General features: G+C 40.0%; 3 protein-coding genes and 1 long non-coding RNA gene across 7 annotated transcripts in view; 3 read left to right on the forward strand and 1 right to left on the reverse strand.

The window, feature by feature from the left end:
* Positions 1–4,429: 4,429 nt before the first annotated feature.
* LOC124277571 lies at positions 4,430–18,470 on the reverse strand. Its single transcript, XR_006898861.1, has 3 exons — positions 18,389–18,470; positions 16,845–16,852; positions 4,430–4,442 (listed from the first exon to the last, which is right to left on the reverse strand). It is a non-coding gene; the product is annotated as an uncharacterized LOC124277571 (long non-coding RNA).
* On the forward strand, positions 6,844–54,638 carry LOC124277570 (large neutral amino acids transporter small subunit 1-like). 2 transcript variants are annotated; one of them, XR_006898860.1, is made up of 12 exons: positions 6,844–7,671; positions 25,957–26,082; positions 27,334–27,348; positions 39,487–39,586; positions 41,052–41,096; positions 41,610–41,733; positions 42,480–42,583; positions 44,166–44,262; positions 46,927–47,076; positions 48,172–48,349; positions 49,054–50,836; positions 51,288–54,638. XR_006898860.1 is itself a non-coding variant. In XM_046713286.1 (10 exons), the coding sequence occupies exons 1-10, from the start codon at positions 7,227–7,229 to the stop codon at positions 49,128–49,130; spliced, it is 1,446 nt and encodes a 481-aa protein (XP_046569242.1). In that variant the 5' UTR covers positions 6,844–7,226; the 3' UTR covers positions 49,131–49,697. The 2 variants fall into 2 exon arrangements, 1 of the variants encoding a protein (XP_046569242.1); XM_046713286.1 differs by lacking the exons at positions 27,334–27,348; positions 51,288–54,638 and having other exon boundaries at positions 49,054–49,697.
* A 3,844-nt stretch (positions 54,639–58,482) lies between these two features.
* On the forward strand, positions 58,483–70,887 carry LOC124277572. 3 transcript variants are annotated; one of them, XM_046713288.1, is made up of 8 exons: positions 58,483–58,942; positions 64,852–64,984; positions 65,339–65,384; positions 65,958–66,047; positions 66,463–66,582; positions 67,922–68,080; positions 70,173–70,287; positions 70,601–70,887. In XM_046713288.1, exons 2-8 carry the CDS (start codon positions 64,898–64,900, stop codon positions 70,848–70,850), a joined length of 867 nt encoding a protein of 288 aa, XP_046569244.1. In that variant the 5' UTR covers positions 58,483–58,942; positions 64,852–64,897; the 3' UTR covers positions 70,851–70,887. The 3 variants fall into 3 exon arrangements, with proteins under 3 accessions (XP_046569244.1, XP_046569245.1, XP_046569246.1); XM_046713289.1 differs by lacking the exon at positions 58,483–58,942 and having other exon boundaries at positions 64,825–64,984; XM_046713290.1 differs by lacking the exons at positions 58,483–58,942; positions 64,852–64,984 and having other exon boundaries at positions 65,380–65,395.
* The window catches only part of LOC124277546 (putative ankyrin repeat protein RF_0381), a 1,835-nt gene continuing 623 nt past the window's right edge, over positions 70,878–72,089 (forward strand). The window contains exons 1-2 of the mRNA XM_046713255.1: positions 70,878–70,931; positions 71,379–72,089. The exon at positions 71,379–72,089 is cut by the window's right edge and continues 623 nt beyond it. Of these exons, the coding sequence (XP_046569211.1) occupies positions 71,783–72,089 (307 nt within the window). The 5' untranslated portion in view covers positions 70,878–70,931; positions 71,379–71,782. The remainder of the gene's footprint in view (positions 70,932–71,378) is intronic.

Below are 72,089 nucleotides of genomic sequence, written 5' to 3' on the forward strand. Positions count from 1 at the left end.
TACATCAGCCTTGTTATCGTCCCACCTATATCTACATACATCAGCCTTGTTATCGTCCCACCTATATCTACATACATCAGCCTTGTTATCGTCCCACCTATATCTACATACATCAGCCTTGTTATCGTCCCACCTATATCTACATACATCAGCCTTGTTATCGTCCCACCTATATCTACATACATCAGCCTTGTTATCGTCCCCCACCTATATCGTCCCACCTATATCTACATACATCAGCCTTGTTATCGTCCCACCACCTATATCTACATACATCAGCCTTGTTATCGTCCCATCAGCCTTGTTATCGTCCCACCTATATCTACATACATCAGCCTTGTTATCGTCCCACCTATATCTACATACATCAGCCTTGTTATCGTCCCACCTATATCTACATACATCAGCCTTGTTATCGTCCCACCTATATCTACATACATCAGCCTTGTTATCGTCCCACCTATATCTACATACATCAGCCTTGTTATCGTCCCACCACCTTGTTACATCGTCCCACCTATATCTACATACATCAGCCTTGTTATCGTCCCACCTATATCTACATACATCAGCCAGTCCCACCTATATCTACATACATCAGCCTTGTTATCGTCCCACCTATATCTACATACATCTTGTTAGCCTTGTTATCGTCCCACCTATATCTACATACATCAGCCTTGTTATCGTCCCACCTATATCTACATACATCAGCCTTGTTATCGTCCCACCTATATCTACATACATCAGCCTTGTTATCGTCCCACCTATATCTACATACATCAGCCTTGTTATCGTCCCACCTATATCTACATACATCAGCCTTGTTATCGTCCCACCTATATCTACATACATCAGCCTTGTTATCGTCCCACCTATATCTACATACATCAGCCTTGTTATCGTCCCACCTATATCTACATACATCAGCCTTGTTATCGTCCCACCTATATCTACATACATCAGCCTTGTTATCGTCCCACCTATATCTACATACATCAGCCTTGTTATCGTCCCACCTATATCTACTCTCATCTTGTGATTGTTCATGTTTACAGTTAGCAGCATTGTCTGTCACTTCAGTAGTACACTTTAAATGTAAACTCACTGGCATATGCTTCGACTCTACACGAGTATCAGTATGCATGTATTTACAGATTGATGTACATCAACATAATTAATGAAATAATCAATTACACTGCATCCTTGGTTTGAAATATAAGTGAAATTGCCATCCAAATCTCCATTTCTCCTTCCATTGAACAAGTACAGATTGCGAGCAAACAGGTCTAAAAGCTTACGACCAAACATGTTCATAACATTATCGCATGAGTGTCTCTGTCCAAGTAGCACAGGGTCTTCATCCGGGAAGGCACTTCTGTCAAGTCGTTCAGTGTCAAATGTCTCTGGTGGGCTGTTACCAATAGCAACTCTGGCGTTCAAGTCCTCACAGATAAGAACTTCTGAGTTCGAGTCACGATGTTGAGTGAGCCATTCATCTAGCTTGTCGATGGGGTTAGATTTATCGACTGCAACATAAAAAGTCGAGCTGGCAGGAGGGGCATACATTCCTAGTATGATGATTTCTTTATGTTTAATGACAATGTTTTTCTCTATATTGAGACATACAACATTGTTTATGTCAGTGAAAACTTGTTTGCAGTGAGACGCCATCGTGCGTTTAACCAACATTACAACCCCACCTGATAATCTACCATACTTAGCTAACCTATGTGCTTTACAGATATACATAACTTAGCGATCATCTACCATACTTAGCTAGCCTATGTGCTATACAGATATACATAACATAGGATGAGAGCTAAGGTATGATCATCTACCATACTTAGCTAGCCTATGTGCTTTACAGATATACATAACATAGGATGAGAGCTTAGCTAGCCAGGTATGATCATCATAACAGGTTGAGAGCTTAGATCATCTACCATACTTAGCTAGCCTATGTGCTTTACAGATATACATAACATAGGTTGAGAGCTCAGGTATGATCATCTACCATACTTAGCTAGCCTATGTGCTTTACAGATATACATAACATAGGTTGAGAGCTCAGGTATGATCATCTACCATACTTAGCTAACCTATGTGCTTTACAGATATACATAACATAGGTTGAGAGCTCAGGTATGATCATCTACCATACTTTGCTAACCTATGTGCTTTACAAATATACATAACACAGGTTGAGAGCTCAGGTATGGATATGACACTGTCTAGAAACGTTTCGACTAGACAAATGATATCATAGCTTTGTATATACTCAACGAAATCACTATCGTTAAGTTTTGTGAAGAAACCGTCCATATTCCAAGTTAAAATATTTAGATCGCAAAAAGAACTGGAATATTCTGATAGTTGCGATCGTGTAGAGTTGTGGGCCTGGCCAAGTCCCTAGCTGTCGTCCATGGAGGAGCCGAGGTCCGGAGACGGGGGAGATGTCAAGCTGTTGGCTGGGGCTGCGGCTGAGGCTGAGACTGGGACGGGAGTAGAGGCTTGAGTAGACTAACGCTTAGTCTCTGAATATATATACTTTTGTAACATAGTAACAAACAAGCCCATTTAAATTTAAAAGGAGCCCCAAGGAGACCAGAGATTCAGAACCTGAGGAAATCTAGACTTGCTTTATTTAGGGCTTTAGCACTGCAGATGGGGCTAGGCAGTAGGGAAAATAATGTGGTTCAGGGACTGTGAGACAGACTAAGGCTTGAGAACCGGGATGCATGCTTGTCCCATAGGCGGACTGCCGGCCGGGACCCCTGCTCCTCCCTGGTATGGATGCAGCAGTCCTAGCATGGGTTAATCTGCGTGGGATATCAGCTCTGTGGGCTTGCTCCGGGTTAGCTGGTGCGGTCACAAGCTTACCATTTTTGTAATATGCTATAAGCCCTCTACTCTTACGGTCTGCTATAGTCTCTCTTTCTCTCTTGGTAAGATCATTAGCCACACCGATATTTACCTTTCTCAGATCATCACGATGCTTCAGTACAGCTATTTTATCCTCTGTCGTCGAGAATTTTGCAATCATCGGACGGGGTTTATCATGGCCTTCTTGTCTACGAGCTACACCATGCGCTCGTATAATGTCTGACCTTTGCCAAACCTTAACCGCCACATTGCTATTGAGAACAGAGATCACTTTGTTTTACAAGCATCGTAGTTTTCATCCCGCTGTTCGTCTATTCCATACAAAATAATGTTATCTCTTCGGCTAAAAGACTCACGTTTATCAAGTTCGGATTCGTGTCTTTAGACTACAGATTCAAGATTTTCAAACTTATGATTCATAGCGTGTATATCAGTGTAGATTGACACTTGTTCATTTGCCACTCTATCTACGTCTACCCGTAATTCCGACAGTGAATTAATGATGAACATTTTTCTGCTACTTCGCTTATTTGAGATTTTATGGCATTCATTTCCGTACACATCGATTGTCGAAACTCGCGAATTTCATTCAATATATCGGTTTTGATCTCAGCTTTAACAGCATTAAGGTCTTTCATGGTCAATTGTGGACCTGGATTTGTCTCTACATCGTGTGAAAGGATCAGTTGTAGTTAAACAACGTTAGCTGGAATCATGTGATTGTTTGATCCTGTCTATGATACGCATGGCTGATCAAGGGACCTGGCATAGTCACGTCACCAATGTACACAATGGTTTCAAAATCCAGGTATTCATAACATTTATCACGGAGAGCGTGACCTTGAGTAATCACAGACAATGACACTAGACGGAAGAGAGTAAACCACACTACACAGACAGACCGCCTGAGGGGCAGATCTGATGTAGTGGTGTGAGGCGAGTACTCACGGTCCGTGCCAACATGGCTCACCTATCGCGATCGATCCTCGCTCTGTATAAGGCCAAATCCACCATTTTATCCTCTCAGAACAATCCAGGAGTGCTAATGCTCTTCATGTACCAATATTAGGGAAAGAGTTCCTTCCGTTCCCCCAACTCTAAACCTAACTCTAAACCTAACCTAACCCTAACCCTTGTTTAAAGTGAAATTCATCGGTACGTTTTCACTGCAAACAGACTATAGTCTGTAGCTGTTGTCTGTTGTTGTCACAGATTGCCTCCAGCGTGCATGTCATCATATGAGCGGAATATTCTCAAGTAAGACGTTAAACTCAATTTCACCTCACCTCAGACCCGTAAAGATCTGGGATAGAATAGATCTTCAGCAACCCATGCTTGCCACAAAAGGCGACTATGCGTGTCGTAAGAGGCGACTAACGGGATCGGGTGGTCAGGCTCGCTGACTTGGTTGACACATGTCATCGGTTCCCAATTGCGCAGATCGATGCTCATGCTATTGATCACTGGATTGTCTGGTCCAGACTCGATTATTTACAGACCGACCCATATAGTTTGAATATTGCTGAGTGTGGCGTAAAACTAAACTCACTCACTCACTCACCTCACCTTACCTGAAACTTTGTGGCATGTACACATAACACTAGTTGTACAACAAATGCTATGTATACTTATAACACTAATAACATAAGTGTTACGTATTTGAATAACATGTGTGATATAGACATGCAACACTGGTGGTGCAACAAATACTAGGTATACACGGAGAACACTAAATTTATGACATATGTCACATCACGTGGTATCACATATGTAAACACATACAACTCCAATGGTATAACATATGTTACGTAGACAGATAACACAATGATTTGTCAATCTTGTTATGTAAACAAATCATACAATGATAGCATGACATAATATGTATGTGGTTTAATATGTAAGGTGAGTTGAAATGGGGTTTAACGTCGTACTTGAGAATATTTCGCTCATATGACGACGTGCATACGTGTGCATGTGTGGCTGCTTGTACGCGGACGCTCTAACCACTACACCACAGAGGAGGTCTTTAAGTGTAGGATAAAAGACGACTCCGAGGTTTTGGTTGAGAATGTAAAACCTCAGGGGAAGGAAATCCCTGACACTGAGGTATTACAATGATCATTGTAAAACATCCTGCAATCGTAAAACCTCTACCGAGGTTATTCCATAATGCGAAGCAACTGCAAGAACAATAGACAACATTGGCCATAGGTTTATAATATGTAAACACACACAACACCAATGACATATTATATGTCAGCACTTTATTGCGATAACACACGGTATGTGAAACATTATCCACTGAACGTGACTCTCTGCACTCGTCCCACTCGCTCGTGTCCAGTACGTGACCACGCGACATGAACAGTGATACTGGACACTATCTAACGCTGATATCCAGTCACCAGGCGTATGGTGGTTGTGATTATATTGTGACACCAGACATATGAGATAGCAGGACAGCGGGGCGTAAGTTGTGACACACATAGGTTGTGTCTGTAGGTTCCCGACAAAGAGCATCCATCAAACCTTGATATCGATATCTGGGACTCCAAGATTCACCAGGGGCGGTGGGGTAGCCTTGTGGTTAAAGCGTTCGCTCGTCACGCCGAAGAAACGGGTTCGATTCCCAACATGGGTACAATGTGTGAAACCAATTTCTGGTGTTCCCAGCCGTGATATTGCGTGAACATTGCTAAAAGCTGCGTTAAACTAACCTCACTCACTCACGCAAGATTCCCCACGGTTAAGACTCTTGGTCCTTCGGTACCATACCCGTGCTTCTGGCATTCACAATTGTAAACACCCGTGAAGATCCGGGTTAGAACTGGTCTTCAGCAACCCATGCATTCTTGTCGTGAGAGGCGACTAACGGGGTCGGGTGGTCAGGCTCGCTGACTTGGTTGGCACATGTCATCGTATCCCGATTGAGGAGATTGATGCTCATGCTGTTGATCACTGGATTGTCTGGTCCAGACTCGATTATTGAAAGACCACCGCCAGAGAGCTGGAATGTTCAAAAATTAATGAGTGCGCCGTTTAACAACAAACACACAACACTACTTCATAGCCCCCGAACTGCAATATTTCCCTTTCCGCCCAGCCCTCTCTGCAATGCTGAAGCCCTGAATGAAGCAAGTCTAGATTTTATCGGGTTCACGTTCTGAATCACTCATCTCACTGGGGCTCCTTTTTAACTTAAAAGGAATTATTTGTTCTATCAAAATTAAATATAGTCAGAGACTAAGCTCTAGTCTAGCAAGCATGCCTTCGCCAACTTGTACATACATTTACACACGTGCGGCTGATTGGGTTAGATTGCTAACTTTGTGCGAAGGCCCTTAGAGTGAGCCTCACTCTGAGAGTGAGTTCTAACCCGGGAGGGACTCATATCCCCCAAAGTACAAGCTATGCACCATTCGTGACCAACTCGTGTTATTTCGGGACAAGCTTGGAGGTTACGGAAATGGGCGAGTGGTGACGAATGGCTATGCACTTTACTGAGAAAGTGTAAAATAAAAGTGTAAAATCCCAATTATAACATATTTTACTTAAACACAAATACCTTGTCGGTTATATTAAACAGCTAAAATGATATATCTGAATACCACTGATGAGATTTATTAGCATAATACGATTTAGTTACTCAATGGCTCATATCAACACTCAATATTGTTGTACATATTTCTATGCTACTATCAGGTATTCTGTCATTTTCCCCACACCAATATCTCCAGCTAATTTCGAGCTGTAACAAATGATAGGTTTTGTACAGGTTGAATCCTTATAACCATGTCGTGAAATGACAGATCACACACACACAAAGAAAAAAAATCGTTTTTCAGACTATTGCATCATCGTCTACTCTATCAGCCCATTCATAATGAATAAAGTAGGCGTGTTCCCTCAACAACCGCCAAAATAACCGCTCCCTAATTGTAACAAGGGAGGCTACTCTGTGAGTTTGTTGTGATAGTACTTCAAGGCGGGAATGCTGGTGCCTATGTGGTCGGGCGTAAAACAGTAAGAGCTAATCAGTGGTTGACCTACGTGACTTGACACACCATTACAGATCAGCTGTTACTCAAACAGAAAGCGTACCAGTCAACCGCCCTGGGAAGTTGTAGGGCTTGGACAGGAGACCAGTCAACGGCACCTTCTTGGTTACAACAGCAAACCACGTGGCGTAGTACATGAAAGGCACTGGGTAAATAATACAAGCGCAGTCGTAATTCAAGCATACGGAATATTAGACGTGCGGCCTAATCAAGCAGCACCCAAAGGAAACCTGGACTTATACTCATAATATTTGCTCCAGATTCACATAAAATAACTTCAAGATGGGTTCGGGAAGAGGCGATCCACCGGCGGAGAAAGTGGAACTTAAAAAAACTATCACCCTGTTCCAAGGGGTTGCAATTATCGTGGGTATTATTATCGGCTCCGGGATTTTTGTGTCACCTGTTGGAATCTTGATGCACACAAAATCAGTGGGGATGTCCATGGTAATGTGGTCCATTTGCGGCGTTTACAACACCCTCTGCGCCGTGTGTTATGCGGAGCTTGGGGCAGCGATGCCACAATCTGGCGGAGAATATGTTTACATCAAAAGAGCATTTGGGGATTACCCAGCATTTGTGTGTCTGTGGATTAACTTTATGTTGATATGCCCAGTCGGTATCGCTGCACTGAGTCTGATATGCAGTCTGTATATTCTACAACCGATATTCCCTGATTGCGATGTACCAGAGCTTCCTAAGAGACTGTTTGCTGTGTGTATTGTATGTAAGTATATAGATCAATACGTTGACGACTTGAGGCAATGTGATAACATTAACATCATCACGTATTCTCTAAATGTGAACACAAATCAAGAAAAGTGTGACCGAATAGTGTTAATTTATTAGAACTATATTGAAGGGTTAGGGTTAGCTTTAGGCTTTTTATAAAAACCATAGACCTACATTCTTAGTCATAGAATGATTTTAAAAATACGGAAGTTGCTGGCGGAAATCTTTCCAGAGTGAGTTTAATTTTAGTCCGGAATGATTGGACAGGTCCTTATTATAACCTGAGCTTCTCCTGGGCTTCTTGTGAATTTTATCATTATTTTTATTATATAAGATAACTTAATCTCCAGGTCTCTGTGTCAGTGCACTTGTGACTCCACTAGCTCTGATTTAGCCTACTTTCCAGTAGATTTTATGATTATTGTATGGGTCGACTCTTATTAAATGAGTTCATTACGCGAACCATAAGTTCATAATGGGGAACATTTCAGACAAAAGGTGAGAATTATTCCACATTTAGTCTATTGTATGCCATATTAATGTGGATCATGATAATCTATTGTTGGTTTACATGGTCAATTGTTCAGCTGAAAATATTAAATGTTAAAATGAAAATTGCTGCATATGATATGTTACCTTGTCTCTTGTAAGGAAAATAACAGTCATACTGACCTAACTCAATACATGTAGTTGGTCCTGTATATCCTATATATATATCCTACATATCCATGGCAAAGAGACATCTAGTCGCAAAATTTGTTTAACAATCCAGTCCGTGTACAAGTTACGGAACCAAATATGTTTAAACTGTATCCATGTCAAAGTATTATTGTAAGACTACCATGATTATGATAGAAAATTGAAAAAACCCATAATTCAATTCAAAACTTACAATAGATCAACTAAATTCATTTAGTGTAGGCTTGCAAAGGTAACCTTTATCATTTGTGTATCACTTTTATCAATACAGAATAAAAAACTATATTTTGTATTGAGATAGTAACTTTTGAATCAGCAAGTCAACATTAAAGTTTTCAGTCAATAACACCCCTACTGTTTACAGAGCAGAGTGTTTTGGGTCTAGTGTGATAGCTCTGATAATATTCTTTCCCGTATTCACTACCAGTACAGTGGTACTTTGATTGTTGTGATACTCTGACCGTTCAATGCACGGCTGGGTTACCTGTTGATCTGAGAATGCTGAATTGAATCGGGAACCATACTAGCAGCCTTGAAAACAGAGTATCAACAGCATGATCAGGGATATACCTTGAGTCCTGTATTTGAGGGCCCTTTGGGCTCTTACTCTTAATTTTCAGGGGTCCTGGACAACAAAATGGGGGTCCCAGACACTTAAATATTATTACTAACACTGTTATTGTATTGTGTCTCATGATCAGCACTTTAATTGTTACAGTAATGAAGTTGCAAATGATACCATAACTCAGCTAGTAGCAAACTCAGTGATAACTTATTGTTACTTGATTGGAATTTTTACAAAAGTATTTGGACTTTTTCTGCGTCCGTGTGGATGCGCTAATAAATTTAGTTGTGTCCAGTGTCAATTTTTATGTGTATAGGATGCAGAATTTCGCGACCCGTAAATCCGTGATGATTCAGAATAACATGTCAGCTTTGGCTGAGTGGGTTAAGCGGCTGACTCTGTGTGCTGGCGATTAGGTGCCTGACTCTGGGGCTGTGGGTTCGAATCCCAGCTGTGGGTTCGAATTTCAGATGGGACTCGAACAAACAAAAGTACTAGAATCTGTACTTTATGAAGAAAGTGTAATCCCAAATATAACATATCTTACATTTGACCACTTTCTAAATGGCATTGTGTATTCATGATTCAGTATGTATTTGTCCATTCTACCAGCATGTATAATGTTTAAATAAAATTTGGCACTGAATAATAACAGGCACTGAAAGCATGTAGCATGTCAACTTTGTAAGCTAATATGTTGTTTTCAACCCTAAACATGCTAAAGCAAACCTTAGAAAGATTCATTATACACTGCATGTCACTTTTATTATAATTGTAACAACTGCATAGATCGATGCTCATGATGTTACTCACTGGCTTGTCTGGCCCAGACTCGATTATTTTCAAACCACTGCATATAGCTGGATGCATATTTTTTATTTCAGAATAAATTAATTAATTGAACTTTATAAGAAGCACGGTTGCTGTTTTCCATCAGTATGTCCATGCTAATGACACATGCATCCCAAGTGCATGTGATTTCTATTCCTATGTAATACTTGTTTATCGTGTATCTCCAGGATACTCCTTCCTTTGAAAAAATTGCTGATAAGGGTGATCAAGGTGAAGGTCATCAACATATATTGTGAACCTTCAGAAAACATTCACTTTATTGATACATGTCAGAATGAAACCATCACTATGTTCAAAAGAATCTGTCATAATTTTAATGCATGTCAACCAAAAAGTTCAGTTTCTCATGATTGCCCATCTTTTTCTTAAGACATATATTTTTGTAATGCCCAATGATCTTAAACTTCACTTCCTGATATGTTTTGTCATCGTCCAAATAACTGATTAATTGAACATCCTTTTCAGCTTCTACACGATCTGTATTTAACAATAATATCATGAGCTAGGATGAAAGAAGAACTTATGAAATATATGGTGTTCATCTGTAAACAGTTCTCACTCGTGAAGATCTGGTTTAGAATTGATCTTCAGTAACCCATGCCTGTTGTAAGAGGCGATTAACGAGATCGGGGTGGTCAGGCTCGCTGACCTGGTTGACACATGTCATCATATCCAAATTGCGTAGATTGATGTTCAGGCCGTTGATCACTGGATTGTCTGATCCAGACTCAATTATTTACAGACCGCTGCCATATAGCTGGAATATTACTGAGTGTGGCGTGAAACTAAACTCACTTACTCTAAAAAGGAAAGGTGAGCTTCTGTACCTTCATTTTCTTTAGACAGAAAAATCCTGACGAGAGAGTAACATACTTGTAATATGTTGTGATTTATTGTTACATTGTCCCTGAGAGTGAAGGTCTTCTATGTTATAAAACAGCAGTACAGTTTGTTATATGTTGTCAGAGATGACAAATAGAGCTGTAAACGTGCCATACTGTACTTAGGAGAGGCCGGCATTTTACAACATATGATGAATTTTTTCGGGATTCAGTTTTCAGTTGTTGGCACTTAAACGTAGAACTAAAGAACTTTAAAACAAGTTGTTATCTTCTGTAATGTGTTTCTTGGAAAGACAAGTTTCTGCTTGTCGTAATAGGGTTACATTCTTTGCCATTAGCATCACAGTACATGTGTTTGCCTGAGTGTCAAGGTCTTGTATGTCATGTTGCTCAATATTAGCTTTGCCGCCTTCTGCTTTTCAACTGGCTGTTTCTCGGTGATGTGAAAAATTCTTTCTCTGGAACTGCACTTGAATGCACTCCTACAGTGAAATAATTGTATAGCTGAACATAGATGATATTGATAAGGCAGAAAGGATGAACATTACATACAGTGTTTCAAAACTTTCCTATGCAGCTACATATCATTTAGTACACATGCACTGAATACCTGTGATGGTTTAGGATAGAATTAGTCTTCAGCAGCCCATGCTTGTTGTTAGAGTGAGTGAGTGAGTATGCTTTTAGCAATATTCCAGCAATATCACAACGGAAGACACCAGAAATGTGATTCACACAATGTACCCATGTGGGGAATCGAACCCGGGTCTTCGAAGTGACAAGCCAATGCTTGGACCACTAGGCTACCCCATTTCTGCAGGGTTTTACATTACGAGTGATTCCTGCGTATTTGACGCAACAATTTTCTAAAAGACTCTCAAAATATTATCATACGAGTCAATCTTGACGCACGTTTTATGAGTAACCCTCAGAATTCAGTTCAATAAAATTGATTTGATAAGCAAATCACATGGTAGCTTTCTTTTATTGCAAACTGTGTTGAAAACGCTCGTTATGTTAACAGAAAGTACGGGAACACCGAATGGCTAAAAATAGAGCCATGCTAGAATGCGGTAAAAAATACCTGCCAATAGCATTTGAGTGTGTCATTCACTATTTTCTGACAGTAAATAGCAGTTGAATACGTCATTCGATATGTTTAGACTATGTTTTGGTCATTTAAGCATTGTCTGTGTTAATAAACAGTGGTCGCTTGACTCGTTTTTCGGTAATGAAAGCAAGAAAATCAAATCTGACGTTTCTAATGATGAACACTAAAACCAGCTGCAAAATCATGACCCGAGATATGTGCATTCAGGCAAAAAATAAATCAAACCCCTTTACATTTGATTGTCAGAATTTTCAGAAGTCGACATGTACGAGACATCAAGCTTCTAAAGATCACATTGACACTGTTAAAATTCACAAAATGCAACAGCTTTTCAGCACATCTGTCTAAAATGCAGAAAAGGCAGACTGATGCTTTTTGATTCACACAAGGAAATATTACACTAAAATTTCAATGACTCCCAAATAATGAAAATGACTCCCAAAAATAAAGTCTGTGTAAAACCCTGTTTCTGGTCTCCCCGACATGTGTTTTTGCTGGAATATTGCTAATTGCAGCATAAAACCATATTCACTCACTACAGTCATTTTCACTGTTCCCGAATCAATAGACTAAGGATCAGTTAGTCTTAAGTACTGTTCTCTGTTTACTAATATCTTCGGACGGTGGGGTAGCCTAGTGGTTAAGGCATTCGCTCGTCATGCTGAAGACCCGGGTTTGATTCCCCACATGGGCACAATGTGTGAAGCCTAATTCTGGTCTCCCGCGCCTCGATATTGCTAAAAGCGGCGTAAAACCAAACTCACTCAGTATATGGTTGGATTTTTAAATCTGAATTGTGCAGGTTGTAGGGATGACTGTTGGTTATTAAACTATTTCAGTTGTATTACAATAGTAGCCAACAGTACTGTGACAGTAGTAGATCAACTTCAGGCTTGATAACTGCATGTGCTAATGTAAAAGAAATGAGTAAAAGTATTGCAGACAGTTGAGTGACAAACTCAATCTGAAAGGGTCATAATCTTTGCTAACTAAAACAGAAGCAGGTTTGAAATGGGCATTATTTATGTTATATATGTTACAAACTGTATTGCTGGAAACTATTGATTGTTATGCTTACTATTGAACAGAGGCAGTTTGAAATGGGCATATTTTGAGTTATATATATTACAAGTAGCAACTATTAAAACTATTGATTGGTATGCTTACTATTGAACAGAGGCAGTTTGAAATGGGCATATTTTGAGTTATATATATTACAAGTAACAACTATTAAAACTATTGATTGGTATGCTTACTATTGAACAGAGGCAGGTTTGAAATGGGCATATTTTGAGTTATATATATTACAAGCAGCAACTATTAAAACTATTGATTGGTATGCTTACTATTGAACATAGAGGCAGGTTTGAAATGGGCATATTTTGAGTTATATATATTACAAGCAGCAACTATTAAAACTATTGATTGGTATGCTTACTATTGAACAGAGGCAGGTTTGAAATGGTCATATTTTGAGTTATATATATTACAAGCAGCAACTATTAAAACTATTGATTGGTATGCTTACTATTGAACAGAGGCAGGTTTGAAATGGTTATTTTGAGTTATATATATTACAAGCAGCAACTATTAAAACTTTTGATTGGTATGCTTACTATTAAATAGAGGCAGGTTTGAAATGGACATATTTTGAGTTATATATATTACAAGCAGCAACTATTAAAACTATTGATTGGTATGCTTACTATTGAACATGTTGACAATGCTACTAGTATTTTTGATTCCTGTCAATATAGGGCAAACAATCATGGCAGTTTGTATCATTTTATAACTGCTGGCTCGGGCATTACATGACTAATAATATTTCAGAAACTGAAATAAATGTTTGATAAATTTATCTTTTGGATGTCTTTTCAACGAAACAGAATTTTCATGCTTTTCCCTACTTAAAAAGGGAAGTCAGTAAAACATGGTAAACTGTCACCTTCAACCTAGATATATAAGAAGATAATTAGGATGTTGCAAAGGTATTTATACACATCTAATAAAGTATTGCAACACCCTATATTTTTATTTGCCACAGCATTGGAAGTTATCTAAACCTCAATTTACTCTCTGGGCAATTATACTATCTGTGTCTTTGTGTAACTATCCTGTCATGATCATAGCGTGTGCTTTGACTGTTCTCCACATCAGCTCTATACAGCTCCCCTGATTACGAGGAGTCAGTGTTTGCCATGACGCAGAAAACCTGCGTATTTGACGCACTCACTATCTCAAATACGCAGTGAATTTAGAAGCTTGCGTCATTGTTGACGCAATGCTACTGGGCCCTTAGTTCAGATAATCTAAACTTCTAAAACTAAATGTTTGCAAGTTAACTGCTCAGTGCTGATTAAATACCTGACCTGCCTTACCTTGTTTTTTGTTGTTAGGCCTAAAAAAAATGTTGTGGTTCCGATTACCCGACCGACCCTTGAATTCTGGTGCCGACCCTATCTTTTTTAGGCGGTATGAATAAATTAAGCTTTCAGATACGATTATTTTTCCCCGGCACCGACAGATATCTGTCACTCTGATAGAGAAAGTCGACATGATGGCCGCAAGCTTGATTGAATAAACAATTACACATTGATAAAGGTGTTATTAGTTTGTACTTTACTTCTAAAAAAAATTTAAAAAAAAAATCCTACCTACCTACCCTAAATTTCAAAGAGGTGTAATCGGAACCACAACATCTTTTTATCCCCCGCAAAGCGTTTTGCTGGGGGTATTAAAATGGACTCCGTCCGTCCGTGCACATTTGTCTTTTCCGGAGCAGAACTCTAGAACCTTTGAATGTTTCTTCACCAAACTTGGCACATAGATAGATCTGGTGGTGTACTGGTGCCTTTTGGTAGTTTTGGAATTCTGAATAAAATATTTTTGGCGTTTCCATGGCAACAAGTTTGACTTAGCCTGAAATTGTAGTAGTTCTCTTTTCCGGAGCAGAACTCTAAAACCGTTCAATATTTCTTCACCAAACTTGGCACATAGATAGATCTGGTGGTGTACTGGTGCCTTTTGGTAGTTTGGGAATTCTGAATAAAATATTTTTGGCGTTTCCATGGCAACAAGTTTGACTTAGCCTGAAATTGTTGTAGTGCTCTTTTCCGGAGCAGAACTCTAAAACCGTTCAATATTTCTTCACCAAACTTGGCACATAGATAGATCTGGTGGTGTACTGGTGCCTTTTGGTAGTTTTGGAATTCTGAATAAAATATTTTGGCGTTTCCATGGCAACAAGTTTGACTTAGCCTGAAATTGTAGTAGTTCTCTTTTCCGGAGCAGAACTCTAAAACCGTTCAATATTTCTTCACCAAACTTGGCACATAGATAGATCTGGTGGTGTACTGGTGCCTTTTGGTAGTTTGGGAATTCTGAATAAAATATTTTTGGCGTTTCCATGGCAACAAGTTTGACTTAGCCTGAAATTGTTGTAGTGCTCTTTTCCGGAGCAGAACTCTAAAACCGTTCAATATTTCTTCACCAAACTTGGCACATAGATAGATCTGGTGGTGTACTGGTGCCTTTTGGTAGTTTGGGAATTCTGAATAAAATATTTTGGCATTTCTATGGCAACAAGTTTGACTGAAATTGTTGATAGTGCTGCTTTCTGGAGCAGAACTTTAAAAAACTTTCAATACTCTCCTTCCACTTTTCTATATACACACCTAAATATTTGACATAATCATAACTCGTAGACATAATCATGAAGAGTATTTTGCCATTGCTGGGGATATTGATGACTTTGTCTTCTTGTTATCCTTGCTTGACAGGATGTTGTCTAGACTGGACAGGAAACGGTTAACAATTGGCGAAGTTAAATTATAGCTGAGCTCTTAGACTGACATTCAGTCCTAGATACATGTTATCTTTGAAAAAATATATGCCCAGAAAATAAGAAATAGAATCCAAATGGAGAGCAATGGTTAATTTGAGAGTGGACTGGACTTGCCAAATTGTTCCAAACTTGAGCTGGATACCGTTTTCAGTTTCTTCTCTAGGGTCTAGAAGATACACTTTACAGGAGATGATACAGTATACAATACATTTTTGTCAGTATCTATAAAAGATAAAGAGTGAGTGAGTGAGTTTAGTTTTACGCCACTTTGAGCAATATTCCAGCTATATGGCATTGGTTTGTAAATTATTGAGACCAGACAATCCAGTGATTAAGATCATGAGCATTGATCTACACAACTGGGATGGAACCTGACTACCCGATAGTCGCCGCTTACGACAAGGGTTGCCAAAGACCAAATTCTAACCTGGATCTACTTAATCTTAGGTTGTTAGGGTATAAGACTTACGATCACATTAATGCTTAGATTGCTTTGTACAATGGCACCAAGGGTGGTGTGTAAATATAGAGTTATTAATGAATGATATAAGCAAAAGTCTTCATTTGCACTGTGAGATATTTTATTCATAATTTTTTTAAATTATGGTATTATAGGATTATCATGGTATATTTAGGTTACGGTTGGGTATGGGTGACATTAAAACCATTTAAGCAGTCGTCTGATTAGCTTTCTCAAATAACATCACTGATCTCCACAAAATAATACTAGCTGCAGGTCAACTAGCTCTGACTTATGGAAACACTCATATTTTTGTAATTGTATAATCTCCAAACCACTAGAGGGTGGCAAGGTAGCCAAGAGGCTAAAGACATGACTAGTCATATGAATGATCCGGGTGAGTTCCTTGCATGAGTACATCTGTGGAGCTTATCAGCATATCTGCTGGAAATGTCTGCTTAAAACAGCAAAAACTCCCACTCGCTCCACTCCACTCCATGCCACCTCCACTCTAACTCCTCTCCTCTCCTGCTCCCTCTCTGCTCTGCTCCACGCCATGCCACCTCCACTCCAACTCCGCTCCCACTCCCGCACCAACTCCCCATTCCCCTCTCCCACTCCCAAACCCCACTTCCACACCTCCACATCCACCCCCATCCACCTCTACTCCTCGGCCTCCACACCCTGCCTCCGCCCCGGCCTCTCTACACTCCATTTCCTGGCTCCACTGCCCTCCATCCCTCCCACATCCTTGCCCCCGCCTCCCCATCCATCCACTCCACTTCCTACATTCACATCCCTTCCTCCCTCTACATCCGCTCCCACATCCGCTCCTTCCACATCTGCCTCCACACATCCACTCACATCCGCTTCCCACATCCCGCCTCCCTACATCCGCTTCCCACACCCCGCCTCCACTCCATCCGGCCTCTCACATCCACCTCCCATCCGGCCTCCCACCCCTACTCCCTCCGGCCCCGCCCCACATCCGCTCTCCCACTGCTCCCGCCTCCCCACATCCGGGGCTTCCTACATCCGCCTCCCCATCACTTCCCACATCTGCTTCCCACCCCCGCCTTCGCCTCCCCCACATCCGCTTTCCCACACCCCTGCCCCGCCTCCCTACATCCGCTTCCTACATCCGGGCTTCCTACACCCCTGCCCTCCCGCTTCCCATGCCGCTGGCCTCTACATCCGCTCCCCACATCCCCTTCCCCCGCCTCCTGCCCTACATCCGCTTCCTACATCCCCCGCACATCCGCTTCCCACACTCCTTTCCGGCTCCATCCCATACTCCTGCCTCCCACATCCGCTTCCATGCCTCCACCGCATCCGCCTCCCACATCCCTCTACATCTACATCCACTCGGCTCCCATTACCCCATCCGCCCCCACATCCTAACTCCTTGCCCCGCTTCCCACATCCGCTCCCATCCGCTTCCCCGCACCCACATCTCGCTCCGGGCCTCCCACATCCCCTCCGCATCCACTCCGCCCTACATCCAGCTTCCCCACATCCGCCCCGCTCCCACATCCGCTTTACACTCCCTCACATCCGGCCATCACATCCGCCCATTCCTGCTCCATTACATCCGCTTCTCCATCCCATCCACATCCGGCTTCCACATCCGTCCTCCTGCCTCCCGCATCCCATCCGGCTTCCCACATCGCTCTCTTTTACCACATCCGGGCATCCCCATCCGGCCTTTCCTACTCCGGCCCCCACATCCGCTCCGCCTCCGGTCACCCGCACTCCACATCCACTTCCACACTCCCCTTCCCCACCCCGCCCCTATTATCCGGCTCCCACATCCGGCCTCATCACCGCTCCCGTCTCCGCCTCCTCGGCCTCCCACATCGCTCCACATCCGGCTCCCACATCCGCCTCCCACACCGTCCGTCCACATCCTCCATCCATCCGCCTCCGGCTCCGCCTCCAGCCGCTCCACATCCGTCCTCCCATCCGCTCCACTCCATCCGCTCCACTCGTCCCACATCCGCTCCATCCGGCTCCCCGTCCGCTCCCACATCCGCATTCCCATCCCATCCTCCACATCCGCTCCCCATCCTCCGCTCCGCTCCGGCATCCACTCCCCATCCGCTCTCACATCCGCACCCACATCCCCCCCCCGGCTCCCACATCCGCTCCCACCATCCGGCTCCCACATCGGCTCCCACATCCGGCTCCCACATCCGCACTCCCATCCACTCCCACTCCCGCTCCACACCCGCTCCCGCTCCCGCTCCCGCTCCCGCTCCCACATCCGCTCCCACACCCCGTCCCGCTCCCACTCCCACTCCCACATCCGCTCCCACATCCGCACCCACATCCACTCCCACTCCAGCCACACAACTGATGGTCCTGCACTATCTTGTAGTGTTAGCAGATAAATCTGGAGAGCTGTTGGCACCATCGTAAGAGTTGACCTTCATAGCCTCATGTACAACATTGGCAGATAAGATAAGATAGATAACCTGTCCACCTTGTAGACGACTTATCTAACCACAGGTAATCTACTCACCTGGCTAGTTCAGATAGTGTCAGGTGTCTGGGATGGCTTGCTGTTTTGTTAAGGGGTAGTTCCGACAAACGGAATTGATGGGAGTCAATTGTTGATTCTGCTCCACTGTTTCATGCCACTTGCTAGTGAAGATGAAGAGGTTGTAATTAATGCCATGTGAAATCAAGTCATAGTTAATTCTGGTTATCACAGTCTGGAGACCGATCCACAAAGCCTTCTTTGTGCAACATGGGGGGTGGGGTAGCCTAGTGGTTCAAGCGTTTGTTCGTCACGCCGAAGATCCAGGTTCGATTCCCCAAATGGGGACAATGTGTGAAGCCCATTTCTTGTGTCTCCTGCCATGATATTGCTGGAATATTGCTAAAAGCGGCGTAAAACCATACTCACTAACTCCTACTTCAACAACATTCGCAATCCTGCGAGAAATATGATCTGTTTGATTGGCTTTTTAAACGTTTATGGATAATAAGGGTCCTGAATCCACAAACATTCCATGTCATGATGACCTATTGCAACTCTAAAGAAGTAGGATGCTTAATATAGATGACAACTGCTTTGTTATGTTGTGATGCAAAGTTTTGGAATAGATTCTGGGACCGTTGTCAAGCAGGAAACCTTACATCATTATATAATAAGAACTTGTAATCCATAAAGCAGTTATGGCAAATTTCTGCTGATTTTATTTCAAATCACGCCCCCCCCTGAGCATGCACACGCACACGCACGCACGCACGCACACACACACACACACACACACACACACACACACATTCGATGGCACAATATTAAATTTCCAGCTGAAAATAGATTTTCTTGTTGCCATGCCTGATAGAGTATCATGCCTTCCTTAGAGTTACAATAGGTCGTAATGATACAAAGCAATTGTGGATTCGGGACCCTGTTTGAAAAGAGTATGTCATGGTATATAGCAGGCAAATGTGATTTTGTCAAATGATGGTGAAACATTGCACCACAATATGTGGCCTTCAGTACAACACATGATACAAACAGACATACAACATGAGATAATCCAAAGTACTTATTTATACAGAATTTATCCTATTACAATACTTCCAGAGATTAATGTGATCTCGATCTGCCTTTCCTTCTAATCAGCTTTTCAGGATAGTTTTGGCTTCCCTGATACACTTTGTGGACTTCAATTCTTGGACTTTGCCAATTAGTATTGTTATTCTGGCATCAAATGTTACAAGTTAATTTCCATGAAGTGTTATCTCGGATTCTAACCAAAGTGCCCTTTGCTGGATATTTTGGAAAGAAACTCCTTTAATTAAGAACTATATTAGCATTGCATTCTAGATGTTCAACATGTTTTATGAAATATTGTGAAGCCTGACAATAAGCTGTTTCCTCTTTGTCATTCATTGATCAATAATATGTGAAATACGAGTCCACTAAAGTCGTATGATAACAGTTGATAACATCATGAATGGGGAAATACATATTTGGATAGTGGTGTTGATGTTTGTTGCTGAAGCTGCTGATTTATCCCCAGAGAAACTGGAGATAAATCTGCTGTACCCCTGCATTCGTGAACTACTCGCCTCTTTCTGTGACCTACAAGAAGAGTTGTACGCCATTGTTGCCAAGAATCATGGAAAACCAATCAAATCGCGAGTAGTAAAATGTGAAATGAGGTCAAATAGTGTCTTTGCGATTATCGATTTTTATTATTATTACCATGATTATAATATTGTCTTTTTACTGATATTTGTTGACGGTGTAAGAAACTTACTTAAAGTGACTTTCGTGTTGTATTATTAATTAATTGTTGTTTTCTAAGAGTAGCCATGTTTTGAAATTCAGAGTTATCTTTCCTTGGAAATAGTCCTCGATCAATTTCATCTCCGTGCCTTAGACAAGGCACAGTCTTGAACATGGCCACGAAAGGGGTATGAGTCTCCATCTGGTTTGCCGGAATGACACGAGTTGTTTTGAATGCTATTATTGTTGTGCCCTAAAATTATTGGTAAAAACAACTGGTGTTCCGATTAATTGAAATAATCGAAGATTGGTCGCAGTGATCAAACGACCAAGCAATTGATCACATTTTCTCATAATCGAACACAAACGAGTTTGGAACTTAAACTGTTTTAGTCTTTGAAACACTTGACGATGGAACATATCTTCGAAGTTGTCAGGGCCTGAAAAGGTGTTTATTTCTTAGAAAACTTACTTCACTAGCTGAAAAGTCATGACTGAATAGTTCTTGAAGACTCCATTTGAATGATATATTAGTCATCACTTTAAAGTAGGAAGTTGCATCATGTTATATTTATCTGCAATAACAACCTGGATAGGAAGATCTGAAAAATAACCAATTTTTTTCGATGATTGTTCGTTTGTAATGAAGCAATCATCAATTGTGAGATTTCACCCAATTCCCAACACTAGTAAAAACAAGTAATTATTTCTTAGCACCTGTTGATGTTGAGGACCAGGTTGAAAAACCTGAAAAGGATAATGAAATATACGTTCATGTCACACATGAGTACAGATCTACAGGAGTTGGAATTTGTTTCAAAATCCACTTGACCAAATATTAATTTCACTTGAACACAATTAACAATTTGGTCTCTTTTGCAAATAATCTTTATCAATTGTACAGTTTAATAACCTCAGATACATTACGCCAGTTGGAAGATACGGGATTTATACTACATGAACGAACTAGGCAGTAGATGCAGTGATGTTTTATACACTTGTGCATGTGTTTACTGTCGGACTGTGGCATATGGTGAATGGATGTGGTTGATAAACAGGATTCTAATCCATATTCATAACAAAGAGTAGAACATGACAGTTTATTATACATGTTGCACATGTGTTTATGTTCGTTGCCTGTTACAACAGTCAAGTCTGGCATGTTGACAGCCATTTCTCATACCTGCATGGCCAGACCGCCTCCATGGTGTAGTGGTTAGAGAGTCCGCCCGGAGAGCGGAAGGTCACGGGTTTGATCCCCGACCGCGTGATATCAAAAGACGTTAAAATATGGTACTTGTTGGTCCCTGTCTGGCGTTCGGCATTAATGGGTACGACAAGGACTGGTCGGCTCGGAGTCAGTATAATGTGTCCGAGTGGGGTATGGTATCTCAGTGGGCTAGCACTATAAAAACCAGCATAAGCCTGGGCTAGTACAAGCAGCTGCACATACACACGCACGCACGTCGTCATATGAGCGAAATATTCTCAAGCACGACGTTAAACCCAATTCCTCACCTCACCTCACCTCACCTCACCTGCACGGCCATGTGGAGATTGTATGGAAGGCAGCTATGCTGGTCTATTAAGGTGGGGTCAGTTTGGTAGCCTTGTGGTCAAATCATTTGCTCGTCATGCTTAAGATTCAGGTTTGATTCCTCACATGGGTACTATGTGTCAAGCCCATTGCTAGTGTTCCCCTGCCGTGATATTGCTGGAATATTGCTGAATTCAGTGAAACGAGCCATTAAATGAATCAAGTTGTCAACATGGTCAGACTTACTGCTTGATTTGCAGGATGCCTGCCATCATATTCCTGGTCTAAGTGAATAGTTAAATGAATCAAGTTGTCAACATGGTCAGACTTACTTGCTTGATCTGCAGGATGCGTCATCATATTCCTGGTCTAATTGAATAGTTAAATGAATCAAGTCGTCAGCATGTCCACAGATTTAACATGATTCAACTTGACCTGCTTGATGCGTGTCATCGTGTACCATCTGTGTCAACACATGCTTATAATGTCTCTGGACTGATGGCTTGATAATTTACAGCTGGAATATTGTCAACAACAAGCATATAAATCATGACTGCATGCTGAGCCGAACATGTTAACCTTTTGAGCTGATTCCAGTATTAGGCTCTCTTTTTCACAGATTCGTGTTGATCAGCTCAGAGGCAGATAAATCCAGGGTTAGATCTTACTAGCCTGAGACTGGTACTAATTCCTCATGGTTGGTACAATTTTCCTGTTGTTTTTTTAACATTACAAGGGCTTTTTATATTTACTTTGGCTAGTGGGCGGTGGTGTAGCCTAGTGGTTAAAGCGTTCGCTCGTCACGCCAAAGACCCGGGTTGATTCCCCACTGGGGTACAATGTGTGAAGCACATTTCTGGTGTTCTCCGCCGTGATATTGCTGGAATATTGCTAAAAGCGGCTTAAAACCAAACTCATACTACTTTGGCTAGTAAAGTCTTTAAGTTTAGTTCTAACCCTGAAACTCTGCAGCAATGTTAATAGTGCCTGTAAGTCTCACGAGACGCTACTCTCGGTAGAAAGCTGGTTCCCCCCTCCCTTTGCGAGACGGGGCCAAGCTGACTTCCACTCCAGTACCAGATTTTTGGTGACAAGGGTATATTCAACAGCAGTTCTGGTTCCAAATTGCACGACCACCAAGCAGGACTTTACTAGACCTGACCAAGTGTACATTGTTTGTCAGCAGGAGTACTTAGGTCTCACGAAGTGCTGCGACCTACTTACGGGCCCCATTAAGACGACATCAGTGTCCAAACCCTTTATCCCCACTGCCATTTTGGCACCAACATCTGCCCAATGAGTAAGTGAGTGAGTATAATTCTATGCCAATGACAAGCACAAGTGTGTATATGTTACAGGGAATGTGTGAAACCAGGGATTTCACATAATTCCTAAAAGAGTCATTCTACCATGACTACGTGAAATGCTCGAATTTGATTGGGCAATCAAGAAAATTAGATACCATCAATCCTGGATTGAAAATGCGTCTGATTTCATGACCACTTCACTGCGCACGTTTACAACACTGCCGCACTACTTCAGCTTGGCCACCAACATGGCTAATATCAACACAACAGACGTGATAGAAATTCTTATAAAACATTGATTAAACTCTAAAAATACATAATTTATATGATTTTTCCTCCACAATTATAAGGGAACCTCACTATCACATTACCTTGTATTATAAAAATATTCAAACTCAATTACAATGCACAGCCCCAAACATAAAGAAACAATATCTCACTTATTAATCAGAAAGCCTTTTACAAATACATCCCCATCTATACAAAATTCGCAGCAGAACGTTAGTAAACATTTGCCTACCTGGTAAGTGGTATATTTGTTTCCGTTTAGAATGGGAAATGTGCAAGATAACTGTCAGGCGAAACACTAAATTTATGCCGCTCATACTCCATCATGTCCTGTTGCATCGTTAAAAAAATACATGTCAAAACTTGAACCACCAGAATTCTGCTATCTGTCAGCTTCCCGCAAGGCTGTCACTGCTGGTGACCTATGTTCGTACACTTTAATAAAAGCTTGGCCACAATCCAGTCCCAAATGATGAAAACAATGTTCCAAGGAATTCCAAGTTAGTGGCATGTACACAAAGCAGCACTGTCACTCTTTTGTTGCATGCTGGGATGGAGGCACGAACGTAAAATCATGATCGACACTCGCCGGTCATACAAATCAACAGTCTTTGATGAGTTACAGGTCGTAGGTCAATCAGAAAAAGATCTATTCTTCGATTCTGCAGGGTTCAGATTCGACAGGCAGTCAAGTATTTTCCACTGTCACTTCAAATTTCAACCTTTCTCAAAATGTAAACATTGGCTCGTCCGCCATTTCAAACCGTTGCGCTCCCTGTTTAGGATATCAGTGAATGTGTTAAAATAATGTTTGTAGCTTAAAACTTTTTGTAGTAAAACAATTTGCTGTTTAGTATCAATTCATCCCTCAGTTCATAGAAGTTGAAAATTTGACAATTTACAGATGACACCCTTGGCTAATTGCTACATCGAGTCAGGGTGCCAAGGTAATTTTCTCACAGCTTTACTCTTGACCATCGGAATCAAGTTATACAATTCCATAAGAATTCGGCACTTCATGTAGGTATTAACTGCAGTACGTATGAAGCGTTATTTGGGTGTACTGCTAAGATTTGCTTGACGTCATCCTCACTGCCTAAAGACGTCATCGAAAGATTAGAAACAGAAGACGAGCTACTCCGACAATGGAGTACGTTACTCAGTGTCTGCTCTCTACGAATGATGTGACAATGGACAAACAAGTGTCTCTTCACATTTGAATCTTGGCTTTGTTTACATCAATCTGTTCCGAGTTAAATAAGTGGATACATGTTTACTGAAAATGTAAATGTGTGAAAACATTCTTGTTGAAACTGAAAGAGTATATTGAAGATAAATCACCAGAAAAGTTTACCCTGAAAGAATTGGCGGAAATAATACCGACCTAATGCATCATATACTGCTAGTCGTGCTGGTAAAAAATACATTCATGCATCAAGTATTAAAAAACCCAAGTTATCAAAGGATACATTTGTTAAAATATTGGGTGATATTTTCAAGACAGAAAAGTTTATTGCCAATAAAACAAATATTATGATTTGACATCACTTTTGCATAATTTCCCAGAGTAATTTTAATGAAATTTCCAATATGTGTAATGCCTGCCCATATGAACTTCTGTCTGATTGTGTACTAGTTCTGTTGCAGTATGTATTTTGTATATTTGTATCTACTGATTTGAATGAATAAAAACATAAGAAATATAAAGGTGTCTCTCCAGACTGTGGTGATTTCCAAGTCGAATTGTAATGTTCAGGGTTTCCAGAACTGTAACTGGGGTTCTAACCAATGTAAATCGAGACGTTGTAAATGTTTTAACATATGGGACTGAAGTTTAATAGCCGGTGTCATTACAGTCTATCTTGTCCCAAGAAATGAAGCTTATCAGCATATACTCTGTAGTCGCATTATAAATTTGGTGTTCTCTATTTCAATAAAGGTATGCATGGGTTTTATGAAATCCCTGAGCCAATATTTCAGTAATTTCATGAAATCCCTTGAAAGTTAGGGAATACATGAAATCCCTGAGGGTCACAGTGATTTCACGAAATCACTGACTCTTTAAGGGATTACATGAAATCGCTGATTTCACACATTCCCTGTAACATATATAAGCTTTGTGTATAAGTGCTTTAATTTTGAATGTGGTTGTTTTGTTGGTGAGGACGGAGTGGTAGTTCCTTTGACTTGGTTTAATTCTGCTGAGCAAACATTCATAATGGCCGGTACACAACCACCCGTGACGTCATACTCATTTAACTACCAAGAGGAGGTTACTCCTGCCTGCAGTGGTCCTCGCACACCATTACAGTGATGTTAAACCTTATTTCATGTCATGACCTCGTTGACACTATACATATTCAGTCATGATAGGGACGAGTGATTAACAGGTGTATACGGTTACAGCTGAATGATTTGACCAATAGGTGATTTTAGTTTTGGGTATTTTGGGTTAAATGCATGTACAGTAATAAAATAATTACTTAAAGTTTAAATTAAAGGATTTTAAATGTACTCCCTGTTCTCCAGGTCTGCTGATCGGCATCAACATTCGCAATGTCAAATGGGCGACACGGGTGCAGGTCGTCATCACCACCTGCAAACTGGTGGCGCTCGGCATCATCATTGTCATCGGATTCATCTACTTCGGGAAAGGTGAGTGACTTCGTTCGTTTTTCGATCCGTGAAGATCCGGGTTAGAATTGGCCTTCAGTAACCTAGCTTGTAAGAGGCGACTAATGGGAACGAGTGGCAGGCGTGCTGACTTTGTTGACACATGTCATGGTATCCCAGTTGCGTAGATTGGTTGCTCATGCTGTTGATCACTGGATTGTCTGGTCCAGACCCGATTATTTACAGACCATTGCCGTATAGCTGGAATATTGCTGAGTGTGGCATTAAGCAACAATCAATCACTCGTCCGTGTTTCTGAGACAGAATAACTTCAATACCGTACGGTTAAAGCTCAGGTGGAGACTACTGACATTTCCTTGTAAAATACCATGTTCACCACTGCTAGTCCAAGACTAGTAAACTTCAATTAGGACTAGTAACATTTTCATACTTGACTACCACTTTGGATAGACGGCAAATATGTTGCAGGTACATTTTTCAATCAAGATTTTTCGAACGATTCCAAAGATAGAGATTTTATATCCGCATTTTCATACATTCTAAGGAATTGGGACATTTTAATTTTGATTGGGAATTTTTACTTTAATTTGTTGCAGACAATGGACAAAATATTGTCTTCTGAGCAGGGCTAGGTAGATTAATCTTTATAGTGGTGATTAAGCTGAGAAAGACATAATGCTCACTGACATTTATGACCTATTTAGATGTAGAAATGTGGTACTTTTACATTGCTAGATTTATCGGGACAGTTTTTTTGTCTCTTCAATAAATTATATTTTTGATTGACTTAGCGTGGTTAGGCAGCTGTGTAATTTACAGTTCCACTTGAAGTTTGATTACTACCTCTTGTAGTGAATATTAGGTAACAGCTGACATTTTAATGACGGTGTATATAAATCTGGTAAATAATGCCTAGTAAATTCTCCCAAGGACAAGGAAAAGTTAAATAATTGCTGGTAGGGATGACTATTGACGGGGAAACAACTATTGTGATAACAATAGTCTGTTACAACTTACTATTGCGACCAACTATTGCAATAGTATTGCATTATACAATACTAACCTCCATCAAACAATATCACTGGATTATGTGGTCCAGACTTTATGATTTACAGACGTCTGTAAAGTGTAATGACACAGAAATATTACTTAACGCTGGGACAAGCAACAAACAGACAGACAACTGAGCTTGCAAGTGTATCAAAATAATATATTGTTATCAACCATACTCCTTCCTTTTGAGCTAACCTATATACTGTTTGATGTTTCTAGATATGAAGACTCGAGGTATACTCACCAGTTTTACTAACATGTTTCTACTGACAATGTGTGGTTGCTTTTGCCAGAGCACTTCGTTTTTTATTTGCTTGATCTCGTGTTCCTCAACTATCAGCTTCAGCTCACAATAGCAGAAAGACAATATCTGTATGTTACCTGGTTATCTCGTGTGGCGTGTTCAAATTTCAGATTTTTCACGACTTTGTTTCTAGGTCAGTTACCACCATATATGTGCTTGTGTGTTTCACAAAACTGGTATACGTCTGAGACCGGCAACACTTCACGATGTCCTCCCACTTTAAGCTGACACTCTGTAATGTAACTGGAATAGTTTCCAAAGCAGTATTGATCTCAGCTCACACTTCATATGTGAGAAATAGTTTCAAAGTTTCCATACTATGCCTGAAAGTTATTAGCCCGGTAAATAATTCACTAGTCCTAAGTTTTAATGTAGTAACTAAGCAAAAGATTACAAAAAGGTAAACTACCATCAAAAACAAATAAGAAAACACATGTCTGAAATATCTTGTTTCTGTTCAAATAAGTCATCATTAAGCTGTTATATCATGAACGTTTTTATCAGGCCATAATCTTGCATGATTTAAAATTGTATTATAACTTAACAAGTCAAGGAGAGTGATATATCTACGAAATGGATGAAAGACTATGAAACTTTGCCACTGTGCAGAAAAGCCCATATTAGTCGTGGAAATAGCAACATAAACATAATACCTCGCTACTGAAACAGTAAAAACGACAACTTTAAATCGCTAAACCTGCATAAAAAAACGAAGAGCCTGCAACTTCGATTTTGCGCATGTGCACATGTGAAGAGGAAGTCTCGACTGCATGTTGACATTTTCCAGCTTGGACAAATGTTACATTCCCTTTTTAAGTATTTCTGTTGTGTTATTTGGCATTTATCATCATGATACTTGTGTGCACACCTGTTTAGTTTACTTTATATTTGTATGAAATGATTAACAGCAATTATTTCGACATATTTAATACTTCTTTTACGCGAGGCGAATCACGGTTGCTCGGAAATTGGAAAGAAGCGCAGATCGCAATGCGCATGCGCAGTAGAGGTCAAAAGTTCGCTCATATATACATGTTGCAGTTTCATAGTCTTTCGTTGCCGTTCTTAGGGGCGGTGGGGTAGCCTAATGGTTAAAGCGTTGGCTCGTCATGCCGAAGACCTGGGTTCGAATCCCCACATGGGTACAATGTGTGAAGCCCATTTCTGGTGTCCCCTGCGCGTGATGTTGCTGGAATATTGCTAAAAGCGGCGTAAAACCAAACTCAGTCAGTCGTTGCAGTTTTTACTGTTTCAGTAGCGAGGTATTATGTTTATGTTCCTGTTTCCACGATTAATGTGGGCTTTTCTGCGTTTTTCTGCACAGTGGGAAAGTTTTCTTTGGTAGGCCTGTTTGCTGCATTTGGGATTTTGACTATGTTTTCTGATAAGCACTTTGCACTTTGATCACTGCAGCTTCTACTGAATTAGGTGTTTCTAATTCAATCTTGTCTCACCCAGCCAAATACTGATATCTTGTATCAACAATTTGACAATACAGTGACTTTAATGATGTCCTTGAAAATATTGTTACAGTGTTTGATCATTTTTGCTTGGTTCAATCAAGACTTGAAAGTGTTACGTTTTCACCTTGAACTTTCAACATGACCACCTTATCATGGTAATGCTTGACCATTTCGCAAATAACTGTTTAAAGCATTAGAGAAGTGTACGTTTGCCAAAAAAAGCTCAAACAAACTTGATAGACATGAATGCTTCAAGATTGATTTTGACACATTTTGTTTTAGTTCATCACTGCGTTGATGTTATTTTTTTAGCCTAGTTGTTCCACTGCCTTGATCTTTAGGTCATGTATTAGTTTGAATTCCATCACAGATTCACATAAGCCAGTGGAAGCATATGGCTGACAATACAGCTTCATATCACTCCAACAGCCATCATGGTATTATCAGGGGCGGTGGGGTAGCCAAATGGTTAAAGCGTCGGCTCGTCACGCTGACGACCCGGGTTCGAATCCCCACATGGGCACAATGTGTGAAACCTATTTATGGTGTCCCCTGCCGTGATATTGCTGGAATATTGCTAAATGCGGCGTAAAACCCAACTCACTCACTCATGGTATTATCATTGAGGGTGAGCTACAGTACCCGCACACTATCCTTCACAAAATGAGATTCAAATTCGTTACCAAGGATACACTACCCTTGACCCTGTTGAAGCTGTGTTATTTTTGTGACATGTTGTTTCAGAGATCTGAAAAGTATATCTGCAAGAATAATGCATGTGTGACATGTCTTTGATTATGAAAATTTTGCATATCTGCAGAATCTTAAATTCTTATCTGATTGTGTAAATTGTTTTATCCAACTGCTAATATGAAACCATCTTGAAAAACACACACTGCTCTGCTTCTGTACTGTGTGTACAGTCTAAAAAAATAATACTAGCTAATATCTGAACATCGTACATATATATTAAATGGATATGTTTCCTTATGTATAAACATTATACATTAGACATGATAAATAGCTTTTCCTACGTAATGAAAGCTATGTTTCAGTTATGAATCAAAACAAAGGAAAAAGAGAATATGCTTGCACAAATAAAAGGGACATAACTCTGTTATGCTTAGAACACGTTTATTGCAGCTCAAGCCTCTGTGGACAATGACAACATATTTTTGTTAGAATTGGCCTTCAGTAACCCATGCTTGTCGTAAGAGGCGAATAACAGGATTGAGTGGTCAGGCTTGCTCACTGGGTTGACACATGTCATCGGTTCCCAGTTACATAGATCGATGTTCATGGTATTTATCACTGGATTGTCTGGTCCAGACTTATTATTGATTATTTTTGGACCGCCGCCATATTGCTGAGTGCACCGTTAACCAACCAAACCAAACCAAACCACACTACTAAGGACTGAATACATTTTACGGTTACATTTACATTTCATTTTCACAACACATAACTAAAGGTAATTGATATGGCATACCATGCTCAGTTTGCAAATGTTTAATGCAAATAGTTTAAAGAGAATTTGAGAATCAAAGGTGGATGAGATCTACTCTTTGTGATATGATGATGAATATTGATAAATATTCATGGTGTGATGGGGCGATCGGGTAGCCTAGTGGTTTAAGTGTTCACTCATCACGTCGAAGACCCGGGTTCGATTCCCCACATGGGTACAATGTGTGAAGCCCATTTCTGGTGTCCCCCGCCGTGATATTGCTGGAATATTCCTAAACTCGGCATAAAACCACACATGGTGTGATTCATTATGTGAAAATATCTTAAAGATGGTCAAATTGAAACTATGATCTGCAGCATTGAATAGGCATATGCACATCTAGTCACATGACCTTTAGACAAAGAAATGTGTAAAATATGTTGGCGTGTGACGTCACTACTGGTGATAGAATTCAACAACATGTCATTGGTTAGCAGGAATGTTCATTGAGAGATTTTCATTGATTCACAAATTTTATTTACATATATCTATAGATAGATTAGACAATCTGAAAATCTACATATTGTCTGTCTTTATTTGTTCCATAATTTTCACAAAAATTCTGTTGAAGTTACCAAGTCATTGTGATGAAATTATTTTTTAGTCCATAATTCTGCGATACTCTTTCGATGTGCATTCTTGGTGTTTTGAGCCAGGGCATGCTGCAAATACCCAATAAAATCTCAGAAAATAGGACACAATTGCGGTATTTTGTTTGTTGTTGTTTACCAGCATGAATGAAAAGTGATTTTGTAAACATTATCCAATTCAGCAGAAAACTCATTTGGTGATCGTGTATACGTTTGTTGTGAAACATTCTAAATGATTCAAGTGTTATAGCCGACATTTCAAAATACTCATTGTTGAATTGATGCAGAACCAGTAACCAGGATCATTAATATGCTATTTCTGTAATTCATTGAGTAAATATTCTTTATGTAGATTTTAAAAGAAACACAAAATATTGCCATGAATGGTGATTTGGTAGCTTGTAAAAATGGCGAGTTCTGGATGTACCTAATTTTCAGAGGTGGTTTTCAAAAGTGTTTCTTAAACGATACAGATGGGAGCATTTGCTGCAGAATTCAAATATTTGATGTTTACATGTGTGCATATTTTGAATTGTATTCAAATTCAAAATTGGAGGGACATTTATATGTACCTGTAGCATTCAGCTGGTTTGGGGTGAAAAAGAATGTAAATTTGAAATGATGAAAACAGAAAAAATGATCGTGGGGTAATGACGACTAGCAATTTTCAGCAAATGGCACCATAAAACATCTCCCAAAAATTAAAATATGAAACCAAATTGTTATTTGCCAATTCTAATAAGTACATTCAATGGTGTTTTTTATTATTATCCCCCGCAGCGTTTGCGGGGGGTATTAAAATGGACTCCGATCGATAAGCGTCGCGTCGTCCGTCCATAGTCCGTGCACATTTTTTTTTTTCCGGAGCAGAACTCTAAAACCGTTCAATATTTCTTCACCAAACTTGGCACATAGATAGATCTGGTGGTGTACTGGTGCCTTTTGGTAGTTTTGGAAATCTGAATAAAATATGTTTGACGTTTCCATGGCAACAAGTTCAACTTAGAATGAAATTGGTGGTAGTGCTCTTTTCGAACAGAACTCTAAAACCGTTCACTATTTCTTCACCAAACTTGGCACATAGATAGATCTAGTGGTGTACTGGTGTCGTTTTTGGTAGTTTTGGAAATCTGAATAAAATATTTTTGGCGTTTCGTGGCAACAAGTTTGACTTAGCCTGAAATTGGTGGTAGGACATTTTTCGAGCTGAACTCTGAAACCGTTCACTATTTCTTCACCAAACTTGGCACATAGATAGCTGGTCTGGTGGTCAGAATAAAATACTGGTGCCCTTTTGGTAGTTTGGGATTTCTGAATAAAATATTTTTGGCATTTCCATGGCAACAAGTTTGACATATACTGAAATTGGTGATAGTGCTCCTTTCTGGAGCAGAACTTTAAAAACCTTTCAATACTCTCCTTCCACTTTTCTATATACACGCCTAAATATTTGACATAATCATAACTCGTAGACATAATCATGAAGAGTATTTTGCCATTGCGGGGGATATTGATGACTTTGTCTTCTTGTCAAAACTTAAAATAGTAAGAAAAATAACAACAAATATAATTTTTTTATGATGGACAGAAAATTACACTCTTTGTGAAAATGACTCATACGGTAATTAGGAATTACCATGGTAAGTTACCAATTTTGTCATTTATGCATGGATTTTGTATCAGTAACAGAGTTCTGAACATAATTTAGAATTGACCAATGAATAAAGAAGTAACTCTGTATCATGGACTTCACCTTTTGTAGTCTAGTGGTGCAAAGATTTTGATCACTCGCATATTCAGGGAACCGAACAGTATCCTTTCAGGATTTCATTTAGTTATTCATTATCACTAGAATTGAATGCATTTTTTAAAAGAAGTGTTTTTACTTGAGTGTGGGTGTTATTTCTCAAAATCGAGATTTGCATAATGGAATATTTCCAATAGCCTAATGGTTAACATGTTCGTTCGATCACATCGAAGACCCAGGTTCGATTCCCCACATGGGTACAATGTGTGAAGCCCATTTCTTGCATAATGGAATATTTCCAATGAAGGAAGGGGTGGTTGGGTAGCCTAGTGGTTAACATGTTCATTCGTCACATCGAAGATCCGGGTTTGATTCCCCACATGGGTACAATGTGCAGGTGTGAAGCCCATTTCTTGAATATTGCTTGAAGTGGCGTAATACCATACTCACTCACTCCAATCAAGCTAGGATACCAGACAACATTGTCATATATTAAATTTGACAGCAATGTGGTCATTGGTCATTGTCATGATACATGAACTCACTCAACATGGACAAAACCTGTCAAATAAATAGTTTGTTATTATTTCTCTGAATATATTTAGAGAATAAACCACGAGGTATGAGTGACTACGGGAAATATGTCCCGAGTGAAATTAATGTTCACTGTTCCGAGCTTTAGCGAGCGACTTGAACATTAATTTGACGATGGACATATTTCCCGTAATAACTCGTGCCTCGTGGGTTATTCTTTTTGTTACCCATTCTGTAATTAAACCGAGAAACCAGTACTTATGAACTCAAAGCTGCACCTTGTTATGTGTTTACAACGTAAACAGCTTATCCGTATAAATGCGCAGAGGAAACCAAACGGCTCACGCCTAATGGAATCGCAGACAAACCCCAATATCGTACTGTAGAAAACGGTATGAAAAACTACACCATTCATCAGTTTCCAAATTCGTTTCATGAGGATTTTATTACCCACACCCCCTTGTAAAGATTAAGTTTATTTTTAACGAGTACAATCGCATATGTATTATTTAGTCATAGATCGCAAATGTGTAGCCTAGATCTACTCGTGACAGAAAGTGGGTGACTGTGGTTGGATACAAAACAGCAAAAACCTGTCAATTTTATTTAACGTTATCTGATACAACAGTGAAAATCTGCAAGAGAACAATAAAACGCAGGAATGGTGAACTTTTTTCTAAGTCGACGATTCACAATTATTAACGTTTGTCAACATTTTGACTGTGACCTAGTTTTGGCTCGTGTCAGTGTCCTTGTCAGGAACGATAACTCTAACTTTAGTCCGAGTCGACAACAGGCAAAATACGCCTTTTCGGTGCAGGTGGTTGGTTGAAAGAAGAATCATTTGAAATAGTGAAGTTGAATACTCCACCGTAAATTGGACCAGAACAGCACAGATATAATGGGAAACTGAATTCATCTGGGACATGACTGATTGGGATTGATTCGACTGAGGCTTTGGTGCATTTTGTAGGCAAGGGAGAGACAGGCCTGTGTCACGTGGTGTGGAATCACAGTTGGACTACAGAAGTCTGTTGATGTTTTGGTGTTGTTTTTCATTCATTGTGGAATAACTGTTGATGGATTGAACGTTTTTGTGCCCCGACACTTGCATGATCTGGTGAGCTGGAACACCTTTGTCAGACAAAGTTTGAATCATACATTTCCTGGCACTATGGTTTGTCATTAGAAATCCCTGCTTTACTTGCCATTGTTTTCATCAGTGATCCCAGTTTATTTCTGCCAACCGGTTGACGTTTAAGCCAAGTATTTCCAGTTTGTACCCCAATCTGGGTGTTTGTTGCCAAATAGAATGGATGATCATCGTTCGAGAAGTTTAGTGGTCTCAAGTCACTGTACGACTTGTAAACAGCGACTGGATATCCACAGATGCCCATGCTTTAGGAGCAAGATCGCGAAACTGGTCACCCTGACAGGTTTTTGACTGCCGTTCAATATACTGGAGATATTCTCGGTTCTCTGAATCAACTTTTAGTGTTACATCACCCCATTGCATACAACTCTGCGGGGTCGTCGAACACACGCCAAAATAAACTGTGTTGTTCCACCATAATGTGTTTAAAATGGAATCTGGCGTGCTAGTGCCTAGTTGGCCACATTCACGGAGTTTCTGTAATTCAGTGTCGGATACAGGATCAGCACAGAATGGTAGGTTTCCTTTACCTTGTTTTTTTAATGACTTGAGTTTTGATTTCAAAACCTCCCTCAGTTTCTTGAAATGCATTGACTCAGCTAACACATGTGAGTACCCTTTACGCTTCAAATAGCGTTCAACGCTACCCTATATGCCCCGGAGGGAAGACAGTTCATACTCCGAACCATCACATTTTCTTGCCGATATGAAACATTTACATAGGATAGTGTTCAGTTCATGGGGGGCAATGTCTTCAAGCTGTCTTGGATCATTAAGACACTCGCGGAGAAATCTATAAACAAGATTCATGTCCAATTTTGTCCTTTTCATTGTGTTTTCGTTTTCGTTTGCAGCCAAGAAGTTATCAATGTCATGGTCAAAAACAGGAACAAATCTGTCAAAAGTTTTGTTTTCAATTGTGGGGTTAAAAAAATCATCTTGTAGCAAGTCATTTATGACACTCTGAGGCAGGTGGGGACTTTGGTGAGAAGCCGACTCGCTCGAGATTGTTTCCGGCAACACTTTCAGTCTGTGCCTTGCAACTTCCATTCCTCCATATTCCGTGTTTATGACATACACGTGAAAGGAATTTAGTGGTTGTGTAATTCTTGTTACACGACCAGTAATGTCTCCGTACACCTTGCCCAGGTCATTGACTTTGATTGGCGTTAACTGGGTAGCCATTTTTGTTTACAAAAGACAATTTTATCAATGTTAGACATTTTTTTATTACAAAACATGTTAAGTAGACAACGCTATATTGGTAATGAAGTATGAAATAAAACATTAAATTAGCATCAAAATCGAAATCCTGTATGTTGTTTTTGTTCTGTTTTTAGATCTCGAATAAGTGCGATTACATCACGGTCAATTTAATCAATGAATCGATGAAATTTTATGAATGAACGTAGTGTGTGAAAGTAGTTCCAGCATCCAATGAAAATGTACAAATATACAATCAACTAATCAACATCGAGAATCACTAAATTGCACACTGTGCAAATATCAAAAGATATTACACGGAATCTCCTCACCTGCATGGGTAATAATGAATAATACATCAACTGCAGGCTTGTCATTGTATTCATTACCTAATATTCTCCTTTCGTAGCCCAGTGATGATGGCACGTATCAAATTCACCTCATTAAAGGATTCATTGCATGACAAATACCCAACCCATTTCATTATATTCATATGTAATGTCAGCCATTAGCTAATGGCAACATGTGTAGTCTTTCCTGTAGTATAATTAGAAACATAACCAATCTGTAAATAAAAAAACTCATGCATATATTATATATTATTTCAGATATATTTCACAATGCCAATTGAAGTATGATTAATATGGTCATGAGTTTAAGTGAGTATTGTACCTGACTAATGGCGTTGGTTAGTTGATTTGTGTAACGCCACACTCAGCAATATTCCACCAGTCTTTTAATATGAAAATATTTTGGAAAGTGAGTACTTCTTACACCCAAATAAACTGTGCTTCTGGTATCCAGCTGAGCATGACCAGTGACGATCTGGGTTAGAATTGATCTTCAGTAACCCATACTTGCGACTTCGGGTGGTCAGGCTTGCTGACTGGGTTAACACATATCATCGTATCCCAATTGCGTAGATCGATGCTCATGTTGTTGATCCCTGGATTGTCTGGTCCAGATCCGATTATTTACAGACTGTCACCATATAGCTGGACTATTGCTGAGTGCCGCGTAAAACTAAACTCACTCACTCACTGGATTGTCTGGTACAGACTCAATTATTTGACCGCTGCCATACAGCTGGAATATTGCATTAAACAACAAACAAACAAAATGGGAATGAGGGTATTCAGATCTGATGTATAATAATCATTGATAGGCTCTAGATGCAAGTATGTCCTGGAAACCAGTAACCAACAGTGCTTGCAGCAATCAGCTGCTGTCAGACAAGCCAGTTAGTTCCACACGTGTTGTAACTGAAGCTTGTATTGTCTGTAATTACTAAGCTGCCTTTGTTGTATAATTAACCGGTTTTGATATCATAGTACATTTGTTCATGTGACTGAACTTGTACTGAGTGATCTTGCTTTTTTCGCTTTAAACCACTCAGTTGTAGCGTTTTGATTATCGGTACTGTAAACATTTATCTTGTTGAGTGAGTGAGTTGGTCTTTGCGCCGCCTTTAGCAATATTCTAGCAGTATCACCAAAAATGGGCTTCACCGATTGTACCCATGTGGGGAATCGAACCCGGGTCTTCGGTGTGACAAGCGAACCCTTTAACCACTAGGCTATCCCAACGCCTCCTTATCTTGTTGAGAAGAAACTGGCAAAACAACTGACAGAAGCATAAACATGACGAACCCCAAAATAACTTTATCACTGGCAGTTACCTTACTTTAGTTGAGCAAACAGTGGAGAAATATTCCAGTTTATGCCTACACAGCAGCAAATATTGTCAATTCACTTCAACATCTGGTGCAACACCAGACATGGGATAAAAAATAATTCAATCTTCAATAATATACGGTTTACTGCAGGTACTGTAATAGTCATGATTAAAGTGTTTAATTATAACTTTTCGATATTGTTCGAACTTTTTAATACCGTTTTTTTTTCAGTATTGAATAATGGATCTCATTTGACCCATGACCATGCAAAGTAGGTTTGATGGATGTACATGTATTTATTGCAAAGACTATCAAAATAAGATAAATAGATAAGGGTATCTATCTGCTCATCCGTCTTTATTACACACAGTTACAAATTCTTTTTCTCATTGGAAATATTCAGGGATGGCAATTTTCCTTTGATCGGCGGATATCCACGGATTTTATTTCAAAATCGATCCCTAAACCCCCGATTCCATGACACGATACTAAGTTTTCGACTGAAAATAGATTTTCCTGTTGCCATCCCTGAATGTTGTCCGCAAATGCCTTTACTGTTGGTAGCCAATGTCTGGACAAGCATTTATCTAAAGAAGAGAGGAAACAAATGACTTGGTATATTTCAGGTTTAGGTAATCTATAAAATTCTGCCTTGTGAGAAAATTATCTTGTAAAGTAGTCCTTGTCAGATTAAACTGATTCTAGACATGTTTGTCAACTGCTTAATAATGTACATATGTGTCGTCTTCACTAAGCAGCAGTTTGCTGGACTAAGGGAGATAACTCTTGTCGGGGTCTTCCACCATTATGTTTGTCTGATGTGATTCTCATGTTAAATGGGTAGAAGGTACCATAGTGATGCTCACCTTGTTTTAAAGAATTTGTAATAGGAAACATTTTAATGCATATTCCCCACTGAACTGACCTGAACATATTCTGTATATCATGTATAAATAACTTAAACGCTTATGCTGCTTGTTGTTCAAATGAACCACTTTATCCAGAAGCTTATGCTTGCTGTATCTGACGCTTGTATTTACCTCAACTCAGTGTGTGTTCAAAAGGTAAATTATTAGTTATTTCATACCTCACAGTGTTTTATCATTATGATAATATCAGTTTAATACAAGTTATTAATTACAGTTATCAAGCACGAACTGTATTATATGTGTGTAAACAAGAGCAGGGTTTTACGTGACACGCAAATGGGTGTCCAGTATATACAAATGTAGAAAATGGATGCAGAATAAAAATTCAGAAGGTCCACAATATTATTCACTGTACCCACAAGACATCTACAACTTTGCCAAGTGTTTATTTCTCTGAGAGCAGTAACGTGCATAATTTCGTCCCTCAGTCCACATGATCAACGATTCATTCCAGAACGTATAGTTCTCCACACTTGTTACTTCACAGGATGCTCATATTGCCTGCAAGGAGGCCTAATACTAATAATAATTGGGGGTCCCCGTCACTGCCATGTTTGCGAGTTGAGGTAAAATACTGCAAGAGCAAACGATAGTCAAGTAAATAAGAATTCAAGTGAAAGGGCATCATGAAGGTGAACGACCCGTGAAGATCCGGGGTAGAATAGGTCTTCAGCAACCCATGTGCTTGCCATAACAAGGCGACTATCTTGTCGTAAGAGGCGACTAACGGGATCGGGTGGTCAGTTTCGCTGACTTGGTTGACAAATGTCATCGGTTCCCAATTGCGCAGATCGATGCTCATGCTGTTGATCACTGGATTGTCTGGTCCAGACTCGATTATTAACAGACCGCCGCCATATAGCTGGAATATTGCTGAGTGCGGCGTAAAACTAAACTCACTCACTCACTCATGAAGGTGAACCTACAATTTATGACATGTGCATCCAGTGTGAAGATATTGAGAAAAAGGAAAGTTTCTGGTACTATTGTTAGAAATGGGCAAATTGTATTCGTTAGCAAAGAAACACTCATACTGGGTACATTTAAATTGGTGAGCTTAGATAAGGAGAGATTAAAAAGAAATTCATTTGCAAGAAAGCGATGAAACCTCTTAGAATAGACATGCTGGTGACAGTTGAAGAAATGGATGCTCTTTAAAAGATTCAGACTTCCATTATAATGGGTTTCATAATCGTTTACCTACAGGATTTTGCAAAGCATCTTTGAACATGTGGAACTGTTTATGTAATGTTGGCTGATGTTGCAGGTGAGATTGACAGCTTCAAGAACTCGTTCGAAGACAGCGACTATAGAGCTGGAGCCATCGCACTTTCCTTCTACTCCGGCTTCTGGGCATACAGCGGATGGTAAACAAATATATCTACGTCTACAGCTTCAAAAAACAGTTTTATATTTATCCATTAAAGATACCACTGTTTAGCAACAATACGCTGGTGTTACACATTTATGATACCCAAGCGGTGCTTGTGTTCTACCAGAACTAAATTCAAGAACATAGATGAAAATCTCTTTGCATCATTGGGTGTGTTCAATGGCATTGCAGGTGAAAATGATAGGTCACAGAGAGGAGCTTGTAAACCTCACATCACAGGCATTGTTTTGGTTGTTTATGTTGCAAGAAAATCTTTACAAGTACATCAAAGGGATTTGTGACATGTTTCTAAACTTTAAGGTGCTGAATCACAAAGACAGGCCAGTGTATAGTATCAAAATAATGTGTGTCAACTTTTAATATGTTCTTTCATTTATTCTGTTGGATTGGATTATGCTGTGAAGTATTTCTACACAACTGTGAAATATTGCCTTCGCGTGCCTCACCTTGTTTATTATTGTAATTCCCGTAGTTTGATCAAATGGGGTTTTAAGAACTTTTAAGCAGCGGGTTATTAAAATAAAGTACTGAACTTGCTCCAGTGTAGTAATTATCATATGAAACTTGTGAATAGTTCAGGTATCTAACAACCACCTCCGTGGTGTAGTGGTTAGAGCGTCCGCCCGGGAGAGCGGAAGGTCGCAGGTTCAATCCCCGACCGCGTCATACCAAAAGATGTTAAAATATGGTACTTGTTGGTCCCTGCCTGGCGCTCGGCATTAATGGGTACAACAAGGACTGGTCGGCTCGGAGTCAGTGTAATGTGTCTGAGTGAGGTATTCATGCTTCACTGCGGCTTGGTATCTCAGTGGGCTAGCACTATAAAACCAGCTTCAGCCTGGGCTAGTACAAGCAGCCGCACCTACACATACACACGCATGCACGTCGTCATATGAGTGAAATATTCTCAAGCACGACGTTAAACCCAATTTCACCTCACCTCACCTCACCTCAGGTATCTGACTCAATTTTTTCATCATAAACCAGAACTGAAATTGGTGTAACGCAGGAACAGATCCCCTGTGACTGTAAATCTGTCATTTTGAGCCTGTTCTGACAATAAATTCTTATCTGTTTTGCTCTGTTGATAAACTTATATTTTCAGTGATTTTGGTGGCAACAAAATTCATTAGGATAAGTTTTATGATTTTATCAATTTTGGACATTTCTCTACATTCATGCCAAAATTGGAAAACGTTTTGAAAACGTTGGGATGAAAATAGTCACTGCTGGAGATAAGCCTGTCAGTGGTGGTGGGCTAGCCTAGTGGTACAATTGTTCACTCGTCACGTCGAAGACCCAGGTTCAATTCCCCACTTTGGTACATTTCTGGTGACCCTACCATGATATTGCTGGAATATCGCTAAATGTGGCATAAAACTTAACTCACTCAATAAACTTGCTTTTGCTTGACTGACATGCCTGGTTTCCATCTACAGGAGTTACCTGAACTTTTTGACAGAAGAACTTGTGAACCCAAATCGGTAAGTCTTCGCACTACCTTGGAACTTTGGGCCATGTTATGTTACATTTTCTTGCATGAACATGTGCTATGATGAAGATGGTTGAACTAGTTCATCTTCACACATATTTTTTGTCATATCATATTATGTATCTGTATGTTCAAATAAAGGATAAACATTGAGGAGACCTGGTCTACACAAATGTTAAAAACTAAGGGGGCCTTCAGATAAGAACATTTTGGGGAATTATATCAATCACATTTCTGTTTGGTCCAGGCTTGATTGTTTATATGATATAGCAGGTACATTGATGAAAGTTGAAATTGTCCAATTTATATAGGGGCGGTGGGGTAGCTTAGTGGTTAAAGCGTCAGCTCGTCACAATGAAGACCCTGGGTTCGATTTCAAACATGGGTACAATGTGTGAAGCACATTTCTGGTGTCCCCAACTGTGATATTGCTGGAATATTGCTAAAAGGGGCGTGGAACCTTACTCACTCATTCCAATTTATATACATTTGTTACTTTCCTCAGCAATCTACCTCGAGCCATCATGATCTCCATGGTTCTGGTCATCTCTATCTACCTGGTCACAAACATTGCATACCTGGCTGTCCTCTCCCCAGCTCTGATGCTCAAGTCAACCGCTGTGGCTGTGGTAAGTTTGCCAGTTAATGCTTGGGGGAGTTGGGGTAGCCTAGAGGTTAAAAAGGGGTCGCTCATCACATCTGAGATCCGGGTTCAATTCCCCACATGGGTGCAATGTATGAAGCTCATTTCTGGTGTTCCCCGCCTTGATATTGCTGGAATATTGCTAAAGGCAGTGTTAATCCTCACTCACTCACTCACTCACTCAGAAATGTCAGATTATTATTCCCCGCCACAAAGTAGGAGGGGGGATATAGGTTTGAGCTCCCGTCCTTGCATCTGTCCGAGATGCTGGGGACAGATTTTCTCAGAACCGTTATAGATAGGAAAACCAAAAATTTTGAATGTGTTTTCAGGACATGAATGCCTTGATGGAGTTAAAAAAGGAAACCGTGTTACAATTTGTTACAGAGTTATGGCCCTTGTCATGCATTTCTTGACTTAGTGCATGGTGAACAGATTTTCTCATTTGTAGGAAGAATGAAAAGTTGTCAAAATAGGAACAGAACACTGTGGCCGGGGATATTAATGACCATGTCTTTTTGTATATTTCAATAGTGAAAAGATGGCAGAGGATATCTTGGTGTTCTTTTTGAGTGTATTTTTAGATATTTGAAAATATATTTGCACTGAATGATTAAGCTGGTGGTAGGAGAGTAGAAAAAAAATACAAGGACTTTCATCATGATCATGACTTTTTGTTTTTATGCTGAATTACAATAGTGAAGCGAGTGCTAATGTTAAAAATGTTTTCAGACGTTTGCCGGTCACACAATGGGTGTGATGTCATGGTTGATACCTATCCTCATTGCTGTCTCTGTGATGGGAACCATGAACGGAACTGCACTCTCAATGTCAAGGTCAGAACCACCTTCCACCTAATGCAACCCTACAACCCCTTCAGGTGGCCCTATCCTTCAGCCATAATCACTTTTGATCAAGACCTCCTCCGTGGTGTAGTGGTTAGAGGGTCCGCCCAGAGAGTGGAAGGTCACGGGTTCGATCCCCGACCGCGTCATACCAAAAGACGTTAAAATTTGGTACTTGTTGGTCCCTGTCTGGCGCTTGGCATTAATGGGTACAATAAGGACTGGTCGGCTCGGAGTCGGTATAATGTGTCTGAGTGGGGTATTCATGCTTCACTGCAACATGGTATCTCAGTGGGCTAGCACTATAAAACCAGCTTAAGTCTCGGCTAGTACAAGCAGCCGCACATACACATACACTCGCATGCACGTCATCATATGAGCGAAATATTCTCAAGCACGACGTAAAACCCAATTTCACCTCACCTCACCCCACCTCACCTCACCCCACCTCACCTCACCCCACCTCACCTCACCTTTTGATCAAACATTAAATGGCCTGCAGGCCAAGTATAAAATACCCATCGTGTCGGAAAGTGCATGTAAATATCCAAATCAACATCATCACCTTCCACCATTCTGATGTTAGTAAGCCATGTGCTGACATTCTGACCTTCTGTTGCTAATTTGAGTTCGATTCCAGTGGTTGTTGATATTCTGATGCAACAGCCTCTTTATGAGAGCAGAAATTTTGAAATAGTGTTTTATGAAAATTGTAAGGAGTTTTTGACTGCAATATTTGTTGATTATCTTACATAGTTGTTTCAAACTGTTTTGGTTCTTCTAAAAGTAGGATCGTGAAAATTAGATATGAAAGGAATGTTTGTTTAAATAAGCTGTATTGTATAGGGATAGTCATCTCAAAGATTAGTGGGGGCGGTGGGGTAGCCTAGTGGTTGTGGTGTTCGCTCATCACGCTGAACACCCGGGTTCAATTCCCTACATGGTACAATATGTGAAGCCCATTTCTGGTGTCCCGCCGTGATATTGCTGGAATACTGCTAAAAGCTGCGTAAAAACCAACTCACTCACTCACTCAAACATTACTTCTGCTTTATGGTATGAAACTGTCAGATCTTACTTAGGTAGATTTGTGTTTCCATAGGAACGGTTTTATTGAATATTCAATGCCCAGAAATATCATATGGAACTTGTAGTTAGCCTTGAGATGTTACTTCTGCTTTAGGCTGGTGGCCCTTTCTGCTAATTGAGATGTACATTCATCTGAAGCAAATCTCTCAACAACATCCCCTACGTTATCAAAACTCTTGCCAGCTGTCTAGTTTACTTTGATTTTTGTTGTTCAACCTGATACTTGAACTCAAATGCGCTTCTAGAGGATTCTGTACACGTTAACATTATGCATAAGATATCTTTAGACCTTGGTCACAATTACCAATCTTAGTCTAAGAATGTCAAATGATGCAAGACGTCCCAAGACGACTCTAGACTCTGAACTAATTTAGATTGACTGTTTTTGACCTCGCTAAGTCATCAGATCTCAAGCCGAAGTAATGAGGAGGCTCCCCGAATCATTATTCTCTCTTACTCATATTTGTTTATCTCTCTGTTGCAGACTTTTCTTCATCGGAGCTCAGAACAATCATATGCCCCACTTCATGGGCATGATCCAGTACAAGTACCTCACCCCGGCCTCATCACTGTTTGTCATTGTAAGTGTTGACAGGTGCCCCTTGTACAAGTACCTTACCCCGGCCTCATCACTGTTTGTCATTGTAAGTGTTGACAGGTGCCCCTTGTACCAGTACCTCACCCCGGCCTCATCACTGTTTGTCATTGTAAGTGTTGACAGGTGCCCCTTGTACCAGTACCTCACCCCGGCCTCATCACTGTTTGTCATTGTAAGTGTTGACAGGTGCCCCTTTTACCAGTTTCTCACCCCAGCCTCATCACTGTTTGTCATTGTAAGTGTTGACAGGTGCCCCTTGTACCAGTACCTCACCCAGGCCTCATCACTGTTTGTCATTGTAAGTGTTGACAGGTGCCCCTTGTACAAGTACCTCACCCTGGCCTCATCACTGTTTGTCATTGTAAGTGTTGACACGTGCCCCTTGTAAAGGTACCTCGACCCGGCCTCATCACTGTTTGTCATTGTAAGTGTTGACAGGTGCCCCTTGTAAAGGTACCTCACCCCGGCTTCATCACTGTTTGTCATTGTAAGTGTTGACAGGTGCCCCTTTTACCAGTTTCTCACCCCAGCCTCATCACTGTTTGTCATTGTCACTGTTTGTCATTGTAAGTGTTGACAGGTGCCCCTTGTACCAGTACCTCACCCCGGCCTCATCACTGTTTGTCATTGTAAGTGTTGACAGGTGCCCCTTGTAAAGGTACCTCACCCCGGCCTCATCACTGTTTGTCATTGTAAGTGTTGACAGGTGCCCCTTGTACCAGTACCTCACCCCGGCCTCATCACTGTTTGTCATTGTAAGTGTTGACAGGTGCCCCTTGTACAAGTACCTCACCCCGGCCTCATCACTGTTTGTCATTGTAAGTGTTGACAGGTGCCCCTTGTACCAGTTTCTCACCCCGGCCTCATCACTGTTTGTCATTGTAAGTGTTGACAGGTGCCCCTTGTACAAGTACCTCACCCTGGCTTTATCACTGTTTGTCATTGTAAGTGTTGACAGGTGCCCCTTGTAAAGGTACCTCACCCCGACCTCATCACTGTTTGTCATTGTAAGTGTTGACAGGTGCCCCTTGTAAAGGTACCTCACCCCGGCCTCATCACTGTTTGTCATTGTAAGTGTTGACAGGTGCCCCTTGTACCAGTACCTCACCCCGGCTTCATCACTGTTTGTCATTGTAAGTGTTGACAGGTGCCCCTTTTACCAGTTTCTCACCCCAGCCTCATCACTGTTTGTCATTGTCACTGTTTGTCATTGTAAGTGTTGACAGGTGCCCCTTGTACAAGTACCTCACCCCGGCCTCATCACTGTTTGTCATTGTAAGTGTTGACAGGTGCCCCTTGTACCAGTTTCTCACCCCGGCCTCATCACTGTTTGTCATTGTAAGTGTTGACAGGTGCCCCTTGTACCAGTACCTCACCCCAGCCTCATCACTGTTTGTCATTGTAAGTGTTGACAGGTGCCCTTGTACCAGTACCTCACCTCACCCGGCCTCATCACTGTTTGTCATTGTAAGTGTTGACAGGTGCCCTTGTACCAGTACCTCACCCCGGCCTCATCACTGTTTGTCATTGTAAGTGTTGACAGGTGCCCCTTGTACAAGTACCTCACCCCGGCCTCATCACTGTTTGTCATTGTAAGTGTTGACAGGTGCCCCTTGTACCAGTTTCTCACCCCGGCCTCATCACTGTTTGTCATTGTAAGTGTTGACAGGTGCCCCTTGTACCAGTACCTCACCCAGGCCTCATCACTGTTTGTCATTGTAAGTGTTGACAGGTGCCCCTTGTACAAGTACCTCACCCTGGCTTCATCACTGTTTGTCATTGTAAGTGTTGACAGGTGCCCCTTGTACAAGTACCTCACCCCGGCCTCATCACTGTTTGTCATTGTAAGTGTTGACAGGTGCCCCCTTGTACCAGTTTCTCACCCGGCCTCATCACTGTTTGTCATTGTAAGTGTTGACAGGTGCCCTTGTAGGTGCCCTTGTACCAAGTACCTCACCCGGCCTCATCACTGTTTGTCATTGTAAGTGTTGACAGGTGCCCCTTGTACAAAGTACCTCACCCTGGCTTCATCACTGTTTGTCATTGTAAGTGTTGACAGGTGCCCTTGTACCAGTACCTCACCCGGCCTCATCACTGTTTGTCATTGTAAGTGTTGACAGGTGCCCCTTTTACCAGTTCCTCACCCCAGCCTCATCACTGTTTGTCATTGTAAGTGTTGACAGGTGCCCCTTGTAAAGGTACCTCACCCCGGCCTCATCACTGTTTGTCATTGTAAGTGTTGACAGGTGCCCCTTGTACAAGTACCTCACCCCGGCCTCATCACTGTTTGTCATTGTAAGTGTTGACAGGTGCCCCTTGTAAAGGTACCTCACCCCGGCCTCATCACTGTTTGTCATTGTAAGTGTTGACAGGTGCCCCTTGTACCAGTACCTCACCCTAGCCTCATCACTGTTTGTCATTGTAAGTGTTAAGAGGTGCCCCCATCATCATCATCATCATCATCATCATCATCATCATCGTAATCATCATCACTGTGAAACATGCTTTGACTTCCCAACTTTATGTTTTGGGACTGAAAACATTTGTGGATAATGTCATGTCTGATGACTTACAGAGTAAATACAATTTGTCAGCCACTGTGATGATCCTCTGTGATGTCTTGTAATTCATATTCCTCTTGTTGCAGTTGGCTCTAGTCGTATGTTTCCAGTCATCCAATGATATTTGGTATCTGATCGAGATGGAGGGTTTCGGGTTTGCCACTGTGCTCACAGTGGTGTTTGCTGGACAGGCCTATCTCAGATACAAGGAACCGGACATGAAGAGACCCATCAAGGTTAGTTGACAGGGGTCATGACGGGGTCATTGTGCTGTTAGGTGCCACAACCAATATTGCAGAGTTGGGTCACAATAAGTATAAAACATCAGTGGACGAGACTTATCCAGTCTTTAGTCAGATTCAGGTTGGATAAGAGGCAAAATACCTGAAATTGAATGAATGGCCCAAAAAATCAGTGATGACACCAGGTGTTGATGAAAAGGTAATCATATCCTGACCTAACAGTTGCATCTACCAGTCACTATTAAAGTAATTATTAGATTTTTTGTACAAACTTTTTACTGTTTGGCATGAAAGGCATTTTGTTTTCTTTTAAACAAATTCTTTGAGGTTTCAATACGTTAATTGTTGCCCACAGCTATTCCCCTTAATCTGCAGCCATTTGTAAAGAAGCAATCATGTCATGCACGATGGACAGTGATGGAAATATATTTGCATATTTATAAGACTCTTCATTGCCCCATTTACCTCTAGTCAAAAGTGACCAGCGAGGATCCAGGTTAGAATTGGTCTTCAGTAACCCATGCTTGTCGTAAGAAGCGACTAACGGGATCGGGTGGTCAGGCTCGCTGACTTGGTTGACACATGTCATCGTATCCCACTCACTCACTCTAGTCATAACGTACAACATCAAGCAGATGCCATGATATGACTGTGCAAAGTTGTGTTAAGGCAAACTCACTCATGTATGACCTCTTTGTCTTCCTCTCATGAGCAGATTAAGATGCAGCGAACTGGATCGAGTGGTCGAGCCCGCAGATTTGGTTGACATATGTCATTGTCATCCAAATAGCGCAGATTGTTGCTCATGATGTTAGTCACTGGATCGTCTGGTCCAGATTATTTACAGACCGCTGTCATGTGGCTAGAATATTGCTGAGTAAAGCGTTACACAACAAACAAAGAATGGTTTGAAAAATGTTTAAAATTGATGTGTTGCAATTAAATTTGGTACTGTATGCAAGTGTATATTGTAGAAGGTCAATTTATCTTGTATGTCGTTAAGAGGGATCTTCGAGTAAAATATTATGCTGAAACAGTCACAAAAATTGAATCAATTGCTGTTCTAAGTCTGTTTTCTCTGATCTTCAGGTCCATGTTGCGCTCCCCATAAGCCTGTGCATCATCAGCTTCGCCATCGTTGTGCTCACATTCTACCAGAAACCATCCGAAAGCTTGATGGCTCTTGGCCTCATCGCTCTTGGCTCCGCCCTATATATCATTGGCAACAGGTGGCAGAACAAACCAAGAGAACTCCAGACCAAGATCAGTGAGTTATGCTGCAAATTTACTAAGGTCCTCAAAATATTTGGGGTTTCCTTGGTCAGAATTATGACCAGCCACCTACGATTGTCATACGCGAAAACTTATGCATTGAGTGGTCAAACTAAGTGTCATAGTTGATTGGAATTGTTTGATCCAGATTGCTAGGCCTAAGAAAAATATGTTGTCGTTCCGATTACCCGACCGACCCTTGAATTCTGGTGCTGACCCTAACTTTTTTATGCGGTATAAATGAAATAAGCCTTTAGATACCATTGTTTTTTCCTAGCACTGATCGACATCGGTCATTCTGATAGGGAAAGTTAATATAATGATCCAAAACCTTGATTGAATAGACAATTATACATTGATAAATGTGTTATTAGCTTGTACTTTACGTCTTTAAAAAAATGTTAATTAAAAAAAATCCTACCTACCTACCCTAAAGTTTAAAGAGGTGTAATCGGAACCACAACATTTTTTTTATTTGGCCCTATCATTATTGGAATATTGCCCAGAGACTGACAAACAATCAAGCCCTTCGTAAGACTCATTTAAGATGGTACATATCTTGTCAAGATGGTCTCCGTAAACCCATACTATTTAGTATGTATCAATTTTGTTCTTTTATATTCCGGGAAGGATTTTTACAGCCTTTTGTTTAGTGATATTTATCTACATATTTCATTAAAAGACTGCTGTCTGTTTCAGATTCTATCAACACCTTCTTTCAAAGACTGTTCTTGGTGATACCACCAGACAACCCTGATGATGTGGACTGGGAATAATCTCCCCTTCTGTGAACCTACGTTGGGAGTAACCTCCCCTTCTGTGAACCTACATTGGGAGTAACCTCCCTTTTTATGAGACTTGAGAGTAGCCTCCCCTGCTGTGGAAATGGACTGGGACCATATTGCCCCAAAGGCAAAAAGTATAAGTTGTATCTTTGCTTTCTGCAGAAGGAAGATTGCTAATTGACATGTGAAATATAGGATTTATATTATGTTTAGTGTGTACATTTTGCATGAGTTCATGTTTACATGTCGTGTAAAAGGTAACAATTGAAGAAAAACACAGCAAACTATCTTCGACGACTGACCAAAGGGTCATCAGGTGCTCATAACAATTAAAGTTCTGGTACAAAGCTTTCATTTGCAGAAACCAACAGAATACTTCTGATCACCTTCAGATATTCATTTCCCAGGGCATTACAAGAGTTAGTACCCCATACAGCATATCCATTGCTTTTGTCAAAATCAGTGTTTGATTTGTTTGGGGGCATTCTACAGGGATTTTAGAACACCTGACAGACATTTGTCCCGTACCTGCAGCTAGAGTCAGTAAATATACCCAAATTGAAATGATCCCCAATTTAATAACTGCCTCCTGAATGGATTGGTCGAGGTGACTTGTATAACAGGACCAGTAAAAAAGAAACTTAATTTCACTTTATTGAATTTAGTTCATTGTTAAAGTATTTTGAGCTAAACAATTTTGACCAGCGGGCTACCCAAGGGTAGTTTGCATCCAAGTTGAAAACCTGTTCAGCTGTCCTGAAATAGGACAGTGTGAATCATGGATCTTCCATACATACTGACCAACTGTCATGTTTTAAAATGTTCATGTTGTTTTCTGTGCCTTAACTGATTTATAAGCATTTCAAGTGTGCTTTCATTGTGTCACAAGTGTGGTAGCAGGTTGAGTGTGGTTGGAACTCTTATCCGAGTGTATGCGAAAACTGTGAGAGAGTCTATGGTTACCGTTCTTCACTTACATCATCATGCACATATCCCTTTTAGGCAGTTTGTATGCTTCGAGTAGTAATAACTGTTCCTTTATAGCGATCATGCTCTTGTTCATTTATGTTGTATTTATTCATCTTTTAAGCTGTTGTGACCATATTTGTAGTTTTGCCTAGCTTTATCATGTTTGAATAATGTCCATTGATTTAAATAGGACACATTGACATCACTTCATAAATGCATTGACAGTATTATGGATTGACATGGTTTTGGTGTTGCAGCTTGAAGTAAGCTTACAGTACCTGTTCAATCAGTGACATCACCAGTGTGTGGTATTGAGTGAGGATACAACTTGACAGCTTAATGGGGGGGGGGGATGCAAGCCTATGTCAGCCTATTAAGATACTGGGGTTGGCTCACAGCAGGCATTACATTTAAACAAACTTAAGTCTGAGTTTTTACTTGAGTTTGAGTTTTTACTCAAATTTGGGAAACAGCAGGAAAATGCATTTCCCAGAACGAACTGAAATTGATATCAAACGTAAACATGGTAAACAATTTGAGCTTGATGGATAGATTACTTAAGTTGTTTGAGCTTTTTTATTTTAAAAATGCAGTTGAGTTAAAATTTCAGCGGTTTTAAATTGACAAACTCAGTTTGAAATTTGAGTAAAAAATGTTTGTTAAATAGTGTTAAATATTAAAAACCTAAGTTTGTTTCGAGAAATCAGGCTTGATTTGCTGACTGTTTAGTCTGTGTGAGATTTGCTGACTGTTTAGTCTGTGTGAGATTTGCTGACTGTTTAGTCTGTGTGAGATTTGCTGACTGTTTAGTCTGTGTGAGATTTGCTGACTGTTTAGTCTGTGTGAGATTTGCTGACTGTTTAGTCTGTGTGAGATTTGCTGACTGTTTAGTCTGTGTGAGATTTGCTGACTGTATAGTCTGTGTGAGATTTGCTGACTGTTTAGTCTGTGTGAGATTTGCTGACTGTTTAGTCTGTGTGATTTGCTGAGTTTAGTCTGTGTTTGCTGACTGTTTAGTCTGTGTGAGATTTGCTGACTGTTTAGTCTGTGTGAGATTTGCTGACTGTTTAGTCTGTGTGAGATTTGCTGACTGTTTAGTCTGTGTGAGATTTGCTGACTGTTTAGTCTGTGTGAGATTTGCTGACTGTTTAGTCTGTGTGAGATTTGCTGACTGTTTAGTCTGTGTGAGATTTGAATGATTCCATGACATGACCTTAATCATTATACAAGATACTGGTACCGCTTTTTCAGCCTAGTTGTACCAGAAATTCTCAGATCAGAATCCAGTACAAGGTGGTCTATTAAGTATGACAATTGTATGTTCCATTCTTGAACGTAGTCTTAGATCTAAGATGATTTTGTGAAAATGCAAAGAAATTTTGTGATAGTTGATTCTAGTATTTGTAGAAATTCACGTCATTACAACTTGTGACCAAGATATGTGTTTACTCACATCACTGTCTCATGATGCTTCAATGCTGCCATGACTAATGTGTTCCATGTTTTGTCTTGATTACTCAAGTGCTTGATGGGCATTTAGAAGTTGGAAAGTAACATAACAACGTATGGTATGGATTTACAACTTCTTTATTATTTGCAACATGACGTTTCCGGGCTACTTCTTGCCTCTTTATCAGATGAATGGTGAAGGGATGATGAAGGGGTAAGAAGTAGCCCAGAAGCGTTGTGTTGTATATAACTATGCCAAAAACTAACCAATGCATTATCTATTTCAATCATATGTTCATGAAAACAGTCCATCTACTTGTATATTTTTTGTGTTCCAGAATGTGGTTATAAACATACAATAGTGAGTGATAAACACTGGCTTTAGAATGAAAGAACAGTAGACATTTTCAAGACTTCGGACTTGGTTTCCAACTGTAAGAAATGCTGTATGTGATTGAAAACATGTTTTTCTTTGCATTCTTGTACTTTTATTCTTGTCTATTCTATCAATTTGAGAGATTTTGTCAGGGTTATCCACAGGTAATGTGACAAGATTTCTACATATGATGGAGCTTCACACCCTGTTGTCATGTTGACTAGGAAGACTATGTAAAACAAGTTGATTTAATTGTATTGATGATACATAACACAGTTGTATTTGTTTCTTTCTTTCAACAATTTTTATTGTTTGCACTAGCGTTAACCAACCCCACAGAATTACATAAATGTGTAAACTTGGTCTCGTCACAATAGCTGAAACAATGTGATGCAATGTTAAATTTTAACCTGCACGCTTTCTTCGGAAATTAAGGGATTTGCTGGTGTATTTTAGGGTTTGCTTGTTTTAGTCCAAAATGTTCCTGAAGGATGTTTGATTGGCTTTTTAGAAGATGCTATTTGATGGTTTGGTATGTTTCAGGGCTTGTTCTGGCGCCCTCATCAGGAAGAACTAAAGAACAGTAACAGTTCCTTAAGGATATTTATATTTTCATCTGTGTGCCATAGTGCTTCTTGAGTGCCTGTTATTCTTGTGGGATGTGACATAATGGTGTATATATGTATTATTTTATGTCGTGTGTATATGTGGAGAATATGTCTATAGTTATCTATTATCTTGACATACCCTACTATGCTTGCTTCTAGCATTGTCTAGTGCTTGTGATGACACTGTTACAAAATAACAGTAGTTTGCTTTTATGTTATTTATGTCCCCCTAGGGAGCCTCGGGTATGATGGGCTTGTATTTCACCTTGCAGTTAAAAGCTTAAACCGAGAGCCTTGGGTTAGGCGGCCCAGTACACTGTGCTTGTAGTAGCAGATGAGTGAAATGGTTTTACAGTTTCGTTGTGTCATTCTGCCATGTTGAGATATGGGGGTGTGTTCAGGCTATCAACCACTGGTCCAGACTTACCTAAGGCTTGTGTGATACAGTTATCATTAGGTCGCTCCTATTTAACACCATATTCACTTATTTGCTCAATCAATCTCCCTCCTTCACTTGTTTTACTTGTCTATGTTGTCACAGTTCTTTCTGTATTATATTGTACAGTTCTCTCCCTTCGTTGTGCCAGGATCATCTAATTGTGGGATCAAATCCCAAGTTCATTCCAATTATTATCTTTCTTTTTTCAATTTTTTCAGCACTGTACCTGCACTCATGGGATTATGTCCCTTAGTTGTGGCAGGATTAACTGATTGTGGGATCAAATCCCTAATTCCTCTGTATTATGATGCTTGATATCTGAGCACTTTATTACCCTTTTGGGGTTATGTCCTCTAGCTTTGCTTGGAGAAGATATTGTGGGAAGAAATCCCAAATTCCTCCAAACCATTATCCTCTATTTGTCAGCACAATTCCCATGTTCACTGGGTTTATCAAGCAGCAATTGATCGATAATTAGTGAATGATTATCAGTCAATTAAACCAGATTTCTGCCGTCTCTATTTTGTAAGCTATACTTTTGGCATAATCACAATAATATCATTTTGACACTGAAAGAAAACTTACATGCAAGTTCTGAAGGAACCTATTTCACATCAATTCATGTTTTCTCTAGCAGCATAAAAACAGTTTCCATGACAACACAGTTTGTAAATAATTATTGGGATTAAAAGAAAATTGTCTCTAACCTATAGCTCCTTATTTCTTTAAATCCTGTTGGATTCCTTACCTCTATGACATCATATCCATAAATTCCTGTTTGGCTGTTTGTCATGCTATATATTTTGTTGAAAATGTTCAAGGGACGTCCTCTTCACTGCCAACATATCTTAATAGTTGTGAGGATAACAATTCTATTTCTATTTCCCCATAACCCCAGGATACTAGAAGGTCAGTCCCTCTGTGGCGCCATGAATCCAAATGTCTCATTTGTGTAGTTGCAAAACACTAATAGTGTGATATATAGCAATGCTAGTCTAGAGGCCCATAATCCAACAATGCATCTTTTACATTATTTTATTGGCAAGTAAGACTAGCCACATTACCTTTGGCATGCATCTGTCATATTCTGTGTAGTAAGCCCACTGTTACATGTTTTCAGTTTCACATATAGGCAATAAGACTTCATTTTCAATGAGACTATAGTTACTGATCATTTCAATGCAGGAATCTATGTTCTGACTCTCACAGGGAATTCAAAATGATTTCAAGATTTGCTGTCTGGAAAAATATGTGTGCACAGGAAAATACTTTTAAAATACACTTTTTACTTCCCTTTCCCTGTTGTTAAGATAATAACCTTATTATGTGCATGTCCATGTGCATGTCCAGGGAGAAAGAATATTTTTCACTGCTTCTTTTAATTAAATTTCTAAAAGTACCCTTCCTTCACAAGGAACTTATTTTAATGGTGCCAGTGGCCGCTTTTAAAAGGAATTTTGGTTTTAATTCCTGATGATATCTTAGACAATCTCCATGTGTTTATATAAAGACATAAACCTTTAATTGTTAGTTGTGGAGCTTTTATGAGAGCGGGGCACTTATTGCATACATTTGGCTAGATTGTCTTCATTGTATCCTTTTATCACATGCCACCATATTCTGCCCTTATGTATTTTAGTAAAAGTGTGAATATGTTCTGCCATATTTTGTATCCATTTTTAAATGGTTAAGTTAGTTACATATGATTTGGTATCATCCGTGAAATTGTATTTAATGAGTTTCCTACAGGATGTGACATCAAGTTGATTTAAAAATGCTAAATTATTCCACATTGTGAAACTGTGAGTATGTTCTGCAATATGATATGGTTGAAAAAAGTGGTAATATGGAATGAAAGTTGCCACTGTTTCAGATGATTGATGGTCACGTACGAGTTCGAATGGGGTAGTCTAGTGGTTAAAGCGTTGCCTTGTCACCGAAGACCCGGTTGATTGACATGGGTACAATGTGTTAAGCCCATTTTCTGGTGTCCCCGCCGTGATATTGCTGGAATATTGCTAAAAGCAGCGTAAAACTAAACTCAGTCAGTATTGATTGATAACATAACAATGTATGGTATTGATTTAAAACTTCTGTATTATTTTCTAGGGATACTTCTTGCACCTTCATCAGGTTCACTCACATGGTGAAGGGCCAAGAAGTAGCCCAGAAACGCCATGTTGTAAATGATTATAAAATAAGTTGTAAATAATACCATACACTGTTATGTTGCCTCAGTGTGTCATGGTCTATACCTCCTTCGGGGCACCTTTGGCCCTGGTACCTAAGGCCAAAAGTTTGTTCCTGACAGATGCGTCCCCTGAAACTTAAAATTGTGGGTTCAATCCTGGTTTGCCCTGATTATGATTCCTGGTTTCTCATGTAATACTGTTACTGTTAGACCCAGTCGTCAGTATTAATGAACACTTACCCTCCCTTCTTCTCTCTCCTCTTCCTCTTCCTCTTTGGTTGACAAATGTCATCGGTTCCCAATTGCGCAGATCGATGCTCATGCTGTTGATCACTGGATTGTCTGGTCAGACTCGACCCATTTACAGACCAACGCCATATAGCTGGAATATTGCTGGAGTGCGGCGTAAAACTAAACTCACTCACTCACTCCTCTTCCTCTTCCTCTCTCTCTCCCACCCCTCTTTGACCCGGTGAAGATCCAGGTTTTGAAGAATTGGTCTTCAGCAATCCATGCTTGTCGAGAGGCTACTAATAGGGATCGGGTGGTCAGGGTCACTGGCTTGGTTGACACATTATTTCCAGACTGTCGCCATATAGCTGGAATATTGCTGGGTACGATGTCAAACTAACGCACTCACTCACTCACTCACTAATCCCTCCTTCACCCACACAACACAACTGATGGCCCTGCACTATCTTGTAGTGTTAGCAGATAAGTCAGTAGAGCTGTTGGCACTATGGTAAGAGTTGACCTTCATAGTCTCCTGTACAACATTGGCAGATAAGATAGATAATAACATGAGACCTGTCCACACTGCAGACGACTTATCTAACCACAGGTAATCTACTCACCTGGCTAGTTCAGATAGTGTCAGGTGTCTGGGATTGCTTTCTTGATTAGTATAATTTCATTTCTTGGTTCCAGTTTTGTCAATTGACTAAGTGTCAAGTGTAGCGTATTCATTACACATGGAATAATATTCATCAGAACGGTTCAGGTCCATGTGTCATGGGAGCAATGACTTCACCTACGGGTGTTTTAGGGACATTTGGGGATTTCATTAAAAATTCAGGCATGCAATCTCAATAATAACACCCAAAAATCTTAAGATCAGCATATTTTACGGAGTGCAGGTGACAGAATTATAGCCTCTTTGACCATATTTTAATCTAAGTTTTTATCTTCTTCCTCCATGAAAGTGTTTTCTTCCAAAATGCTTGACACAAGGGCAGGGACTTTGATTTTATCTTAACTGTTTTCCCAAAGTAACTGACGATTTCCTTCTTAATATGTGTCCCAAAGGCAGTGAGGTCCTGTGTTCTGTTTGCAGAGTTCTGTTTCATCACAAATTAAACAACAGGACAAATTCTGTATCAGTAGAGCAGAATAAACCGCAACATGCTGAGGTTGGTACTAACTGAAATAAAGTCAAAATCAGGCACCTTCCAAGTCACAATCTGTGGGTAGCTTTTAAACTGAAGTTCAGGGACATCATGATGTGTCATGTTGTGTGCCCAGTAAATCCCCGCCGCATTGATGCAGACAAACATGAAACTAACGAGAGAAACCAAGTGTCATAATCAGTCAAATCAGCAGATCCTGGTGTCCTTCAGGGAGACAACTCTTGCACTTCAAAATCAGAACCTCCGATGAACATTTGTCATCAGGTTATGATGTACTGACCTGCATGTAGCGACAGTTTTGAGACTACTTAACATGCCAATTCTTCAGTGACAGTTTTCAACTCCTGTTTTTTAATGTAGGTCTGACCTGTTTGTGATTGATTAGTGACATTATTTTTAAGATTTTTAGAATGTGTGAATACAAAAGCATGTTTTGTTGTTCTACAACCGTGACTCCCATGGTGTTTGTTCAGGAAATAGTTACAAGTTTGTTCAGTGTTATTTATGATGCTGTCATTGTACATAGAGGACATATCATTAGATATTTAAGATCAGTCTTATCGGCAGTAACTTATTTGTTGAATTTCAAGATAGGTTCAACTAGTTGCGCAAGGAAGTGGTGCATTTCTGTCGTAGGATTGCTACCCATATATTGTAAGGATTTTGGAACAGATTGGATGATTGATAGTAAGAAGCATTTTGAAGCTGTGAATCAGTGAAGGCAAGGCTGACTTATGGACTTCTGTTACAGTGACATGTTTCAGTGTATGTGCTTATGATTTCATTCAGAAGGAGGGGCGATGGGTAAGCCTAGTGGTGAAGGCGTTCGCTCGTCACGCCGAAGACACAGGTTCAATTCCCAATGGACACAATGCGTGAAGCCCATTGGTATCCCCTGCCGTGATAGTGCTGGAATATATGCTAAAGGCAGCGTAAAATTAATTTCACTCACTCGTTCTGAAAGTGAATTTCCACCTTTCCCAGACACTTCACTGAAACAATAAAGACGTTGAAGCCCTTAAGTCAACCAAGCCTTCATGGTTGATAATACATAATGAAATATGAATCAATTGCAGTGATACCAGTGAAGTAACCTTAATATTTTGTATTTAGGGATGCATTAGCAGACACTGAAACCAAGAGGAAATCCTGATTGTTTCAAAGGAGGTCCCCATTTTGGATTTTACTGGTCCACACACAATCAAATACGAGGAGTTCACGCTCCCATGATACAACAATGTATGCTTCACAATGTTCATCGTATGAGTTCACAATGTTCAATTGCATCCGACCTGAAGCAAAAGCCACATCATAAAAAGATAGCCTTTTTAACAGGACACAAAATTCAAATGAAACAAGTAATACTTCACTTTTCAAAAAAAATGTTTGATGTTTATAGTTTTTACCACTTGTGTAGAACAACCTTCTCAGACAAACACTACCAAATATATTCTAAACGGAAAAAGGAACTAGTAGAGAAGCCACTATAGTCTGTTTGCAGTGAAAACGTACCGATGAATTTTAATTCAAACAAACATATAAATCAAATAACGTAAAATTAAGATTGCGAATCCTCATAATTTTACCTTGCCATTTGAACGTTTTAATCTGAGAATTTCATTCAACTTAGGATAAAAGTTGTTTAACAGACGATCATAGTTTCAAATCGTTATTATTGGTTTGTATTACACGGGGGTATGCACATTAATGAAACACCGAGAACAAGAGAGTTGGTTACGCTCATTACGTACTGCACGTGCATTTGTTTCACTGTTTCAACTACTGCGCTTACCCCTTTGTAATGCAAACCAGTAATAGCGATTTGAAACTATGATCGTTTGTTAAACAACTTTTATCTCAAGTTGAAAAATATTCTGAATTTTAAGTGTTCAAATGGCAAGGTATAATTATGAGGATTCGCAATCTTAATTTCACTTCTTTTGATTTACATTTTTGTTTAAAGTGAAATTCATCGGTACGTTTTCACTCCAAACAGACTATAGATTCTATTTCCAGTCGATCAAAGCTTACTTTTTGATATGTAGCCTTGGTATCAGCTGCTAATGCGTGATGTAAAGCAATGTATGGTATCCGCTACCATTCTGCACCGACTGTTTGTTAAACGTTCTAAGTTTGCACCATTTTTTGCACTGATTTTGTGTGACACGTTGCGTAGCTGGAAGACAGATAGTTGCGTGGGTGACGGTGTGATATGTTCCTGCAAGCTGATTTCATTGGTGTTTATATTAAGTACAGTTTGCAGCTCTATTTTTGGAAATAAAACGCTCTTATCTGAAACCTTGTTCAGAACATTCTCTACCAGGCGGGTTGGGTAGCCTAGTGGCTGAAGCAGTCGCTCCTCATGGTGAGTTCGATTCCTTACATTGGTACAATGTTTGAAGCCTGTTTCTGTTGGAATATTGCTGAAAACAGCGTAAAGTTAGACTGTACCATGCTACTACTGACTCGTGAAGATTCGGGTTAGAATTTTCTTTTCTTCAGTAGCCCATGCTTGTAAGAGGAAACTAATGGGATCGGGTGGTCAGGATCGCTGACTTGGATGACTGGTAACAGCACTGATTTGAGCTAGCAGATACATTTATTTATCTTTAAATCTACATTTCATTTGTAGCAAACGTCTAACTGTCAAGGGGTCATTTTATGTAGTCATCTCTATATTCCACTATGGTTTTCAATACACATCTATATTTTTGTCCCCGACCGCAACACTGAACGGGGGACTATGTATTCAGCGGCGTTCGTACGTACTTACGTAAGTCCCGATTCTTGTTAACGCGATATCTCATGAACCGTTGTACCCAATGTCTTCAAATTTGGGTCCCGTGGAGGTCCGGGTTAGAATGAGCCTTCAGTAACCCATGCTTGTCGTAAGAGGCGACTAACGGGATTGGGTGGTCAGGCTCGCTGATTTGGTTGACACATGTCATCGGTTCCCAATTTCGCAGGTCGATGCTCATGCTGTTAATCACTGGATTGTCTGCTCCAAACTGCTGCCATATAGCTGGAATATTGCTGAGTGCGGCGTAAAACTAAACTCACTAACTCACTCACTTTAAATTTGGTAACAGCCTACATTGGATGATTACGCAGACATCAGTCGATTTCGGTGACCTTGACCTCATTTTCAAGGTCACCACGACACTGACCACTTTTCAAACTGATGTAAACGCGATATCTCATAAAATGTTGCACCCAATGTCTTCAATTATGTCGACAGCCAACATTGGGTGATTATGCAGACACCAGTCATTTCTTGTATGTGACCAAAAAATCAAAAGTAGTAAATATGTTATAAATATTTCATTCTTTTTTAGCGGCGGGGGACATTGCCATATTAGTGGCAAACACACATGTTCTAGACGTTTTACAATCTTTAAGCAAATGACTTTGGAGTGTTCTCTGAAAAGTACTTATATTTAAAGTGCATATCCGATTACGTCAAAGTTTGTAGACATGTAATCACCAAAGGATGGACCTGTTGAAATATTGCTCCACATCACGGGTGACTATTTGAAAGTTGATGAGATCCTCATGTAATGTCTCCTTTTCCTGAAGGAGGGAATGCTTCTGGTTACTTTAATATGGCAGATAGAACGCCATATGGGTTTCCATTATCTTTTCAAACTGAGGTAAAAATAAACTGAGGCTGATATAATCTTGGCATGTTCTAACATCTGCCAAATTCTGTAAGGTTGAGGTGTGTGTGTGTGTGTGTTGAACAGACGCCAGCTTTGTCGTTATGTTGATACACTGTAAGTTAGCGATTATCTCCCTTTCCTGAACAACTCTACTGCGCTCTTGCTTTACAATGGTTAGCGTTTTATTCGGGCAGCCGAAACTGGGGAAGGAATTGAAGTCAAACATGTAACTCAAATTCGACCCCTTTACACACTCCTGGGCTGGTGGGTGTATATTGCATGAATACATTGTGGGCATCATTGTCGATAATGGAGGAATTAGCCAGAAACATAGCTGGCCCGTCATGGCCCGACATTTAGGTAATCCCAGTTTGCGGGTTAGAAAGCTCCTCGGCCTTTACCCTAATCGCCCTGTTCGCAGATGACAACCTCACTTAATGCCATAATAGACGATCCTGATGAAACTGCTCTGTGTTTTAATAATGATCTATGAAAAATTTCCGATTGGGCTGACAAATGGCAAGTTACATTTAATCACAATAAAACAGATTCTACCAAGTTTTCTCATAAAATACAGCCCAGCCCAAAACGAAATATAATAATGAAGGATAGTAATATTACTGACGTTAATATACTGAACACCATTGAAAACGCACCAGATTATGAAAGCACGTGTAAGGAATTGATATGTTTTGAGTTCAACGTCTCCGTCTCCTCATTGAGTCAATAAGCGTCCGAAAAGAGTTCTTGAGGATGGCATTCCACTTCTGCAGTAGTGCAGCCTCAAGTTCCCGGATGTTCCGCATCAGTTGTCGCCGCGATAAACTTTGACCAATTTCGTCCCACAAGTGCTCCATGGGTGATACATCTTGTGACTGTGCTGGCCAATGAATAACCTGGATGTGTTGTTGGGCCAGATACTGCATGGAAAGTCTTGTGTGTGCCCGTGCGTTGTCCTTTTGAAAAGTATGGACATCTTGGTGGTAATTGAAGACAGATACAATGTGATTCTGAAGAATTTGCTCACGGTAATAAACGGGCATTAACACTCCCTTGACAGGCATGAAGGCAGTCCTGTGATTGTAATTTATTCCACCCCAGACCATGACACTCCCACCACCCAAAGGTCTGTCTGAACCACACACTCATCAGCATAACGTTCACCACGTCTACGCCAAACACGTAATCGGCCGTCAGCATTACGTAGATGAAGACGTGACTCGTCAGTGACTACCACACCATGCCATTGTTGTAACCTTTACTGAAAATGCCAGTCAGAACTGGTCCAACGTAAGGACGTCGAGCATGGAGCCCTGTTGCGTGTAGACGGCGTCGCATGGAGTCAGCGCTGATGACCCCCACGTCAACCTTGAACTAGTGCAGCAGTCCTGGCAGTCGGCAGTGTTCAATCACTGATATGGACAAGGTCAATATGGCGATCCTGATGGAGCGTCGTAACACGTTGTTGCCAAGGTCATTGAAGGTCACGGGTGCTGCCTGTCTACTGATGTCGTCTATGAAGCCTAAAGATGGTGGAGTGGCCAAGTCCAAGTTGTCGAGCAATATCCCTGCTGCTGGTGCCAACCTGAATCGTGCCTAGTACACGTTCTCTTTTGTGAGGTGTTAACCTCGGCATATCTGTCCTCGTTTCACAATCGTTAGTGAAGCAATGAGAATCGGTTCTCATACACCTGCTTTTAATGTCACAGTCAGTATGATTTCAGAATGAAATTCGCGCTTGTTTCATGGCGTGGCTGCATGTTGATGGGTTTTGGAATTAAGAGTCATACTGTGGACAGGAATTTGTTTCTAAAGCATTTTTTTCAACTGGACATGCCCTTCGACTTCATGTTAGTTATATTCATTGATCATTGTAATGCTGAAATCCATCTTGATGACAATATGGACAATTTTAGACTGGTGAGTTTTCAATGATGTTCAGTATAGTTATAAAAATTTGGTCCTAACTTGACAGAATCATTGTTCCTGGACTGACCATGTTAATTGTGTCGCTAAAAATGCTGCACCCACGGTAAACACGGTCTTTGAGGTTTTAAATATCGCCTCTTACGTAAAACCTTACAAAAATGTATTCTCGATTATTGTTGTCACATTTGGGACAATTGTACCAAACAGTGCCATGTAGCTGGAATATTGCTGAGAGCGGCGTAAAACAAAACAAAACTCACTTGTACCAAACAGCAAGCACTAACACTTGAAAAACTTCATCTCGATGCACTTAGAACTATTCACGGTGCTGTTCGCGGTACCACTCAAAACAGAATTTATGATGAGACCAATTTCCAACCACTATGCACACGAAGATACATAAAAAACTAACTTTTTAAAATAAAATGAATAACAATTCAACTCCAAAATTTTGAGTAATCTCGCCCCTCCTTAGGTGTCTGCTATTAAAAGTGCAAATTATGCCAAAATTATGCCCCTGCGTTTCCCAATCCCTGACGGGGGTGTCATAAATTGCACATAAATTTAGGGGGGTCATTGACATTATATCTGTTTCTCAAAATAAACTCATCATCATCATTATCATCACACTCCCGCCATAAATTATGAACGGTCCCTAAGGAATGCAGATTGTAAGAATGTAGTGTTTATTCCTTTTATAGAACATTCATCACATCAAAACGAAATCGGCACCAATTGTGGCCACTTAACAATGGAAGCCAGTAATTAATTTAATTGGCGCTGATTGGTAATGATAATAAAGAAAGAGAAGCCAGGGGTATGAGTCGCTACTTGACTTGTCCCGGAAATAACACGAGTTAGTCAAGTATGGACCATCTCGTGTTATTCGGGGTCAAGCAGAATGGCGGTACTTTACGGATAGATGCGAGTGCATTCGTAACCAACTCGTGGTATTACGGGACAAGCCGAATAGTGACTCGTGCCTCTCTGGAAGGATTTCATATTTGCGCATGAACATCAGAACTACTTTAAACAAGAACGATAACTCTATTCCTGTTTGATTCCAATGGTACTTTATATCACCGAAGCACTCGTATATTATATTGCTGTTGTTTTTGTTTGTTTTATTTTGTTTTTGTTTTTGTTGTTGATTTTATTTGTTTGTTTGTTCTTGTTGTTCATTTGTTTTTGGGGGTTGGGGGGTGTTTGTTTTTTTTACTTCTTTATTTTACAGAATTAAACCTATTTGATACAACTGGAAGCAGAAAAACATATTTTTTAAAGTCGAGAACGAAAGAATTGAAGTCAAGTATGTAACTCAAATTCGACCCCTTTACACACTCCTACAGGGGTGGGAGGGATGGTAGTAGGTAGCCTAGTTACTAAAGCGTTCGCTCGCTGTTTTTTTTAACTCATGCTTTCTTCAATCCCGTCACGATAATGCTATCTTGTCTTGTTCTATGTGTACCAAATTCAACTGATTAGGAAAGCCTCCAAAATATATTGTTGTTACTAAAGTACTGTCGGACATAGAAGAAACCCTGTTTTTTCGCATTTATATCTACAATTTATGTAGTTAATATATGAAAGTGAGAAATATCTGTTAAACAAAGTTCGGCCTAACTACAGTCTCAGTGGTAGGGAGATAGGAAACGTACAAAAGGGACTTTACTGAGGAGAGATTAGTGCAGAAATGAGCAATGTGATTTTTTCTCAGTCCATGTGACATATTTGGAACAGGCCATGGCTTTATGCAAATTTATGTGCGATGATATTGTATTACAAAGGACACTTTTTAAATGCCCATTTGGTAATTAACCTTAGCATCATTATAAACGATAGCTGACATAAAAAATAATAACTTTAACACTGAAACTATTAAGGATGTAGCTGCCATGGAGTCTCACTATCACTATAAAAAGAAACAGGTAGGAGGTGTCGTCTCAAAAGGAAAACCGTGTCCCCCGCCGTGATATTGCTGGAATGTTGCTAAAAGCGGCGTAAAGCTAAACTCAGTCAGTCAGTCAAAAGCAAAACCAGAGCGGGTGTAGCAGACGGTGGTTGAGGTCGGGCTGGGGGAAATAGAGATATCAGCGAAGATAAAATAATCCTTTACGCGAATTAAACTGGGAAAAAAACGGCATGTCATAACAATTTACAAATAATATCCAATCCTGTCGATCTTCTGGTGGTGATGCCACCTATATATTTTGAGACATTTCATACGATGGCTGATATAAACTTGTCTATGGGTATCTTATCACAACATAAACTTTATGAAAAAAGACACGTAAGATGTTAATTAATCGATGAAACATATTCAACACACATAAATTAGAAAAGCATAAAATATCTTTGAGATGACCCCTTGTCATCTCAGCACATGCATTTCATGACAGGTGAGTCGACGGTCCGTCGTCATACCTGGCTGAGCGACCTACTTGCCATCTATAGTCTGATCTACTGTTTTCAGCAGCCATTCGTATTTTTTTCTGCCCGATTTTACGAGTAAACATGCTTTTCTGGATATCCTATTACGCATCCCACTGAACGCCCAGTTAGGCCGATGTGGATTGTCGACGTATACTATTTGCAACTGTGTAAATTCTAGGGATACAGAGTGACAGCCTAAAAAACTGTTTTTTTCTGTTTCCGACAGTACTTTAGTGATGTCTTTTACATCCAGTGACTCGTGACTAAGCACATGCAACCTGGGCTTGTCATGGTACACCATGGATGATTTGATGGTTACAGCAAGACAGTTTCGTCATCAAATGGAAGGTGCGATTGGAGGCCTGCTGACAGAGGGAGAATCGATCGTGAGTTCCATCATTATGAGGAATTATTCCTTTCGTAAGAGTTTGGAATACAGCAATGTGTAGTGAATTAAACCACACAAAACCGCCATCCATAGTTATATACTATAACAGGGTATTCACCACTACATGTATTACTGAAATTATTGAATTCTGTTGCTAAATTGACACATATCAGACATATATTATGTTTCTTACATTTTACAACATTAAATACAGGACAAAATTAAATCAACGAGGAAACCAGTCTTGTTTAAAACAGTGAAAGTCACAATTAAACAATCACTGCCTGGATCTACTTTTTTTTTCTAAATGTGCCCCACATTACCAGTTGGTATGATTTTTCCATTATTTCAGGTCTCGACCAGAGAAGATCAAGGTGTTCCAAGTGAAGAGAGGACAGGTATTATAGAAGTTCTTATAGTTATTGAAAGGATAATAGATATTTAGTGGCGCAACATTGTCTAATGGCCATTCCTAATATCACACCAAAGATGTTTTGAAAGCACAACTAGTAACAAACAACTTACAGATTACAGTGTTCCAGAAACACTTGAAAAGTTCTGTAACAGTCTCATTCATGATACATCCAATTCTGTATCTATTCCCAAAGTTAGTTTTCTGATTTATAGGTATACAAATTATCACGTATGCAATACAAATAACATTGTAGTGCAATTATAGTATAAGTGCAATCGCCCTTAGCAACATCAGTGAATCCAATTGTAAATCCAAGGGAGACAACATATTTTGAAGTGTCAGAAATCATGTTATGGAACCAGAAAATTTAGACCCAGAGGTTACTAACAGACTCCACCTTTGAATCCAGTGTAGTGATCGTCATGAAAGATAGGTACAAATTGTGACCTCAACTGACTGACCTCAATAGTTTAGTTGTGACGATATAACCATTAAACATGTACTATGGAATAATCATGACTTCTCCAATGAGACTACATGGTCTGCTTCATGCCAGTTGTCATCTATATGGATGGTGCAAGTAAACACGCCGACAAAATGGAAGCATCATTCAGAAACAACGGTATACATCGAATCCAGTGTGACAGTAAGTACACTTTTGTTGAACAAATGCTTAACAATAATCAGGTCATTATGAACGCATATGGACTATCCAGACAGATCATGTATATAATTTCTATTTTTTATTACGTTTAGGATGAACCGTAATTTGTTACATCCGCGTTTATCGTTCTACTAGATAATTAAATATACGTATATTTTAAAGCAATTGAATTTTGTCACATAACATTTGGTTTGTTGTTTCGTGCTGCATTTTACAGTCTGACATCCGCAGCATCGATCTACTAAACTGGGATACGATGAAATGCCTCTTCAAAATCATCGATCCTGATCTCGCTCCAGTTAGTCGCCTATTACAAGCTTATGTAACTAAAGATCACATTTAACCTGAATTTTCTCGGATCCATAGAATTGATAATTTGTCCTTTTATTTTCTGCAGGTGCCAAGACATTAAAAAAGGCCATCAAAACAGACTGTTCACGTATGATTGTACTGATTGAGGAACGGTTTTCTAAACTGTTGGAAGACGAATACAGGATCTGCAAGGCCGCTTTCAAAGGTGACATACCTTTTCTGTCGAACTCTAAATCTCAAGGAATAATACTAGTTCCTGAGCTGTGCCAATTCAACTACGCAATATGCTCACCTTTAAAGGCATGGAAATAAGTAGGGTATGATCTGGTATTCATACGTAAATGTTGTAATCTAATTGGATATGTGTCATGTCTTATTGTCATGTTTTACACAGATCTGAATGCTTGTTGAATGCAGCAGTAGGGAATTAATGACGTTATTCCAAGAGAGACCGTTTCTGTAGCTGATGTCTTGCAAAATGATTTTCCCTATTGTGTCCTGTCTATATATTTTTACCAACACTAGATGCATCTTCAAAAGTATTGTGACAACCTTGCAGTTGTATTTGCGGTAACATCTTTTGAGTTGTATGACGGGTGCTCTTTGAAAGAAAGTATACCTTGAAATGACAAGAATTGATGGAATTGGCGGAATATCGTTTGAAAGATGGGGAATGAAATGTTGAAGGCATCCTTAAAGTCTTGTGTTTTGTCACCGAATATTTATTTTGATTTGGAATCCTTTCAGAAATTCGGAATCATAGCGAAAAAAAATCAGCAACAAGGGGAGCACAACGGAAATGCCTATGGAAATGCCTATTCATTTACATGATATACTTGCATTTCGCAGAGTTACCTTGTAACCTAGTGCCTTGCTTTAAGTCTTATCTATCAACCATTGTTTCTTTTAAAATGATTTGAAGTCCTCGGACCGTTTCCTGAACATAGTTCAGTCACCGAACTGTAGAGTAACTGTTACTGAGCTCACTCACTTTACCACTCCCACTTAAAAAGCCTTTTGAATCACTGATTCCAGAGGGACAAAGGTTCAGCTCGTAGGAACGTTTGAAGTTTTAACTAGCAGGTTCTTCACTGTTTCGTAAAATATAGATATATAATGCTGGATTGAACGCTGCATCTTGTAACTAATTTGAAGTTGCAAAGTATTGCATTAAGTATTGTATGCGTGTACTTCAAACGTGTGTACTATCTGGAGAACTGTTTGATTGATTGGTTGGTTTGTTGTTTAACGCTGCCCTCAGCAGTATTCCAGCTATATGTTATGTAAACAATCCAGTCTGGACAAAACAATCCAGTGATCAACAGTATGAGGATCAATCTACACAACTGGAATACGATGTCATGGGTCAACAATCTCATGGGTCACAAGAGCCTGTTAATCACCTTTTTACGACAAGCATGGGTTGCTGAAGACAACTCCAACCCGAATCTTCATGGGTGGGAACTGTTTGAACGTGAACACCTAAGCATATATTTTATAATTTCATCTTTCACCCTAGCTGCTGATATTGTTGTTAATTACAGATCTTGTAGAAGCTGGAAAGTATGTTCAGTTAATCAGTTATTTGGACGATGACGAAACCCAGCAGGAAGTAAAGTATAAGCTTCCCAAAGCCATGAGAAAAAACATTGTTCATCATACTCGGTTTACCAACAGTACCAATGGCTATGTAGTTCCTGAGGGTAGGTTCTTGTAAATGCTTAACTAACTGCTTATCTCTTTATTCTCTCTTAATTAAGTAATATCTTCCTGTGCTGTGTTCATCAAGAACAGAAAAACACTTCACCTGAGCGTACCCTTGCCGTCACACGGGAAATGAAACTAACTATGTCAACTCTTCATGAAAATTTATGATTTGACCAACACCCCAGATGCCCGGTTTTTGTCCCTCACCCCTGGTCAGCAGAAGTCATATGCTGTTCAGGCAGCCACAGAATTTGATACGTTTTTCAGAATCCTAAGTTCTTCCCGATGGTGAATATACAACACATATCTAGAAGCTAATGTTACACAAGTCTACCAGAGCAATGTCTCTCTGTGACAAGATTACACACCCTTCATCCACAGAAGTTATTGGCATGGACCATGAATGGACTGAACATTTCTTCAGCTTCGAGAGTCTCACCTCCTGTTGATACGTATGGTGTCAAAGGTGGATATATCTACACATAAACCATTCCACCGATTGCGCAAATGGCAAAGGATCTGGGTAATTCCTCTGGAAAGGACACAAGTACCCAGAGGGTAATGATGTCAGCGCTTAATCCATGGACGTTTCAACTTCATGGCATGACAGTGTTCTACCGAGCTCATGAAGTAGGCTTTCTTCTGTCAGATTTGAAGGGTAGATGATAACAAGCTAGCTCAACTGGAAATCACCACCACACAATCTCTCTATGGATTGAGTAGGTAACATGCTATTAATGAAAGAAGAAGCAAGAGACAAACTGAGAGAGAATGTTGTTCTCTGCTATGCTAACTCTAAAGAAAAATGAATAATTCGTCTGTGACCGTACCAGTCGCAATTCACCATTACTTACTCCTCTTTGTCGTCAGGGGTAATAGTTATCACTGATGAAATCTCTACACCAAACCCTTAGTGCGCCAGTCTTGGAAACCATCGACCATCTTTGACAGGTGAATAAAGAAGTAGTTCAAGACTGCAAGGATCAGATGTCAGTTTAATCAGTTCAGACTAAGAACGCAATGTATAAACAGGAATGTATAAACAGTTCATGCAGAAAACACAGTTCAAGAGTTGCTTTGCGTGTATGTATACAGATAGCAAAGGACAAGCACTCCTCTAGTTTCAGAGGAGACATCTTTTCACAAACCTCAAGACAGATTAGGAGATCAGTGTACCACCCGTGGTTCCCACTTTCACCAATAAAAGGTCGCCACTGAACGAGTGGAGGTGTCCACACCCAGCAAGGGATGCATATCAACGCTAAGTGATGATCGTATGTCCTGTCTTGACCCCCGAAGATCATATACTCAGAAGCATTACATATAACAAAAGTTGTTAAAAACTATTAACACACTTCATGTCCTAACTCCATGATTATATCAACTGATTTTATGAATCTGTAAAATAATCCAAACGAACGTTTTGTGTGTTTTCAAACATATCTTTACAAACAGATTCCAAGCAACAAGCAATGTCACGATTCCTCGTCACAGTTCGAGGCAGACTACAGTTACGAGACTATTTCAGGATCCTCGGGATCTAAAGCTTCGTCCACCTCAGCATATGAGGAAAGAGGATTCTCTGGTGGTCAGTCCATTTGAATATCTGTGGAAGAGTTCGCAAGATCTGAAGGCTGCACAGTAATGAAAGTTTGACCTCCACAAATAGAATTTGGGAAGCACAGTGAATATTAAGCGTGTAAACAACGTTAGGACTTTAGGGACTTGTCAACTTGTTTCATCATATGGTTTCGATGTGCCTTCGTTGGGCATGCGTGTGTTTGTGTGTTTTTCTGTTCTTGGGGAAGACTGCACAGTAGTAAAAATATACTTATTTCATTATGTTATTCTTCTGTGTGTTTTTCGATAGTAAGTTTGCCTTTTGAGCACCACAACATGTAGGAGATGAAACATAAAAACAGATTATGTTGGTTTTATTTACATTAATGTGACTTAATATGGAACTGACTTCGCAGGATGTCTGTGGCATTTCATAATCCAAATTTGAAGGAAACTGCTGATGTTTGACTAGAACATATTATCTTCTGCGTGGAACAAGGGTTACGTAACTTGTTGCGCCATTATCAGATCATCCTACAACAGCGGCACAGGTGGGCAATAACAACCATATTGAAGTCATGCCAGGTGCTGACAGCATGCACGCAACGGTTGGGAGAAATAAACCATTTTCCGCATCTAGTGGTGAGTTAAGATTTATTTATGAATGTATTCTTTCCACTGCGACTTCATGTACCAGTATGTCGTCTTGTGGTTAAATGGGTCTAAATCTACATCTAATGTTTCTTAGAGATCTGAGTATTTGTCAAACCTGTATTTTTATGTCATCGAAAAATCTTGATAATAGAAATTAAGCTTCCATATTGCTGAAAAAGAAATGATTTAGTCTGCAAATAAATACGCTGTTGTAAGGTAATTTTCTTTACAAAAATATACTGCTCATGTTTTTCTGGACGAATGTCGGTTATGTTTTTCAACAGAACATTCTTGTTTTAGAATCCTTCGATTCAGGGCTACACTTTGACCATAACGACACCAGAAGCAGACTATGAACTGTGCACAGAAATTAAGAAGCATATCGACAGCAACATTGACGACATCAACATATCCCTTAAAGCACTGAACACTGCAAGGGTTGAATCTACAAGTCTGGGATCTGTCATCATCAAGTGTCACGGTGAAGCCTGGAATAAAACTTGGACCAGTTTGGCTGAGGGATGTTCATCACTAAGATCCTGTCTGAAGTAATCTTTGCTAAACTGCCAAAAGGTAACCCGGATGGAAGTCAACATCAGTGTTCAGTAACACACCCTGAAGTGGATATATTTGGTAAATAACCCTGTGCATGAATGTCACCTTCCAGTTCATAAGATAATCATGACATCCAAGTATACATGTATGCTACAAGTAAAATAATACAAATTCACAAATATATTTACTAATTGGTATTATGATATGTATTATTGAAAAAATGGTAAAATAGTATCAGTGATATTCCATGTTATTATTACAAGTGGAGTGGGTGTGAGTGTGGACGTGGTCTTTTCTATATTTCATACAAACATGAACAGAATCTTATAACGAAATGAAATTCGGGTGTCTTGTGAAGGTTGAATGAAACATTCCGAACACCAATCTAATATAAGGACTGTCAAAACGATAAACTGGAAACATAATCACCTCGCTCGTCTGAACCATGTTTGTCTTTAAGTGTGATATATGTTCATGACATAGCATTTTCAATTACCCAGTGTGTTGTTGCTAATTTTGTTTCAGAGTTAAAATGTGAAAAGTGGATTACAGAATACGCAACTGACATTACCAGGAAGGATGAAATAGGTCGTAGCATGCTCCACCAAGCGGCAAAACTTGGAAATAGAACTGTTGTCATTTTAAGTCTAAAATCTGGCTGCAATGTAGATGATCAAGATAGTCACGGAAACACTGCTCTCCACTATGCAGCAATGTTAAAGAAAAAACAGTGCGTCTGTGTCTAGGATACTTATTGAAGGCAGAGCAAGCATTGAGGTGGTCAACAGAGATGGATACACACCGCTACATTGTGCTGTCACTAAGGAGGACTTGAGACAGTTGAACTCTTTGCAGAGAAAAAGTTTGGAAATAAAGAGAGCAATCCTACATCCAGCAACCCTACAGACGTATCATATCTTACAAAACTCATGGTCGAACATGGAGCAGACGTCGACGCTCTCAACAAAGAAAAGCTCACACCATTACAAGTGGCTGCTTCGTGGCAACGTTTTGATGTTGTTGCAGTTTTACTTACTGAAGGCGCGGACGCGAATGTTGTCGATACAAATGGTCAAACACCACTGCACCATGTATATGGGTCAAACCAGAAAACTGGTGCAGTTTCTAAGACACACAGACTACAGGAAGCACCGAGAATAAGTTATGTTGGGTCCCAATCTGTGGATACAGATGAACCTGATAATGATGGAGCTAGTGAAGCTCAATCTTCAAAGT

This window comes from Haliotis rubra, unplaced genomic scaffold (assembly GCF_003918875.1).
Source record: "Haliotis rubra isolate DU_JTF1 unplaced genomic scaffold, ASM391887v1 Scf223, whole genome shotgun sequence".
NCBI lineage: Eukaryota > Metazoa > Mollusca > Gastropoda > Lepetellida > Haliotidae > Haliotis > Haliotis rubra.

Bases quoted from the DNA above. Each gene is read 5' to 3' on its own strand.
- LOC124277570 (XM_046713286.1), top strand. From the start codon at position 7,227: ATGGGTTCGGGAAGAGGCGATCCACCGGCGGAGAAAGTGGAACTTAAA. The intron at 41,734-42,479 runs GTAAGTTTGCCA...AAATGTTTTCAG, and splicing joins AGTCAACCGCTGTGGCTGTG to ACGTTTGCCGGTCACACAAT. The intron at 47,077-48,171 runs GTTAGTTGACAG...TCTGATCTTCAG, and splicing joins ACATGAAGAGACCCATCAAG to GTCCATGTTGCGCTCCCCAT.
- LOC124277572 (XM_046713288.1), top strand. From the start codon at position 64,898: ATGGATGATTTGATGGTTACAGCAAGACAGTTTCGTCATCAAATGGAA. The intron at 64,985-65,338 runs GTGAGTTCCATC...CCATTATTTCAG, and splicing joins TGACAGAGGGAGAATCGATC to GTCTCGACCAGAGAAGATCA. The intron at 68,081-70,172 runs GTAGGTTCTTGT...CGCCATTATCAG, and splicing joins TGGCTATGTAGTTCCTGAGG to ATCATCCTACAACAGCGGCA.